General features: G+C 34.4%; 1 protein-coding gene across 1 annotated transcript; it reads left to right on the top strand.

Moving 5' to 3' along the window:
• The first annotated feature begins 20,109 nt into the window (after window positions 1-20,109).
• LOC132719608 (H/ACA ribonucleoprotein complex subunit 2-like protein) lies at window positions 20,110-36,028 on the top strand. Its single transcript, XM_060703402.1, has 3 exons — window positions 20,110-20,261; window positions 26,149-26,254; window positions 35,719-36,028. The coding sequence occupies exons 1-3, from the start codon at window positions 20,161-20,163 to the stop codon at window positions 35,839-35,841; spliced, it is 330 nt and encodes a 109-aa protein (XP_060559385.1). The 5' UTR covers window positions 20,110-20,160; the 3' UTR covers window positions 35,842-36,028.
• Window positions 36,029-58,910: the final 22,882 nt, after the last annotated feature.

The following is a 58,910-nucleotide window of genomic DNA, read 5'->3' as shown; positions in this document are numbered from 1 at the left end:
ATATGCAAAGGTTATTATGGTCTTATTATTGACTAAATTTCTATATACAAGTTCAGCAATCTTCCATTCACTTGCATATAAAAATACGAAAGTGACTTGTAAAGTATTAAATAAAGAGTTTAAATTGAAAATGTACTATATCTGCAGTTTGTAGACGTGTATTATAAGAAACTAATATTTTTTTTTCTAAATTAATCATTATGATGATTTAAAGATTTATACCCCATTTTTTGCATAACATAACACATCAGCGATCTTCCTTTCGCTTACATTGAAAAATACGAAAGTGACTTGTAAAATATCAAATATAGAGTTTGAATTAAAAAAATGTACTTAAATTGCAGTTTGTAAACATATAATATCAGAAATTAATAATTTGATATTCAACACTATATTGCAATTAAACATTATACTGGTATTTGATATCTTAGAAGTCACTTTCGTATTTTCTATGTGAGCGAAAGGAAGATTGCTGAACTTGTATAATTATAGAAATTATGTCAAATAAATGGTGATTAAAGATCTTAATATATGATTATTTTTTTAAATATACGACTACAAACTGCAATTTTAGTATAAATTTCAATTCCATATTTAATAATGTACAAGTCACATTCGTATTTTTCAAAGTGAGCGAAAGGAAGATCTCAGAACTTGTGTATAGAAATTATGCAAATAAATGGCATTTAAATCATCATAGTGATTATTTTTGAAAAGAAATATTATTAGTTGCTAATAATATACGTCTACAAACAGAAAATTCACTGTAAAATTCTATTAAAACGGTACAATTCAAATGTTAAAAGTCACTTTCGCTCACTTTCGTCAAAAATCTCACTTTCGTATTTTAGGCATACCGTCCTCGAGTGACCAGTTTCGACGCCCTTAAGGATTGTTTTGTTTGCGTCTATTAAAACCATGTGATTGTATTGTATAAAATGTTTTAACTTTTTAAAAAATCTCTAACCTTTATGAAATGGGTAAATTTAACCTGTTTTCCAGCTATTCCTTTTCATGAACAATCCTACTTTCACTTCATCCGGGAGCGGACATTTTTATTGAGAGTGCCCTAAAACGACGCCATTGATTGGCTAATTTAATTACACACTACAGGAGACTGTACACCATAATATTTTTACTTACGTTGTTCACCAATATCAAGAGCATAGACCTGCAAAGTATCAACACGTGAAAAATAGTTCTATCTATTCTTTATTTCTTTCATAAATAAAGTATTATTATATGTTGTAAATGCTACTGTTGTATTTTTACAGTGGTTTGGATGGTTGCCTTAGTCTGTTTGACCTCTGCTGAAAAATATATGTTGGAAAATAGCACCTTTACTTTCTTTGTCGAACCTGCAAAAACAAAATAATACATTTAGTGGAGCAACTTATTAAAATATGGCAATTCATTCCATCCAAATAAGATAAATATATCCAATTAAATTAATTTTCAATTAACATTCAATCATCGATTAATAACTGTAAAAAAATCTACAACACGTACAGGTTGCATTAGGGTGAAAAAATGCGCCAAAAACAACACTATTGGGTAATTTTTACTGCCACGTTACCTGAGAACAAGGAAATGAGGTCAGCAGACAGGGAGGTATTTTCCAGCCGATTTTTTCAAGGAAAACATGACAAAGTAAAGTGAGGATCAAAATTGCATTAGTGAAATCATACAAAAAACTCTTAAATAAGGTATAACATGCTAAATCTTACCTTTGAGGGTCTTACTTACTACATATTGTTACCTAACCATCTAGAGGAATCCCCTTTTGCTACAGCGTAGTACAGTAGTGAAGTAAGTGGCTGCTTATATCAATTATGAGGCAAAATATAAATGGCGTCGAAATAGGGCAGCTTAAAAACGGGTCACTCGACGATATAATAGCGGTATGCCTAAAATACGAAAGTGAGATTTTTGACGAAAGTGAGCGAAAGTGACTTTTAAAATTTGAATTGTACTGTTTTAATAGTATTCTGTTTGTATACGTATATTATTAGCAACTAATAATATTTCTTTTTAAAAAGAATCACTATGATGATTCAAATGCCATTTATTTGGGCCTGTCTAAAACGCGGACGCCTTAAGCGGACAATATAAACATATAGGGAAAACGCTGACAATATAGACAAAGAGGAAAAAAGCGGACGATATAGATATATAGTGTAGACTAATTGGTGATGATTTTGGGCATTGATGAAGTTTATAAAAAGGATTTGTGATGGATCAAATGAATGTCTTAAGAAATACAATGACAGAGATCTGCCGAGGACGCGATTTTGCGCCATTGGCGCTAAAAAAAATGAGAATGGCGCAGGAAAATCTGCAGCAAAGGGCCATGGGCGCATCTAAAATCTGTGCCAGACTTATAAGAAAACAAAACTGTCAACTGGGTTATTTAGTCATCTAGTCAAAACTGGTACCAACAGCAACATGTTACCCATGCTCCTGTTATTACGCATATTCTTGAGTTTATCCATTCCCCTATAGCTTTTGTCCATGTTATCTACTTGCGGCATTTCTTCTCATAACCCCTTTCCCACACAGATACTCATTTCTACTACCGTAAATTTAATCCAATAAAACAAACAAACAAATTATACAACTACTTAATATTTAAAATGATTATCGGTAACTGAAAAAAAAGTGTTGCTATTTTAAGAAATGCTGTAAGTTACAGTATAATCTGACAGGTGTTCAACTTGATCAACCCTAAGGTCACTTAACCCATTACTTCATATACACGCCTTTTAACGCCTTTTTCACCCCCCCCCCCTTTTTGTTGTCTCAAATGATGAAAAAATGCCTTATTTAGGCCCCAAACACTTGTTTTTGTTTGAGAAATGTTGTTAAAAAAAGTGACCTCTTTTTCGGCGCGGCCCCCCAACCAAAAGATACATCAGGGGGTTGCCAGAAGGGGGATAACTTCTATACACAAGTTCTGAGATCTTCCTTTCGCTTACTTTGAAAAATACGAAAGTAACTTGTAAATTATTAAATATGGAATTGAAATTTATACTAAAATTGCAGTTTGTAGACGTATATTATCAGAAATCTATAATATTTATTTTCAAAAATAATCATTATGATCTTGAATCACCATTTATTTGACATAATTTCTATATACAAGCTCAGCAATCTTCCTTTCGCTCACATAGAAAATACGAAAGTGACTTCTAAAATATCAAATATAGTGTTTAATTGAAATATAGTGTTGAATATCAAATTATTAATTTCTGATATTATTTATATGTTTACAAACTGCAATTTAAGTGCATTTTTCAAATCAAACTCTATATTTGATATTTTACAAGTCACTTTCGTATTTTTCAATGTAAGCGAAAGGAAGATCGCTGATGTGTATTTATAGAAATTATGCAAAAAAATGGGGTATAAAACTTAAAATCATCATAATGATGAATTTAGAAAATAAATAATATTAATTTCTTATAATACACGTCTACAAACTGCAGATATAGTACATTGTCAATTTAAACTCTATATTTAATACTTTACAAGTCACTTTCGTATTTTTATATGCAAGTGAAAGGAAAATTGCTGAAATTGTATATAGAAATTAGGCCAATAAATGGCGATTAAATCATGATTATGGTTATTTATTATAATATATATAATTAGTCGCTAATAATATACGTATACAAACAGCAATTTTACTGTAAAATTCTATTAAAACAGTACAATTCAAATTCTAAAAGTCTTTTCGGTCACTTTCGCTCACTTTCGTCAAAAATCTCACTTTCGTATTTTAGGCAAACCCATATAATAGTAGAGGCAGGGCCTTTTCACTAGTTTTGGGGAAGGCGCCCTAGCCCTTTTTTTGGGGAAAAAATGCGCGATTTTCACACTTGGGGGAAAATATTTTTCATATTTTCACACAGTTTGGGGGAATATCATAATCTATTTGCATATCTTTCTCCAACAACATGTAAGGTTTACTATAGCACTAAGCTTTCTGTCCAACATGAGTGAAAGACATTTTTACAGATCAATTTATTGCCCCTTTATATAAACTCATATTTCCCAATTATAGAATTTTACGTAGGTCATGTGAGGGTTCTTGGTTTGATTCAGAGGGTACATTATTATCAGTTCCCACTGTATTACTGGCACTGTTGTACTAGGCTATCTATTTCCGACAGTTGGGCATGTTGTGCTACTCGGACACATGGGCTTGCTATTGGATTCTGTTGCACTTACAAGGTCATGAATTCATCCGATTTTTCATAAACATATCGCACCAGGCCATGATATTTCCACATAATTGTCTGTAACTATAACTTGTGGAATTTTAAAGTTAAAATATTTTTATGAATGTAAGCATTATTATAGAAACATATTATATGACACAATAGATTTACAAAGTTCAATACTTTCAGTTTGGTTTGTCCAAGTTACGTATCCTTTATTAGTGAATTGTTTATCATACGAGTACTATCTGCTCTGCGTCAACATTTTCATGTACTCGGGCCTTTTAGTATTTCTAATGCTAGCATAAGCTAGTGAGCCCTGTCATTGTGGTGATCAAACAGACTAATGTTACAATTGAACTTGCAGCTAAAGCTATGAAACCTTTATTGTTTCTAGATATTGGCTATTTAATGATTATATGGAAATGGTCCGTAGTTTTGTAGATGGTTTTCTACATCACTTATGGATCTCTTCAGCACATATGGAGCTCAAATGCAATTTTGGGCAGCGATTCCCTTGTTTGTAGCCAAATCTCAAAAAATGTTGAAATCAGGATTTGTCTGAATGTAAAGCATCGGTCTGTAGTGAGATTTTGTAAAATTTCTGTTTTTTTTGAGTTCGTTTAGAGACGTTTTCTTCTTTCACATTGGATGTTTTGGACACACCCAGAACCCACGATGGAAAGAATATCTCGATGAAGACTGCATAGAAATCCAAAACAAAAATGGGTAATATGGAGGAGAGTCAGGAGGGTAGAATCACATTTCGATTTTCTTAAAAAAAGGATTTAATTTTATATAAATGTTTAAAAAGATGAACACTCACCCTGCAATTGGCCTATTTTTACAGTCACATCTGTTGTTATGCTTTACATCTGGTGCAGCGGAAATTCACTTCCAATTTTTACCGATGCTCATTTTTGAGATACATATGGGGTTCCACCCCCATGTTGTTGCACCTAGTGCAATTTTTATTTGACAATTTTCGTAAATGTGTGATATTTTCGCAAATGGCATGCCTTTCCCTGTCACTGCCAAAGCCACAAAAAGGTCACAAAAATAATATAAGGAGGTCACTAAAAGTACATAGAATAAATTGTAGGTCAATTGTAGATAAAAAACTTGAATTCAGTAATCTTGTTAACTCCACCAAATCTGATATAGTTATAGGTACTGAGCCTTGGCTTAAAGTTAAACCCAAGCACTATGCAGGTGAGGTGTTTGATCCTGATCTGGGCTATTCTATCTTCCGCCAAGACGGCAAAGTGCAGACTGGCGGAGGGGTTTTCTTTGCCATAAGGAATGACATTGCTGTTCAAGAAATGCCTGAACTTGAATCACAATATATTGTGAAGATTTATGGTTAAGTTAGATCTAGTTGGAAATAAGTCCCTAGTCATTGGAGGGTACTACAAGCCCCAAGAACTAGACCCAGAAAGCTTTCTGGAATTCTCGAAATCTCTTGGAAAGGTCAAAAAAAGATTCACAAATATCTGGGTGGGTGGGGACTTGAACCTTCCAAAGATGGACTGGGACACTTCTAGTCCATCCCAGTCTTGCAAACATCCTTCCTACTACAGACAGGTCATCAAAACTTTCAACGATGCCGACCTCACCTAAATGGTAAACCTCCCTACTCGATGAAAATATTATCCTTGATTTATTCATTACTACAAACCCCACTCTAGTAAACCAGGTCCATATCCTCCCAGGCATTAGTGACCACAATATTGTTGAAGTGAAAGTCAAGACATCAACAAGGATAAGTTACCAAAAGCCTTGTATGATGCCCCTTTATAAAAACATTAAACAGTCACTAATTGACTATCACCAGGTTATGAAGACAAATGGAAAATACTCTGCACTAAATATAGAGGAGTTATGGGAAAATTTCTCAGATACTCTTAACTCTTACTAAAATATGGATTCCATAAAAAAAAACTTAAATTAGGGATCACCTGACCTTCCCTGGGTCAACCAATATGTCAAGAGACTGACAGGCCTTTAAAAAGGTTTTAATAAATCAGGATCATCTTCTGATCGTAAAAAGTTTCTTGACATGAAACATCTAGTGCGGAAAAAGGTTAAAGAGGCTTATAACCAGTATCTTGAAGATATCAACACTGATGCCCAAAATGTCATTAATTTATAGACAGGGTCCACTGCGAACAGTCTCTTTGATAGCAGGATTGTACCATACTTGGGGTTTAAATGTATTTTTTTTTTATATTAAACATAATTATATTTAACATACCATGCATCATTTATAATAAAACAAGACAGTATTAAAATTGCATGTATCATTGGTTAAGATTATAAACTGCACCATTACATTAGTATTTAAAAATTACATCTTGATTAAAAATGTAATTCATATTGATAAATTTGTATGTAAAAAAAAAACTTTGTTTAAATTGAATTTTAATAATAAGATACAATATCCACAATAAAACACATACAGTACAATAAAAATGAATGAAGGTTTAGGATTCTGTATTAATGTACATTTATCAAACATTGTTGGGGAAAAAATGGTGTTTAATTTGTTTGAAACCTTTAGTTAAACTTTGTATGTACACATTCTGGTTTTCCAAACCGTAATATTCACCTTATGTCCATAACTTTTGTTTTTGCCTTGCTTTCCTCATCTTTTGATTTCACTTTCTTATTTCCTTAAAGCCCCATTATGGCCCAGATATGCTTTAATCTTAATTTCTTAAAAACTTTTAATTTATTGGTAACCCCATTCGAGTTACTCCTTTTGCAAAAGTCGCTTTGCACAGCTTTTATACTGTAACAGGAGACGCTAAATCATGGTCGTTATACAGACTAGACAGGGAGTGGCTACATACAGACCATTTATATAGTAAAAACTGTTCGGTGCACCTAATTATGGTCACTAAAGACAGAACGTCGCTATATATCGGGGGTCACTAAGACAGTCTTTACTGTAGATCTGATTTTTTTAGATTTCAACAAGGTCAGCCATGAGAAAATACTGCTGAAAATATATGACTATGGAATCAGAGGTCAAACTTTAAAATGGGTCAAAAGTTTTCTTGATAACAGGCAGCAGTCTGTTGTGCTGAATGGCAGCTGCTCAAACCCCATCCCAGTATCCTCAGGTGTTCCCCAATGCTCAGTTCTAGGACCCCTCCTGTTTCTTGCCTATATAAATGACCTCCCACATACCGTAACAAAAATTCCCAGGTCCACTTGTTTTCAAAGGCTACTGCAATATACATTGCTCTGACATCTGCAAACCAATCAGTCACCCTCCAAAATGACATAAATCGGTTAGAAAAGTGGGATTTGGAGTGGGATATGGAATTTAACCCCTCCAAGTGTCAAGTTATCCACATTGCAAAAAGGAAACATCCTATTCCAACACAATACTACCTTCACGGAGTCCAATTAGAATCGGTTACCTCAGCAAAATACCTAGGTGTGGATATATCAGAAAACCTCACGTGGGATGCCTATATGGACAGGACATCCAAGAAAGGAAACCAAACTCTAGGATTCCTTCGCAGAAACATACAGGTTAAATCCCAATCCATTAAGTACATTGCTTGCCAGACGTTAGTCAGACTCCAGCTTGAAGTATGGTCTCCCCACACCAAAACTCAAATACAGTACTGGACACGCGAAACCCGCAAAAGTCGCGTTATGCCGCGAGTGTAGTCTATGCCGCGACGGGACACTACGCGGTAAAACATCGCCGCATGCAAGTTCGCCGAATTTCATGGCGGTTCACGAAAAATCGCCGCGATGTATCGCCGTAATTTACGGCGAATCTTCAGCAATAATTGTATTAGAAAGTACTACTTGGTCATTCCCGTGGTCTTTAATTTTGAAAACTTTAAAAAAATCTTGTAAATGTCATGTATATTTATAAATATTTAGCATTTGAACATGTACAGCGTATACATTTTGTATACTAAAACAAAGCAATCAGGTGCTGGTGAAAATTAGTTAACAATAAAACGAGATTGAAATTACAAAAGGTAATTGGTACTACATGTACATCAAAGAACGCACGATAACAAATTGTCCAATTGTTATTTTGATAATAATACAAATGTAATTAAAATCCATTGTTTACTTTCGCACATATTCTATTTTTAGAACAATGCAAAGCGACATTTAGCACCGATTCACAGGTGTAACTAATTATTACGTCTAATACGCTAATTATGATTGTTGAAAATTGTAAAACATGCAATAAAACATTTCTGGTAGCAGCGGGGATTCTGTCATAAAATTGACTGAAAAAATAAATTTTTGGAAGCTGTGGTCCTTTCATATGCATTATTGTTTTGATAGCAGACACAAGTATTGCACAATATCTTCAAGATCATAAAAATGTAAATAAAATATCACAATCAAAATGCACTTACGATTAATAATATGTCAATAATTGACACAATCAATATCCAACATTTTTTTTTACTTGAGCAACAATTAAACATGTGTAATCATTCCTTGACAAAAAGAAATGACAGTTTTTTTCTGATATATAAAAATGAGGTGGAAGTCAATCGAGTGTCGGCATTTTTTTGATGATTCGGCAACAACTACAGGTGTGTAAACATCAAAGATTCACAGATTCTTCAGAAGAGCCGACCAGTCATTTGTCAGAGGTCATTTCGTGTGTAAATTTTGTATTTATTATTTAACAATGGAAACATTATATTCCTTTTATTTATGGATGCTTCTTTTTGCGCGAGTGTTTTTGTGTCTTTTAGCGCTATGGAATTTCAACAATCGGCGATAATTTTCGGTAACTAACAATTAAATATTTTAACATTTTTAAAACAGGGGTGCAAATATCCGCCATTCAGAAATTATAGGAGACAAATCTTGCGTGTGTTATTTTTTACAGACGTGTAATAAATTGAGTAATGATCACCCGAGAGAACGAAATGTCCCGGTGATCCACTATAACTCTTCCAGGTCGTACGGGAATATTTATGCAGGATTAGTTTATCACATCGGTAATTTGACCATGCTTGAATTTATGTCTTATGTACTAACGTTTTCAATATGGGGATACATTTAGAAATGAACAAGTTAATGTCGTATCAAATATGTATCTTTTTATGTAACTAAATATCTTTTTACACATATATTATATTTATATCTCTACTTTAAACTCAATATGTATCCCCCCTAAAAAATATTTTTACACGTGTACATGTACACTATTTACCTGCCGATGGAGCCGCATACTTGTACTGCGTCGCATTTATACATTGAGATCATGATTCCGCCATTCACGAAAGTTTTTAACGGTGTTATTTGATTTCGCCAAGGTTATTTATATTTGCTGTTGGCATCAAAGATAAATAGAAAAAGGGCATTTTAGCAAATTACAAGATTTTCTTGATACAACTTCATGTAGATCTACTAATTAATTTTCGTACTTGTACATGTATATCTGGTTTCAAGTTCACAGAGTACAATTATAAATAGATCTACATTTATTATACAAATGAACATGTATTATTCCCCGCGAATCACGGCAAATGTTGAATTCGCGGCAATTGTCTCAAGTTGCCGCGAATTCGCTCGCGTTATAAAGCATGAGAGTTCGCCGCGAATTGTGCGGGTTTCGCGTGTCCAGTACTGTATATCAAATCGAAAATGTCCAAAGGAGAGCAGCCTGATGGATTAAGCTAGACTATGGTCAGACCTCTAGCGTCACGGACATGCTTCACTCCCTTAACCTTCGAAAACTGGAACTCAGACGTATAGATGCTAGGTTATCCCTTCTCTATAAGATTCACCATGGTCTGGTTGCTATCCCTATAGAAGAATATTTGACACCCCTGTCCCGAATATCACGCCATGGCCATCCCTTATGTTATAGGTTATCCACAGCAACCTCAGACTATTATAAATTCTCATTCTTTCCTAGGATGGTATACCACTGGAACCACCTACCCCCTGCAGTTGTTACTCCCTACAGCAGAGCAGTTCAGTGCAGCCATAGCTTGCACCAAGCATGTCTCACCCTAGTTTTCCAGCCCCTGTTTTAACATTTTTAGCTCGACTATTTGAAGAATATGAGAGCTATTGTAGTCGCTCTGGCGTCCGGGTACCCCAAACCAAAATGCATGCCTGCGACAAGCTTGCCGCAAGCTTGTCACAAGCTTGCCGCAAGCTTACAGCTTAAATACAAGGTTGCTGCATGCTTGCAACAAGCTTGCGCAAGCTTGCGATGACTTTTGAAATATATTGCAAGCTTGTTTAAAATTCATGCAAGCTTGCAAACATTTGATGTAAGCTTGCAATGCCGCAAGCTTGCAATTAGTAGACACTTAGAAAATTTTTGTACAAATCTACACTTAGAAATTTCTTGTGAAAGTAATTGAAATACTTAGAAAATTTTTGTCAAAAGTGTACACATTAAAATAAAAATTCCAAAAATGATAGTATCAGTGATAATTAACTAGTTTAAACTAAATTACCACGCTAAAGTTTATTATTAGTTATTAGTTATTTTATATATTCAGCTCAGTATTGTAAATTTACGAAGAAAATATAAAATCATCATCTATTTTAATGCAAGTTACTGTAAATGATTTGAAATTTGACACTTTATACATTTCATGTAGTTGGAAAAGGGTATCTCAGAAAAAATGTCTGTGCAAAAGAAGTAAATGAATTGATTGTTAAATACATATTATTATTTCAATAAATCTACATGAAGTTATGTACAATGAAATAATATCCATTTAATTACAGGCTTTAAGTTTAACTATAAATTAATTAAAGTCTGTGATTCAATCATTCAGACACTATAATAATCAAGATGGGATTGCATTGCTTGCCATTTTTAAATTCTAAAAATTCATGTTTTTGGATAACTATAAATAAATAAACAAAACAAAAACAGTGCATGAAATAATCTCATATATATTCTATATTAAATTAATCAATATATATTGCTTTTATTTAGGAAAATAAATACTCCACCACTGAGATTTTACGCTACACACATCAGAGCCTTGATAAAATTCATTGACCATCTGTGCATGACTAATTTACTCCCTGGTCATTCCGACAGATCAGGCTGTTCCATGTGATTATTTTGGGGAGAGATAACATTGTAAATTTCATATACAGAATATGTCTAGAAGGACATTGCAATCTTTTTGTACAAAAATTTGTAATGATTTTTAAAATCTATATATCTATTAGCTATTTGATATTTTATTTTACGCTCAAAGAATGAAAGTTAAAATGATGAGTAGATTAACCCTGCTTTACATAATGATAGACCTGTCCAGTTTTACAGTAACTGTTGTAAAATTTGAATTCTAAGATATCTGGGTCAGCAAAGAGAGCAGAGGATGTACTTGATATTTTAGCAGTTTTGGAAGATATTGTTTTGTTTAACATTTAAAGTGTTTAAGTATTTGTATGATAACAATCAGAATCACCTGGGACAAGGAGATATACAACAGAATCAGGTATTTTATAAACCTTAAGTTACATTAATGCAGAAAACAGGTTATATATCAAATTATTAACATTTGTAACAAGAGATCAAGGTTGTTTTTTATATTTTCACTTCATGCATTTGTTTTTCTGATAATTCTTTTTAATCTATACATGTATAATCTGTAAAATATAAATTATTCAATGATTTCTTTTTAATGATTGTTTATATTGTTTAAATGGCATGTTAGTAGATCTTTTTCATTTCCTGGCAAATTAAACAAATTAAATCAATTTGATTAAATAGGACTAAATGGTACAATCAGTAGTTAAGTTGTACAGCTGAACAGGATCAATCATAATCATTTGTTATTTTACATGTATGTGCATGTGTTTTCAATGGAACAATCTAAAATTACATTATACATAAATAATTTGCAGACTGGGACATAAGTGCTGACTGTGAGAAATAGCGGCAGTGTTTAATAATGATGTGCAGTATTAATCCTGAAAAGGTATATTATTAAATCTCAATACTTTTTCTATTCAACACCTTTTCTTGAAAAAATACATACTGGGTAATAAATATTGTCACAAATTTACTTAATTTCTCATACAGAGAAATTCTTAAACATTTGTGCACATTGAAATAAGATATACTGCATTGCTTTAGTATTTTTTGAAAATGCATAAGCATAGTTAATACTTAATAGTTAATACTGTTGAAACATTAGATTCGATGTTATTAAAAGATATGTAATATAACTGCATTTATGCAATAAACATAGTTCATTACTGCATCTGTATTTAATTAATCATGAATTTTATCTTTAAAGGTCAGCACAACCATAAGAAGTTCTAGGAAACAACAGGCAGAGGACTAAAAATGGACACCGATAAAAGAAATAGTAATTTTTAAAATAATCAGAAACATTTAAAACAAATTTAAGATTGAATAGTTTGTCACTGACTGACTAAGAGCAAAATAATTGCTTAAAACAAAGTGTTGGATTCTAAGAAAACAAGAACCTACCAAAACCTGCAGCTAGAAAAAAATTGTTTGTGTTATAGTGAATGCAGGGTGTTCTATTCTGTATTTGGACTAAAGGATATGTATTAAATTTTGTGAAAGAAATATGTGATCATGTTAAACTCATAAAAATTCTACCCCAAACATTCCTGTGCTGAATTCCATCCCAGAATTTTTACATTTTAAGAACATTCAGGGATGCTGGAATTAGGCTGGATTTTTTCAATGTCATTCCATCAAGGCTGGACTATTTACCATGGTAATTGGAAGAAAACATTAGTATATGAAAAATTTAACATCAGCTTCTTTTTACAATTTATGATTAAATAAGTTTATCATGGTAATTAATGCCTTTTTTTTGCATGTTATATAGGATTCAGAGACTGTTATACGTAGCAGCTCCCTTTCAAAATAGGGTTTACAGTTTTTGCAAGCCTGCGATTAGCTTGCGCAAGCTTATACATTAAGCTTGCGCAAGCTTATACATTAAGCTTGAGTTTATACATGCACAAGCTTGCGACTTAGCCTGTGCAGGCTTGCAGATAAACCTGCGCAAGCTTGCAAATAAGCTTGCGCAAGCTTACGATTTAGCTTGCGCAAGCTTGCGATTAAGCTTGCGCAAGCTTGCGATTAAGCTTGCGCAAGCTTGCGATTAAGCTTGCGCAAGCTTAAATATTAACTAGTTTACAGTCAGATTTTTTTTAAATAACTGATCGCAAGCTTGCCGCAAGCTTGCCGCAAGGTTCCAATTACTAGCCAGTAGCAAGCTTGCAACTTAAGCTTGCAGCAAGCTTGTGACAAGCTTGCAATGTTAGCTTGCGATTTTGGTTTGGGCGTCTGCGTTGGTTAAAGTTTTTTGTAAAGTCAAATATCTCAATTATTGCTTGAGATATTCAATTGAAACTTACAATTCTTATTTATAGTAAAAATGTACATCAGATTGACAAGTTTGATAACTCTGCTTACAATATTACAGAATTAACTTAGATTAATTTGCTTATTTATAGTAACAATATACATCAGATTGACAAGTTGGATAACTCTGCCTACAATATTTTCATGAAGCTGTGTGGTGCTGTCTCGTGTTTTTGGTGGGTGAATAGTATATGTTTGGCGTATATCTATAGGTGATCAACATTAGAAAATAATAATATATAAGAACAAAATGGATAAATTATAAAAAAATAATAAAAAGTCACAATATTTACCACCATAACTCTTACTTTTGAGTGCGCCAGTCCAAAGGTGTGGAAATATCACATGTGTATATTAAAGGCCGGGAATTGTGAAACTCAGATATCCGTACGATATGCTCATTAAGTCATATTAGGTACAATGACGGCGGGGTTTTATTATCATGACCTGAGGTCAGCATGCTTGTAAATATAAACATGTGGTCTGCAATAGTATAGGAGAGTTCAGCATTCAGGAGAGATAAAGAAGTTGTGTATTTATTGGGGGATAATGATTTTAAAAAATTTGATGAAAAGGTAATAGCAGTGCTGTCAGGATGTATATTGCAATTACATATTTTTTACAATGAAGAGTATAATTTATGAAATCAGTGATAGTCAGTAGTATACAAACAGTAAATACTAATTAGTTTAGAAATGCCTTGTATATAGAAAAAATGTGAACTTACATTTATCTGTTTGTCCCCACTTGACTCTTTTATTTTTTTGGGAAACAAAACTTTTTTTAATGAAATTCTGGTGAACTAAAGTATGACTGGGACTACAGGGAAAAAATATCAAAGACAAAACATAAGTTCAGAAGTGAGCAACTTAAAACTTGTAGAGAAGATGAGAAGATGGATTGAGCAAGATATGACAACACCTTTCGCGACCCCCAACAACGCATCCAAAAATAGATCCATCAGCGCACACGCCCTTTCCCCCACGCTCGCTCACTTCCTCACACTCGTCATGTGTAGGCCAATGTATAACAAGTATCCGCGAGAAAGAAAACAAAGGAGAACAACTTTAAAAGGTGAGAGAGGAATCTATAAAAAAATAAGCCCCTCCCACACCTCAACGCCGCCGCCCCCACAATACGCCCAGCTGTGACGCCACAGCGCGCACACCTCTATACACCACAAACGCTTTAGACAATGACCAAACTTCGTACGTAATGCGGCGAGTGGTCGCAAGAATTCATACATATAATGTCGGAAGAGCAAATACTGCTGCCTCTACAAGGGAACAGGCAATCTTAGAAAATATGTGTGTGCACTAGCTGTGATATCTTATACCGAAAATGTGTTTATTTAAACATTGTGGAGGGGTATGTGGTTCCCGAACATAACAATGGGCACCAAGAAAAAATAGAAACAGTGAACCAATGGCACTCTGCGCGTCGCACTCACAACAACCTCTGACATAAGTATATCTAAATTATGACATGAGACAATCGAGATATGGATGGCGGAAGCAGAGTTAAGCTTATGGGAGGGTGAGTGGGTGATGTGGTGAGCGAAGGGTGAGACTTCACCCTCCTCAGTATTTGTTATCCGGCACCCTCGGCCCACAGTATAACATCTAATCAATATAATATAAATAATTAAGTTATCTCTGCCCCCTTGCGCAATAGAATATTTTTCTAAAGAGATAGAGGGTAGTCTCCTTGCGCTCTTAATTTATTTTATTTTCCCCTGTCTCTATTCTTGCGGGTATCAAAAACTAACATAATGAAGAAATGATATAAAAAAAAAAAAAAAACAAAAAAAAAAAAAACCCCCCCCCCCTTATACCTTAGGAGGGAGAGGTCTGTTAGTTGGTCTGAGAGGAGAACGCTCGCTCCCCATCCAGGAACTCGTACAAACTATGTCAAATCAAATACACAAGCAAGGAAATTTATCATGAATTTATAATAACTGTTATTATACAAAAAAAAGGAAGATTTTTAAAAATAGTATTATAAAGTATCACAGAGATCATGTAACTTTCAAGGAATGATTGCTTACATGATAAAGAAGGAATGTTGCAATTCTATAGCAAAATAATATGAGGTTATGTCTCTTTTAAATTTTGAGAGGATGTGGTGCGAATTTTCTATCTCTTCTACTGAGATGTTATGCTAGCAGAACAGACATACAGAGATATCAACAGCAGTGGCATTTTTCTGCTTGTCTGCCTTTTATACTTGTTCCCAGGCCTTTAAAGGAGGATACTCCAGCGTCATGCATCAACAATCATCTTCTTCTCTGAAACTGATGGGCAGATTTACCTCAAATTTGATCTGTAGCATCTTTGTGACAGTCACACTTAAATTTGCTCATGCCATTTCAATTACTAAATTTAATGATGGATGATCACCAAAATTTGTCTGTACCATTCTTAGGTAGTCTTGTATCAAATTTGCTCATTTTAATAAATTTGATTAGCCCCTTTTAGGGGTCTCTATAGCTAAAAATAGAAAAACCTTTGAACATCATCTCCGACTGAAATAATAGATGGATGATCACCAAATTTTGTCTGTAGCATTTTTAGGTAGTGTTTTATCAGGTTTGCTCATATTAATTTGATTGGCCCCTATTAGGGGCTGCTAAAGCTAAAAATAGAAAAACCTTCGAACATCATCTCCTACTGAAATAATTGATGGATGATCACCAAACTTTGTCTGTAGCATTCTTAGGTAGTCTTTTATCAAGTTTGCTCATATTAACTTGATTGGCCCCTTTTAGGGGCCACTAATTAAAGCTAAAAAAAGGAAAAACTTTTGAACATCATCTCCTACTGAAATAATTGATGGATGATCACCAAACTTTGTCTGTAGCATTCTTAGGTAGTCTTTTGATCAAGTTTGCTCCAAAAAAAGGAGCTGCTTAAGCTAAAAATAGAAATACCTTAAAACGTCTGCTTCTACAGAACTAATTGATGGATGATCACCAAACTTTGTCTGTAGCATTCTTAGGTAGTCTTTTTTTCTTTTACTGAAAAGCAGTTGTTTCTGGTGAGCGACTCAGGGTCATTATGGCCTTCTTGTTCTCAAAAATTGTTGAAGGTATTCACTTAAAGCTTGAAATATTTGTTAACTATTAAGGACAGGTAAGTCTGATAAGCATGTTTGCATAGTTATAGTTCTTTTCTATATTGCTTAAATTATTTTATTTTCCAGCACTAAAAAGAATTGAAACATGCTGTCCACAGACATTTCTGGTTGAAATTTGTTAATGACAAGAATGTTGGTCATGGGCATTAATTTTGTGTTTACCACCCAAACCAAAATGCATGCCTGCGACAAGCTTGCCGCAAGCTTGTCACAAGCTTGCCGCAAGCTTACAGCTTAAATACAAGGTTGCTGCATGCTTGCAACAAGCTTGCGCAAGCTTGCGATGACTTTTGAAATATATTGCAAGCTTGTTTAAAATTCATGCAAGCTTGCAAACATTTGATGTAAGCTTGCAATGCCGCAGCTTGCAATTAGTAGACACTTAGAAAATTTTGTACAAATCTACACTTAAAATTTCTTGTGAAAGTAATTGAAATACTTAGAAAATTTTTGTCAAAAGTGTACACATTAAAATAAAAATTCCAAAATGATAGTATCAGTGATAATTAACTAGTTTAAACTAAATTACCACGCTAAAAGTTTATTATTAGTTATTAGTTATTTTATATATATTCAGCTCAGTATTGTAAATTTACGAAGAAAATATAAAATCATCATCTATTTTAATGCAAAGTTACTGTAAATGATTTGAAATTGACACTTTATACATTTCATGTAGTTGGAAAAAGGGTATCTCAGAAAAAATGTCTGTGCAAAAGAAAGTAAATGAATTGATTGTTAAATATACATATTATTATTTCAATAAATCTACATGAAGTTATGTACAATGAAATAATATCCATTTAATTACAGGCTTTAAGTTTAACTATAAATTAATTAAAGTCTGTGATTCAATCATTCAGACACTATAATAATCAAGATGGGATTGCATTGCTTGCCATTTTTAAATTCTAAAAATTCATGTTTTTGGATAACTATAAATAAATAAACAAAACAAAAACAGTGCATGAAATAATCTCATATATATTCTATATTAAATTAATCAATATATATTGCTTTTATTTAGGAAAATAAATACTCCACCACTGAGATTTTACGCTACACACATCAGAGCCTTGATAAAATTCATTGACCATCTGTGCATGACTAATTTACTCCCTGGTCATTCCGACAGATCAGGCTGTTCCATGTGATTATTTTGGGGAGAGATAACATTGTAAATTTCATATACAGAATATGTCTAGAAGGACATTGCAATCTTTTTGTACAAAAATTTGTAATGATTTTTAAAATCTATATATCTATTAGCTATTATATATTTTCTTTTACCCTCAAAGAATGAAAGTTAATATGATGAGTAGATTAACCCTGCTTTACATAATGATAGACCTGTCCAGTTTTACAGTTGTAAAATTTGAATTCTAAGATATCTGGGTCAGCAAAGAGAGCAAATTACAGAGGATGTACTTGAAATTTAGCAGTTTTTGAGATATTGTTTTGTTTAAGATTTTAAAGTGTTTAAGTATGATAACAATCAGAATCACCTGGGACAAGAAGATATACAACAGAATCAGGTATTTATAAACCTTAAGTTACATTAATGCAGAAACAGGTTATATATCAAATTATTAACATTTTGTAACAAGAGATCAAGGTTGTTTTTATATATTTTCAACTTCATGCATTTGTTTTTCTGATAATTCTTTTTTTAATCTATACATGTATAATCTGTAAAATATAAATTATTCAATGATTTCTTTTTAATGATTGTTTATATTGTTTAAATGGCATGTTAGTAGATCTTTTTCATTTTCCTGCAAATTAAACAAATTAAATCAATTTGATTAAATAGGACTAAATGGTACAATCAGTAGTTAAGTTGTACAGCTGAACAGGATCAATCATAATCATTTGTTATTTTACATGTATGTGCATTGTGTTTTCAATGGAACAATCTAAAATTACATTATACATAAATAATTTGCAGACTGGGACATAAGTGCTGACTGTGAGAAATAGCGGCAGTGTTTAATAATGATGTGCAGTATTAATCCTGAAAAGGTATATTATTAAATCTCAATACTTTTCTATTCAACACCTTTTCTTGAAAAAATACATACTGGGTAATAAATATTGTCACAAATTTACTTAATTCTCATACAGAGAAATTCTTAAACATTTGTGCACATTGAAATAAGATATACTGCATTGCTTTAGTATTTTTTGAAAATGCATAAGCATAGTTAATACTTAATAGTTAATACTGTTGAAACATTAGATTCGATGTTATTAAAAGATATGTAATATAACTGCATTTATGCAATAAAACATAGTTCATTACTGCATCTGTATTTTAATTAATCATGAATTTTATCTTTAAAGGTCAGCACAACCATAAGAAGTTCTAGGAAACACAGGCAGAGGACTAAAAATGGACACCGATAAAAAGAAATAGTAATTTAAATAATCAGAAACATTTAAAACAAATTTAAGATTGAATAGTTTGTCACTGACTGACTAAGAGCAAAATAATTGCTTAAAACAAAGTGTTGGATTCTAAGAAAACAAGAACCTACCAAAACCTGCAGCTAGAAAAAAATTGTTTGTGTTATAGTGAATGCAGGGTGTTCTATTCTGTATTTGGACTAAAGGATATGTATTAAATTTTGTGAAAGAAATATGTGATCATGTTAAACTCATAAAAATTCTACCCCAAACATTCCTGTGCTGAATTCCATCCCAGAATTTTACATTTTAAGAACATTCAGGGATGCTGGAATTAGGCTGGATTTTTTCAATGTCATTCCATCAAGGCTGGACTATTTACCATGGTAATTGGAAGAAAACATTAGTATATGAAAAATTTAACATCAGCTTCTTTTTACAATTTATGATTAAATAAGTTTATCATGGTAATTAATGCCTTTTTTTTGCATGTTATATAGGATTCAGAGACTGTTATACGTAGCAGCTCCCTTTCAAAATAGGGTTTACAGTTTTTGCAAGCCTGCGATTAAGCTTGCGCAAGCTTATACATTAAGCTTGCGCAAGCTTATACATTAAGCTTGTAGTTATACATGCACAAGCTTGCGACTTAGCCTGTGCAGGCTTGCAGATAAACCTGCGCAAGCTTGCAAATAAGCTTGCGCAAGCTTACGATTTAGCTTGCGCAAGCTTGCGATTAAGCTTGCGCAAGCTTGCGATTAAGCTTGCGCAAGCTTGCGATTAAGCTTGCGCAAGCTTAAATATTAACTAGTTTACAGTCAGATTTTTTTTAAATAACTGATCGCAAGCTTGCCGCAAGCTTGCCGCAAGGTTCCAATTACTAGCCAGTAGCAAGCTTGCAACTTAAGCTTGCAGCAAGCTTGTGACAAGCTTGCAATGTTAGCTTGCGATTTTGGTTTGGGCAAACACGTTCTTGTTTTATTGTATATTAAGCCAGTTATAGCTTACATGATTAAAAGGCTAATTTATCATTTTTCAGCCAAAGGAGTTAAACACGTTGTAGAGGGTATTAGAGATGTACAAAAAAGAGTGCGTAAAGGAGAGAAAGGGTAAATATTGTAGGCTTATTCTATTTATTGAAGATGTATTTTTACCATGGTTCACAGAAGCTTTGAAATATCCTTGAAATGGTTTCTCACCATGAAAAGTACTTGAAATTAGTTATCCTTTGAAAAGGGCCAAAATAATGAAAAAAAATTATGCCACTGGGCATATAGTTATCTGTCTGTCAAGAGGTAACATTACCGTCTGCAAACATTACCCTTCATCATAATGTTTTAAGTTCTTCATACCTGCCCACAACATTCCTTGGGACAAAACCTTCAAGTAGACCAGACTTACCTTGACCTTCTTTTATAAATGACCTTGACCTTGAAGGTCAAATGCATATATTTTGTTTTTTTAGCTCGACTTTTTATTTTTGTGCCCCCACTTTAGTGGCTGGCATTTAGATTTACCCTTGTCCGTCCTTCTGTCCATCCGTTCTCTTTTGTGTCGCACGTAACTCAAAAAGTATTTGACCTAGAGTCATGAAACTTTACAGGAATGTTGATGAGCATGTGTAGTTGTGCACCTGGGTATTTTTCGTCTGGATTTATCCAGTATTTTTAGAGTTATTGCCCTTGACTTAGTAAAATTTTGCAATTTTCAACTTGTGTCACATGTAACTCAAAAAGTATTTGACATAGAGACATGAAACTTTACAGGAATATTGATCAGCATGTGTAGTTGTGCACCTGGGTATTTTCGTCTGGATTTATTTAGTATTTTTAGAGTTATTGCCCTTGACTTAGAAAATTTTGCAATTTTCAACTTGTGTCGCATGTTACTCAAAAAACATTTGACAAAGAGTCATTAAACCTTACGGGAAGGTTGCTCAGCATATTTCGTTTTGCACCTAGGGTTGCGCTTGTGGATTTATCCAGTATTTTGTAGAGTTATTTCCCTTGACTTAGTATAAACCGTTTCATTATGTTATTTGTTCCTTGATTGCTTGAGTTAGAATCAACCAACTTTACAGGAATAATGATTAACATCACTAAATTACAGGAATAATGATTCACATTACTGTGAAGCTATGCACCTGGGACTTTGCATATGGATTTTTTTCAGTTTTGTTAAGAGTTATTGCCCTTGACTTACAGTAGTATAAATTTGCAATTTTCAACTTGTTCATGCATAGCTCAAAAAGTATTTCACTTGTAGGCCTGAAAGTTTACAAGAATGTTGCAGGGTTGTCATTAAGAGGCGGCAGGAGGCCAAAATGCCTGTCTCAAATGCATTATGGGCCGCCTCAAAATTAAGAAAACACTCTTTGTTATGCATGATAAAGACAGAAATGACCGCCTCAAGTTCAAAACAAACCTTCTGCAAAAAATGTTAATGACAACCCTGATGTTGGTCAGCATGTGTACTTATGCACCTTGGGGTTTGCTTGTGGATATATTCAGTATTTGTAAAGTTCTTGCCCTTTACTTAGTAAAAGACTTTTAGTTTTCAAGAAATATTTGACCTAGAGCCATAAGATTGACAGAACAGTGGTGCGGTGGGGGCACCCGTGACCTATGGACACATGTCTAGTTATTTTTTAGTCCCCTACCTGTTTAACCGGAGGGGACTTTAGGTTTACCCTCCGTCTGTCCGCACTCACAGGACAGTAATTATGTGGCTAGAGGGACAATAGGTAACTGTTCTTTCTCTTTGATGTCATTCATTCCGTAATGCTTTTATGTGGCTATTTTCTTTTGTGTGGCTAAAAAGAACAATAGAGAGAACAATAGAGTAGCCACATAATTACTGTCCTGTGAGAACGTCCGTCTGTCTGTCTGTCAGTCCGTCAGTCTGTTTGTCCACAAAACTGGATCCCGCGATAACGTAAAAAATGAATTAAAAATATTGTTATGAAACTTGATATATGGATAGATGGCAGTATGGAGATTATGCACGTCTTTTTCTTTTCTTCCTATGTTGAAAATTATGGTTGCTATGGAAACAAATAGACTGAAAATATGGCATTTTTTACACACAACCTGGATCCAGTAATAACGCAAAAAATACTGGAAATATTTTTTATGAAACTTGATATATGGGTAGATGGCAGTATGTCCTTCAGTCTGTCTGTCTGTCTGTACATAAAAACTGTTTCCTGTGATCACTTTTAAAGAACTTTTTCAACAAATTTACTTAAAATAGAGACATAAGTGAATGGCCAATGGCCCTTCAGAATGTTGCTGGGGTTCTAACCGGTAGGGGACTCAGGGCTCTTGTTAGCATTTTGAGACTGGGGCCAGGGTCCATGCAGGGGGGAATTTCACATGATTTTAAAATATTTTTCATTCAATGGGGAATTTCAATAGAAGAAAATTAATTTATTAAAAAAAAAGTGAAATCAAGATTCTGAGTTAAAAATTTATCAACAATAAGCTGCTATCATGAAATTATATCAAATATTTTAGTTATTTCCAATGAAATTGACTACATCTTTGATATTTTGTATAAAAATTCAACTTAAAATGTGATCCCTGATCTATGGCAGTTAAATATTATTTTCAAGGGGGATTTATTTTGGATAAAGGGGGAAAAACACACTATTTTAATGGGGGAATGGGGCCAATATTCGGCCCCAAATTTTACCAAACGAGAGCCCTGGGACTTATGGATTGCTTGCAATACTATGATAATTGCTTGTTAAATTCTTGGTATATTGTCTTCATACTTGGCCACAATAACCCTTGGGACAAGACCTATCAGTAGACCAGACTAACCTTGACCTTCATCCATAAATAACCTTGACCTTCAAGGTCAAATGTTCAAATTTGCTTGTTCTTGTTATTATTGGCTGTAACTTTGTTATTTTTGAATGGATTGTCTTCAAGGATAGTCCTTTGAATTAACCAGACAGACCTGACCTTGACTCATAAATGACCTTGACTTTGAAGGTCAAATTATTGAAATTTTTATGACACTGCAGCATCTGCAAAGCGGTGGTATATAGTGATTCACCTGTGTGTGTGTATGTATGTGTGTGTGTGTGTGTGTGTGTGTGTGTGTGTGTGTGTGTGTGTGCCTGTGCGTGTGCATGCTTGTATGTTATATAGATTATATAATGAACTTAAAAAATTTTCTTGTAAAAAACCACTTGTCCAATTTCAACCAAAAGTGGCAGGATTGATCCTTGGGTGAAGGGCTTCCGAAGTTGTTCAGAAAATTTCATTCCATGCAGAAATTTGATTGTCATGGCAACCAAGAGGAATAATAAGAATGAATTTAAAAAATCTTCTTGTAAAGATCCACAAGGCCTAGAGTAGACTACACTAACCTTGACCTTCATCCATAAATGACCTTGAAAACAAAGTAATATTTTGACTTCCATACAAATTACTAAGTAATTATATGTGTACTTAATTGCCTGAAAATCACAGAAGAAGAAGACCAATGAGTAATTTGTTTGAAACTACAAAAGAATAACTAAGAAATATTTTGTGAAATAAAAATGAAAGTCACGCACACACGATATTAAGTGACCTGGATTTTGATGATGTGACCTACTTTGTCAGTGTCTTACTGTGTTGTCCTTTGTACGGCTGTGTGAAATTGACCTTCACCATCAAATTCACTACACTCAACTGCATTGATATATTCCTACTCTGATCTTTTATTTGAATAACAATATAATAGATTTAACCACTAATCTGAGAATAAGAATTAGATAGGTCAGGGATCTATGCATTATGACAATCTTCAATTGTATAGAAACAAAAAAGATCTGTTCCTACACTATTATTTAGTGTTGTATTAATGCGGTGGCATAGCATTTTTCACAAATGCAATCTTGTTACACTTTGTAACTTTGTGACAAAGCTGTGACACTACTTTCCTGTGTCCAAAACTTATTGGGGAGCATCACCCAGTTCAACCGGTTATTGTTTGTAAGACAAGTATGCTTTCACACAGCAAAAATCGAGTGAGGCAGATTCTTACACCCTTTAAAATATGAGATTTCATCCAGTTGATTTTCCAAAAAATACTTTTATGGTCAATGTTTAATGACTTTTTTATATGCCCGAAAGAATTTCGGGCATATTATGTTATACCCCCTGGCGTCCGTCCGTCTGTCTGTCTATCCGTCCGTCTGTCTGTCCGTCCGTCCGTTAGCAATTTGGTTTCCGGAGCATAACTTAAGTTCCATTTGGCCCACAACATTCAAACTTCATATGATGATTGCCCATATTGGGTAGAAGACCCCTATTGATTTTGGGGTCACAAGGTCAAAGGTCAAGGTCACTATCACCTTAAAACTGAAAACAGTTTCCGGAGCATAACTTAAGTTTCATTTGGCCCACAACATTCAAACTTCATAGGATGATTGTCCATATTGGGTAGAAGACCCCTATTGATTTTGGGGTCACAAGGTTTAAGGTCAAGGTCACTATCCCATTAAAACTGAAAACAGTTTCCGGAGCATAACTTAAGTTCCATTTGGCCCACAACATTCAAACTTCATAGGATGATTGCCCATATTGGGTAGAAGACCCCTATTGATTTTGGGGTCACAAGGTTTAAGGTCACTATCCCATTAAAACTGAAAACAGTTTCCGGAGCATAACTTAAGTTCCATTTGGCCCACAACATTCAAACTTCATATGATGATTGCCCATATTGGGTAGAAGACCCCTATTGATTTTGGGGTCACAAGGTCAAAGGTCAAGGTCACTATCACCTTAAAACTGAAAACAGTTTCCGGAGCATAACTTAAGTTTCATTTGGCCCACAACATTCAAACTTCATAGGATGATTGTCCATATTGGGTAGAAGACCCCTATTGATTTTGGGGTCACAAGGTTTAAGGTCAAGGTCACTATCCCATTAAAACTGAAAACAGTTTCCGGAGCATAACTTAAGTTCCATTTGGCCCACAACATTCAAACTTCATAGGATGATTGTCCATATTGGGTAGAAGACCCCTATTGATTTTGGGGTCACAAGGTCAAAGGTCAAGGTCACTATTACCTTAAAACTGAAAACAGTTTCTGGAGCATAACTTAAGTTCCATTTGGCCCACAATATTCAAACTTCATAGGATGATTGTCCATATTGGGTAGAAGACCCCTATTGATTTTGGGGTCACAAGGTCAAAGGTCAAGGTCACTATTACCTTAAAACTGAAAACAGTTTCCGGAGCATAACTTAAGTTCCATTTGGCCCACAATATTCAAACTTCATAGGATGATTGTCCATATTGGGTAGAAGACCCCTATTGATTTTGGGGTCACAAGGTCAAAGGTCAAGGTCACTATTACCTTAAAACTGAAAACAGTTTCTGGAGCATAACTTAAGTTCCATTTGGCCCACAATATTCAAACTTCATAGGATGATTGTCCATATTGGGTAGGAGACCCCTATTGATTTTGTGGTCACACGGTCAAAGGTCAAGGTCACTATTACTTTAAAACTGAAAACAGTTTCTGGAGCATAACTTATGGTCTTTTTGGCCCACAATATTCAAACTTCATAGGATGATTGTCCATATTGGGTAGAATACCCCTATTGATTTTGGGGTCACAAGGCCAAAGGTCAAGGTCACTATTACTTTAAAACTGAAAAAAAGTTTCTGGAGCATAACTTAATTTCTACTTGGCCCACAATATTCAAACTTTATAGGAGGATTGCTATTGGAAGTAGGTAATACTTTATTTAATTTATGCAATGTCTTACAAATGCTTCACCCTTAATATAAAAAAAACACTTACGGGCATATAATGCTCCGCCTAGCGGTGCTCTTGTTCTACTATGTGAAATAGAGCTTAAAATAATGTGAAGTGAGCTACATTTATGTAGTTTTCATAATGTAAGTGCCTTCATATAGTCAGGTTTGACTTTCTTTGGCATCAACTGCATGTATATGGTTTATATTTAGTTATTATATTGACATTACAGGTTAGTAATAATGTCTGGTGATGTTAGCCCTATAGATGTTTACAGTCATATCCCAGTTACACTGGAGGAAGCTGGAATTCCATACTGTTATGTCCCATCAAAAGAGGTAATTGATAAGAACAAAATTTGAAGAATATTTAATAGACATACTCTAGTGAAGAGTTGAAACAAGTTTTTAAATAGGAACTTAAAAGATATCGTCCAGTGTTATTTTTTAGCTCAACTTTTTTTAGCTCACCTGACCACGAAGTGGTCAAGGTGAGGTATAGTGATGGGGCTATGTCCGGCGTCGTGCGTCCTCAACAATTGGGTTGTTAACAGTCTAGCAGTCATAGTTTTGATTGGATCATCATCAAACTTTGTCAGAATGTTTGTCTCGATGAAATACAGATCGAGTTCAAAGATGGGTTATCTCCCTTCACCCGCTTCCGGTGGAGGCCATATTGTAAATAAAGAAAAAATATTTACAAACATTAAAGTTTTATGATATAAAAAGACATTATATAAGCACAGACACGTTACATTATATTGGCACACTACATCGTTATATGATCGTCACTATCTACGGCATACACACTCGTTTCACAGTCTACAATCTACGTTGATTGTCAGCCAAGCGGTACCCCTCCCACCTACATACTAGACGTCACATACCATACCAGCTCCATACCAGCCCGTTCATCCTCTAGCTATATGTTCTCATTTATAAAGTAATCATCAGTATTAATAACTACTGTTTAAGTAGCATATATAGTTGAATATTTTGTATTTAACTTATTTATTATATTTGATCATTGATTAATAGGTCAACCATTATTTATTATTTAAGATATTTTGATCTTTTGGTCTTTTGGTTGACATACAAAATTATATACAAGATCATATTGACTATTAGTGTGTTTGGTTTGTTTACCTGACTAGTGAGCCACTCTGTTTTTTGTTTTTTTTTATATATATATACATGTAACATTCAGCTGTATTTCATAGGAAAATAAGAGATTATATCATATTCACAGTACAGTCGAGACTGTCATATGCGACATTCCAAGGGATCTTCAGAAAAAGGTCACATATGACAGGGAGTCTCTAAATACAGTCTCAAAGAAAATTAAATTTGAATACCATCTATCTGTCTATATATCATTGTGACTTAACATACATAACTGTGTGAAGGAACAATATCTAACCAATTGCAAATAAACATAGGTAATCGTAAATTTTTTATGTAAATAAAATAAGAATCCATGTAAAACAACTATATATTAGCATGTGTATATCACATAAAATTTAATTTTATTTTTTGTATTAAGATTTAAATTAAATTTTTTTGTATTAAGATTTAAATTGAATCTTTTTTGTATTTAATTAACTGGAATTTGATGCATCCATGTACTTGTAAAAGTTAAACATATCCATTTCCAAATTTTCTGGTTTGGTATCCATATTTTTTCCGTATTAATTATGCAGCCATAGAAAAGTAAATTAAAAAAATGCTGCCTAAAATATCTTCCGTTGGCACTCTATAATTAAAAAAAAATCTGACACAAGCTTAATCCAGTTTACTCAGGTCATTATATGTACATTACACACCATGCTTCCCATTAACAGACGCTTAGTGACGTCACTCGATACCTGTATACATGTTAACTGTGTAATTGAGACAGAGGTGTGTAGACTTTGTTTGCTACTGGATTATAATTGGACCTAATTATTTTGGCCCTCTGGGTGTTAAAATAGGTATTATTTATCTGATTAACGGACAATTAAAAGGTGTGAAAGTCGTTTAAATCAGACAAAACATTGCATTGGGACCAGACAATTAGGGTCGCTTGTCACATATGACAGGGAGTCGTTTAATTCAGACCATTTTTATAGGAAAATACGTTGGGAGTACTGAAACAAGGTCGGATAAGACAGGGAGTCGTTTAAATCAGGGGGTCGCTAAGGCAGTCTCGACTGTATATGCTTATAACCATAGTTTTAATTTATAAATAGATTTTTAAATTCAGAAAATATACTTATTGATAATTGGCGGTTAAACCGCAGCTATTGGCAAAAATGCCAGTCAAGGTGGCCCGTTACGGGCCATCTAGACATCACATGGATCTTTCGAGGGTCCTTGGTAGCGCTTTGGACCCTCGCAAGAACCATGAGATATCTTGCAACACGTCAGAGAACATAGGGGTCCTAAAAGGGTTAACTAAGAAAATAACAGCGTTACCAGTTAGGACCCTGGCCAAGGAGCTTAACAGTAAGGTTAAAAATATTAAGAAAGCAACACCCTTGGCATCTGGTAATCTCTTACTAGAGTTTGTGTCGCAAGAAGCACTTGTGACAAGTATTAAATTAGAAAAATTCAAATTAAATACTGTAAAACACTTATTATTCGCGAGAAATTTATTTTCGCTAATATTCGCGAGTTTTCTAAGACGCGAATTCATATTTCTCGTGAATATTTCACTTTGTCTATACACTTATCCGAAAATGAACACTATCCGAAAATGCGTACACATGCATGGATATATGTCTGCGGGAAAGTATCGAAACCAGTTGTAGTTACATCATGTAGCTATTCAAGTGTTGCAGCATATACATATTGTACAGATTACTAGTATGAAATATTTACCTGTAACAATTTGGTATTATTGAAGAATTGGAAAAAAAACTTTTTCGCTGCATATTACCTGTGTCAAGGTAGGTAACTGTGCCTTGCACTAGAATTAAGTATAAACAAATAAATGCGTCTCACAAAACTTTAATGGTATTTCTACAGATTGTTCTAATTAATGTGAAAATCTGTCCAACTTAATGGATTAATTAAATTTCCAACACAAGTTATCAAGGTCAATGTCTATTGAACAATACCGGCCTGCCACACTTGATCATCTCATCTCATTGTTACAAATACTTTGGCACCTGCTAGTTGTTTGTAACATTTCTATTTATTGTATTGTTTCACTTAACAAGAAGATTAGCAAGCTATCAGAAAATAGATACAGATATAAATGCATTTGTCGCACAATAAACAACGCAGAGTTAGTATAAATATCAGAATGACATCAGGTTTCCGGTTTCACATTTTTCGGGAAGACGCGAATTCATGTTGACGCGAAATAATAATTTTGCACATTTTGCCTCAAATTCGCGAAATAAGGTTCTCGCGAAAAATAAGTGTTTTACAGTAGTATCCTATGTGTAGTGACAAATATGCCGGGGGAGACAACATATGATGTTGTCATCCACGGCATATCCATGGAGGAGGACCTGTCAACACTCCAGCATAGGCTGGATTTTGACAGGTCCAAGGGGGCATCCCTTGTTGCTGTAGATAGGCTTCCCAACAAGAAGAGGGAGCCATCTACAGCACTCAAAGAGAGGAAGACCTAACAATTAAATATAAAACGGAGACATATGTTAAGCCTCCCACCAGGTGCTATCTCTGCCAGGGCTTTGGTCATATGGCCAAGTCCTGCAGGGGAAGCATTAGGTGCGGTAGGTGTGCCGGGGATCACAATACAAGGACCTGTGGGTCTCAGGTTATTAAATGCATAAACTGTGGCGAAGGACATAGCGCGGCATACACGGGTTGTGTCGCCTATTTCCGCGCCACAGCAATTACAACTATTGCCCGGGCCAGGAAAGTAGGCTGGACAAAGGCCCAGCTCATACTGAAGGAGGAGGAGGCCATGATCAAGGAAGAGGTTGATCGTGGCCTCCCCCCTCAGGGACTCACCTTCTGTCACACCCCCATGCTCGCCTGTTAACGCCGAGCAGGGATGTTTGCTCAATAAGAGTGTGGCAGCGGTGAGGACTCCCAATAGGGATTCGAACCTACAACCGAATATTGTAAAAATTGATAAGAGTGGGAGTGGGGGTGCTATTGAACCCCCCTCCTCTTCCACTCCCAACAACAAGGAGATCAGGGGGTCACCGCCGGTGGCAGAAGGGTCACCCATCACCACGGACGGTTCAAAGGATTGAACTGTGAGTGATTGTGGGGACTTTGATGTCACCGACGAGGACTCCATGCAGGGCTCGACACTAACGATGGTCCGTTAGCCCGAGGCTACCAATTTTCCCCAAGGACTACCCGAGTTTCCAAGCTGGGTATCCCGTCGGGCTACTCAAAATTTCAGTGACCTGATGTCTCTAAATTCACTAAAAATAATTAATAAAATAACATTTTTTTAGGCTATGATTCAAAACGAAAGATAAATTCATCTTACTAGTAAATAATTAGCCGTTAGGTCACTAGTGTCAGTCACAGCAGACGCATAATAGATTCTATTTAATCTCTATAAAGTTGCGAAAAGTGAAACCGGAAGTCCAACTTAATTGCCGATTTTTCCAGCCTACTTCAATAGAATTCTTTGTCTATTAAACATTTCAATGAAAATATTTGCTTATATTGGAACCTTTTCAAGGGTTTTAACTTAAAAGAATATGATTTGTTGATTGATGTAAATCACACTGACAATGATAACCAAAATAAACGTGTTGTCTGGATCTAATTTCGGATGTAATTTATTCGGACATGAAATTATTGATTGGGAAAAAATCTCTTTATAAAAAAAGAGAAGAAAAATGTTTAAATCTCTTTAAAAAAGAGAAAAGAAATATTCTAAAGTATTTGTAATTGTCTTTGCCATAACTTCACAATGTTGTCAGCATTTCTTAATCATGTACAAGCAAATGTAAGCAATAATGCCAATACATGTATATGAAGAAAACAATTGTTAACAAATACTAATACCCTAGGCATAAAAAACTAAGGCAATATAGTTTGATTAAATGGCTTTACATTTCTAATTTTGTGTTTAAATCAGGAGCAACAGATATTAATCTAATGTCCCTATTTAAATCTTCTGACAGTTAAATAACTGAATTACTAGCACTAGTAAAAGTTTGTTATTCTGATATTTTGTTGTTTTATGTCTGACAAAATAAGTTTGTAGAATAAATCAATTAGAGTAAAGACAAACATATTTTGTTCTTGTCCAAGCTTTTTACTTCTGTTTTGAATTTAAAAACACATCTAAAAGGTCATACATTATCTATACCTGAAAGTAGATTTGTAAGCTCTATTGAAATATTTTTTTTATACAAAAGCCAGGTATTACATAAATTTAAAACTGACATACTTATTTAGCTCATATTGCCAATATATTCTCCCCTTCCCTATAAGCTGTCAATAATATAAGCTGAGCTGATTGCCTAGCAATTTTATTTGCAACACACCTTAGTAATTCCTGGCTAGAACCCTTTCAAAACCTATTGACTTGTGTGTCACACTGCCATATTTTATAACAAAAATATGTAAAAAAATTGTTGATGATGACTTTGAAGAGCTCAGAGGCTAGCCGGAACCTACATCTCATGCAGAGTAAAGCTTACAAACTTTTAATAGATCTTATATGATTTATCTATTGGTGATTTTTTCCAATAAATTTGAAGAGATCTCATGTTATTGTTTTCTTATCTTCAGATACATACACTCAAAATGCATTTAAATAGAATAAGAAACATTTTTTTATGTTTAAAAATGAGGACTACCTAGATTTGCCAAGGACTACCTGATCCTCAAAGTAGGTAGTCCTTCTGACTACCCCTAAAAAAAGTTAGTGTCAAGCCCTGCTCCATGGTCTCCATGCATACTTCTTATTTCAATAGTCCCTCGAGGGACCCGACCCCCGAGGGATACAACAATCTGTCTCTTTCCGGGCTAATGTCAATCCCTGACACACCGGTTAAGAGCATCACTATGGTTCCGTCATTGGCCAATAAATCTGCCCAAACGTCACCGGCCAATCAAAAACATGTTCATTTCAGATCTATATATGTTAAAAAGGACAATAATAGATCTCAGGGTTCGCACAGGCCATGAAAAGTCCTTGAATTTGGTGGTTAGTCCTTGAAAACTCCTTGAATTTTGTCCAGGGAAAAAGTCCTTGAAAAATCCTTGAATTTTACAGGAAACTTGTGAATTTTGTTCAATAATCCACGAATTCCTCATTAAGTACCACAAAACGATTTAAATGAGTAAAACAGCGGCCAAAAAACAAAAGAAAACTCAAATATACATCAATTTAAAAAAAAAAACGACTTTGTAACGAGATAGTAAGACGATACGGAACGGGTATCGGCTTTTATACACGATTGAAATATTCATGACGTGTAAATTTCACGGACCTGTTTGGGTTATTCATAAAAAAATGAAGAAGTGTAATTTCTCGCCAAAATGTGTAGAAAATACCCTTTCATTAAAGAATTCAAGGATGATTAAAGAAAAGCGATGTGTAGTGCTTGTGATAAGGTTATAGACGTTTCAGGAATGGGTGAAAGCGCTATAAAATCGCACATTAAAGTGAGAAACACAAACAATTCACAACACTCAACAGGGAATGAATGTAATCAGGATATACAATGTAACTAGCTTCTTCAGTTTAGGTGCAAGTACTATCTTGAATAAAGATGACAATAACAATAATCTGACAATACCACTCCCACCCTCTGAAGCAACTACTGCAAAATCTTGCACACTTAGAAAAAACTTCATAAATTTGATAGTACTTCAACAGGTATTTGCATGTAAAACACTAATTTCATACATTGTCGCCCTTTTACACATATTTGTCTTTAGTGTTTCACATATTTTAGTCCTTGAAATACTTGAAAAAGTCCTTGAAAAGTCCTAGAAAACTCCTTGAATTTTGTCCTGGATGGTCTGTATGAACCCTGGATCTGCAGAAACCAAATCGGTCTGCTTAGAAGAACTTATAAGTTTGATTAAAAGCATAATCAACAATAAAAGCAGACCAGCCCATAACCGGCAGGACACCTTTATAAAAAGTGTCCTGTTAAACAAATTTGGTTTCAAGCCCGAGCCCGAAAAAATAGCCAATGACGGGACTGTGGACTTAAAAACAAAAACCCACAGGGCCTTGACATCCCGGGGGGCTAACATGTTAGGAGGGGGGTATAAGGTTCCTGGCACCCCAGGTAAACTCAAGAAGGGGAGATCTTCTATATTTCAATGATAATAACCCTCATATTGATATCTTATGTATCCAGGAAACTAAAATGAACTCAAATAAAGAAAGATCACTTCCTGGATACACCCCTGAATTTAAACACTTTAATAAGAGTGCCGTTGGCAGTCAAAATATAGCAGGAGGGTTAGCTATTTTTATAAAAAATTCAATTAACTATGAGGTCATTGCTGTGGACAACCCCATTAATTCAGTAGGGGAAGTGGCTTTTGAAGTACAAGCAATTAAGATACACTTAACAGGTGCCCCCTTAGTCCTGGTTAATATATATTCAAGGGGTGCAGACCAGTTATCACTGAGTAAAATAAATGATATCATTACTCAAGATAACAATCTACTTAATTGTGTGATAACTGGAGACTTCAACGCTCATCACCAAGTATGGGGGTCATCAAGCACAAATTATAGGGGGAAGGAAGTTTGGACATGGGTCGAAAACACTGGTTTAGTGCTTTTAAATGATGGCTCACCAACTAGGTTAAATAAGGCTCAAGGTACACTCTCATGTATAGACCTTACCTTAGCCTCCCCAAAAATTTCGGCTTCTTTGGCTTGGGGTGTAGTAAATGATACTATGGGATCTGACCACTTCCCTTTAATTATATCACTAAATGCCAAAATCAATGAGGACCAAAATTTACCCAAACAGAAAAAATTAAATTATGAAAAGGCAGATTGGTCTACTTTTCATACATTATGTCAGGATATTACCTATGAGGAAGTCTACAGTAATGACATCAATATATTTCTTGAAAATTTGACAGAAAAAATAATGGACAAGGCTGGACTGGCTATACCGACCTTCACCCCCAGGGCAGGTGGGCATAAGTCTGTCCCGTGGTGGAATGAAAATTGTCAAAAAGCGGTACAGGAAAGAAAAAAAAGCTATAAATAAATTTAAAAAAAAGTCCTGGAAATTTAACAACCTATGAAGTAGCAGAAGCCAATTGTAAACATACTATATTACAAGCTAAAAAAGAAAACTGGTCAGACGGAGGGTAAACTGGTCAGAGTTCTGCGAGTCAGTGTCCACTCAGAAATGTAGTGCAAAATTATTTTGGCAAAAAATTAAAAGAATTAAAGGCTCTGCTACAAATCCTGTACAAATTGCGTGTTGCTTTTTATAGAATTGCTTGTTACTATTTATAGAATTGCGTGTTTCTATTTATAGAATTGAGTGTTTCTATTTATAGAATTTAGTCTTTCTATTTATTGAATTGCGTGTTTCTATTTGTAGAATTGCGTGTTTCTGCGTGTTTCTATTCATATATATATATACAAAATAACTAAATAAATGTGACAAGACAGACCAACTTAATTTATAAAAAGGAAACGTTAAAATATGTTCAAACCTTTCTATGTTTGCGTTAATAAAAAGTAAAAAGTCGAGCGTTGCCCCCAACCGGCGGTGGCTCTTGTTGAGTTATTGCCCTTTGTTATTTTTCAAAATTAATTTTTGTCCAGAGCATAACTCAAAAAGCTTTTGAGATATCAACATGAAACTTCATAGGTGCATAGATCTCACTCAGGAGGTGTGCAGTGCGCAAGAATGATAACTCTACCTTTCATAATTTTTGAGTTATTGCCCTTTGTTATTTTTCATACCTAATTTTTCACCTGAGTGGAGCATAACTCAAAAAGTGTTTGAGATATCAACATGAAATGTCATAGGTGGATAGATCTTATTGAGGAGGAATGTTGTGCGCAAGAATGATAACTCTTCCCTATACAATTTTTGAGTTATTGCCCTTTGTTTTTTTTCATGCTATTTTGTCCAGAGCTTATCTGAAAAAGTATTTGAGGTATCAACTTGAAACTTCAAAGGTGGATGGATCTCATTGAGGAGGAGTGCAGTGCTTAAGAATGATAACTCTACCCTGCATTATTTTTGAGTTATTGCCCTTTGTTATTTTTCAAAATTAATTTTTGTCCAGAGCATAACTCAAAAAGCCTTTGAGATATCAAAATGAAACTTCATAGGTGCATAGATCTCACTCAGGAGGTGTGCACTGCACAAGAATGATAACTCTACTTTTTATAATTGTTGTGTTATTGCCCTTTGTTCTTTTTCATACTTAATTTTTCAATTCAATTTTTTTCTCAAAAAGTATTTGAGGTATCAACTTGAAACTTCATAGGTGGATAGATTTTACTGAGGAGGGATGCAGCACACAAGAATGATAACCTACCCTGCATTATTTTTCAGTAATTACCCTTTGTTATTTTCAGCCATCAGTATTCACATAGGTTTCAAATCTGTAATCACTATAGCCATCAGTTTTCATTACCAAAAGACCTCTTAAAATGGAATTATTCCGCTCTACTACATAAACATTCTTCCAATGAGCAAACACATTCGGCGGGGGATGGCCATGTTGACATGGCTCTTGTTTATTTACAAACTTGATTCCTACTTATTCAAAAGAACACATGACAAAACCGACATTGCATTATTCTGATATGACTGACCTTTAATTTTATGAAATAGAATAGCAGTAATATTTCTTTTTCTCTATTTCAGGATATTGGGGCAGCTTTAGGAAAGTTTTGTTGCATTATTGTTCTTGTGAAGAAACATGAGGATTATGAAGATCTTTACAATGAGGTTTTCTCAACAGTCAAGGAAATGCCATTACCTTTGTAGACATTTCTTAATGACCTATCTAGAGAGTGTTATAAAAGATTGAAGAATACACAGGGATACAATTGTGCTCCACACAAACAATGACTATTTTTACAAAGGCCCAAAAAAATGGCATATTTGTGAAGTTGTTTAGAAAATTATGTCAATTAATTCATCTGTTTTGACAATGAAGCATACTTTCAAGGTGTCTGTGTCTTATTTAATTGATCTTATTTAATAAAGATCTTCAAGTATATGATAAGAGCACCAAAACAAATATAATATAAGTGTATATATTAGAAGTATATAACAGTGTTCCCACTAGAATTTAAATTTGAGGGTACATGTACCCCCTAGGTCATATTTTTGGGGGTGCACAGAATATTTAGGGTGTACAAACTATAAAGACAAGCAAGTCAGTTAAACACATATCAGTATTTTTATTGAGACATCTTTTCCACAGCTTTCTGAATAACTTCATTAGATTCAAAATCTTGCTGATTGGCAGAAAAGTGGATCATCATTCTATTTTGTACATTTTTAACAATCCTCCTACTACAGTACCTTGAAATGTGTCTGTTTTGTGATGAGAATCCCCTTTCACAAGGGACAGAAGTTAGAGGGATTGTCAGCAAACTAGCCATATTGGCAAACCCTGGGAATGTTTCAGATTGTTTAGTTATAATATCTTTGCATATTTCCTGCAATGATAACTGCCTATTGACATTCAAGAGGTACTTAAACTGAACAAAAGAATGTTTTAATTCTTCTCTGTTGAGAAGATTCCCATAGAAATCAAGGACCCTGTCAAGTTCTACAGGCTGATAATGCCCTTATGGTCACTAGGAAGCATTGCTGGGTTGAGAATAGTATTTAGATCTCTGAGAATTTTCATATCATCAGGAGGAAATCAACTCTCAAATTCGGCCAAAAGATGACCCACAAATGTTCTCCTCAAATTGGCCAATGTTAATCTATCCCTCAAAGAACAAGACAAAGTAATGCCTTGGTAAGTATCAGTATCATCTATGCTGTCAATCAGCTCCTGAACTGAGGGAGATTCAGTAGAACCACTAAGTGCAGAAATAGTAGCTTTTGTAGCAGAGATCATACTATCAACCTGATGTATGTCAATATTATCTTTCTGAAAAAACTTTGACAGCCTGCAAATCCAACTTAGAATATCTTTAAGAAGGCATATGGTTGAAATGAAATGGAAAGTTTTGATTTTCCTATGAATACCCTTACTTTTGTGACCTCCCTCAGATTGGGGGCTGGTTGCACACTAATGTTCTAACCCTAACACCAAAGCTGACCAACTTGAATGTACAGCTTCAATGGAATTCTGTAGTGATAACCACCTAACCTGAGTAGGCTTCTTAAACCTTTTGACTTGGTCACCCATTATTTTTTTTAATTCTCTAATTTTGTTGTACCTGGGTGCTGAAAACTCATAAAAATTGTAAATATTAACAAGAGTTTCTTGTACATTCTGCAGATAAGGGACTCTTTTAGCTGCCCAGTATGATACAAGGGCTAGTCTATGTGCAGCACACCAAATGTGAATTATTCTGGGGTTGTCAGCCTTTAATTTTACACCAACCCCAGCTTTCCTCCCTGCCATTACTGAAGCACCATCACTTCCAAACCCTGATACTTTGTCAACATTTACACCTACAGAACCAAGCCAGTTTATAATTTCCTTATATACAGTTTCTGCTTTGCCATCAACAATGTCAACATTTGCACAAAACTCCAACTTCAGTTCACCATTATGAATGATTTTTGCAAACATTACAAGTTTTTTTGTGGTTGTTATGTCTAAAGATTCGTCCACCATTATGCCAATATATGGGCTGTTTTTAATCCGGATAAGAGCCATTTCCTGTAGGACATCAGCCAGGTACTGTTGCATATGCATGACTGCTTGGTGGTTCCTTAAAATTCCTGAAGGTTTTATGTTACCAAGATCAGGATCAGTGGTTTCTTTTACAGATGAATTAGAGAAGATGTGCGCATTGGATATCTGCAGTGAAAATTAAAAATGCATTTTAAAATAGTAATGATATGGTGTACAGTTGCCTAATAGTGGATTTTTTTTATATTTTATAGAATAGAGATAATAAGATTTCAATGCTTAGTGATTTTTTTTCATGTATTTTTAGCATGCAAGGATTTTTTTTCTCAAAAATTATTTAAAAACAAATGATCACTGATTAAAGTTTTAACAATAGTTCTTTTTAGCTCACCTGTCACAAAGTGACAGGGTGAGCTTTTGTGATCGCTTTTCGTCCGGCGTCCGTCCGTCGTCCGTCCGTAAACTTTTACTTTAAATGACATCTCCTCATAAACCACTAAGCCAATTTCATCCAAACTTCACAGGAATGTTCCTTTGGTGGTCACCTTTAAAAATTGTTCAAAGAATTTAATTCCATGCAAAACTCTGGTTGCCATGGCAACCGAAAGAAAAAACTTTAAATATCTTCTTTTAAAAAACCATAAGAGCTAGAGCTTAGATATTTGGCATGAAACATCTTCTAGTGAGTGTCTACCAAGTTTGTTCAAATAAAAGCCCTGGGGTCAAAATTGGCCTTGGCCCCGGGGGGTCATTGATTTTCCCTATATGCATATAGTAAAAACTTAAAAAATCTTCTTTTAAAGAACCCAAAGAGCTAGAGCTAAGATATTTAGCATGAAACATGTTCTAATGGGTGTCTACCAAGTTTGTTCAAATAAAAGCACTGGGGTGAAAATTGGCCCCGCCCCGGGGGTCATTGATTTTCCCTATATGCATATAGTAAAAACTTAAAAATCTTCTTTTAAAGAACTCAAAGAGCTAGAGCTTAGATATTTGGCATGAAACATCTCCTAGTGTGTTTACCAAGTTTGTTCAAATAAAAGCCCTGGGGTGAAAATTGGCCCCGCCCCGTGGGGTCATTGATTTTCCCTATATGCATATAGTAAAAACTTAAAAAATCTTCTTTTAAAGAACCCAAAGAGCTAGAGCTAAGATATTTAGCATGAAACATGTTCTAATGGGTGTCTACCAAGTTTGTTCAAATAAAAGCCCTGGGGTGAAAATTGGCCCCGCCCCGGGGGGTCATTGATTTTCCCTATATGCATATAGTAAAAACTTAAAAAACTTCTTTTAAAGAACTCAAAGAGCTATGGCTAAGATATTGAGCATCAAACATGTTCTAATAGGTGTCTACCAAGTTTGTTCAAATACAAGCCCAGGGGTCAAAATTGGCCCCGCCCCGGGGGTCATTGATTTTCTTTATATGTGTTTAGCAAAAACTTTAAATCTTCTTTGAAAAAACCCAAATAGCTAGAGTTTAGATATTAAGCATGAAACATCTTCTAGTAAGTGTCTACAAAGATTGTTCAAATAAAAGCCCTGGGGTCAAAACTGGCCCGGCCCCAGGGGTGTCATTGTTTTTAACTATATGTGTATTGTAAAAACTTTAAAAAAATCTTCTTTTTAAAAGCCCAATGAGCTAGAGCTTAAGTGTTTAGCATGAAACATCTTCTTATGGGTGTCTACCAAGTTTGTGCAAATAAAAGCCCTTGGGTTAAATTGGCTCTGCAACGTTGGGGGGGGGGGGTGGGGGGGCCTATATACAGGTGAGCGACCTCAGGGCCATCATGGCCCTCTTGTTTAGCTTTTGTAGGAATTTGAAATCTATCAGCATGTTATTTTGAGCAAAAAAAAAATCTACCTGCAAATCAATCAAACTCAGAAACTTTCTGTTGGCAATATTTTCTTTAGCCATATACAATGTGGTCCTGAGCTGTGCCTCTAAGATTGGTTCATATTTTTTCTGAACTATTTTTACAGCAGCAGTCATGTAAGATTGTTGCTTTTTGGCGTTGCATGACACATTGTGATCGTCACATTTCTGGTGTCTAACTAATGCTGACCGCTGGAAATTATTAGTCCCAATTGTAAACGCCGATTTCAGACACTTTTTAACCAGGTTTTCCGAAGGAAAAAACTGGTTATTAGATTGAGGTATGTCGACGGGCGGGCGGGCGTAAACAATTTCTTCTGTGCGTAACTCCTCCTACATTTTTCAACGGATTTTGACCAAACTTTCACAGAAATTTGTCATCAAGTGACCTGGCGCATATTGTCGGGGTTTTGTGATTGGATAATATTTGACGTAATTATGGCCCTTTGTTTTTTTTCCTTATATAGAATATATAGTGAATAATTTCTTCTGTGCCAAACTGTTCCTACATTTCTCAATGGATTTTGACCAAACTTTCACAGAGGCTTTGTCATCAAGTGCCCTGGTGCATAATGTTGGGGTTTTGTGATTGGATAATATTTGACCTAATTATGGCCCTTTGTTTTTTTTCCCAATATAGGATATATAGTGAACAATTTTCTGTGCGCAACTCCTCCTACATTTCTCAACGGAATTTGACCAAACTTTCACAGAGGCTTTGTCATCAAGTGCCTTAGGGCATATTGTCAGGGTTTTGTGATTGTATAATATTTGACCTAATTATGGCCCTTTGTTTTTTTTCCTTATACAGATTATATAGTGAACAATTTTTACCATGCGCAACTTCTCCTACATTTCTCAACAGATTTTGACCAAACTTTCACAGAGGCTTTGTCATCAAGTGCCCTGGCGCACATTATCGGGGTTTTGTGATTGGATAATATTTGACCTAATTATGGCCCTTTGTTATTTTTCCTTATACAGAATATATAGTGAAAAAAATTTTCTGTGCTGAACTCCTACATTTCTCAACGGATTTTGTTCAAACTTTCACAGTAGCTTTGTCATCCAGTGCCCTGGCGCATATTGTCGAGGTTTTGTGATTGAGTAATTTTTTATTTAATTATGGCCCTTTGTTTTTTTTCCTTATACAGAGTATAATTATAGTGAACACTTCCTCTGTGGCAATTCCTCCTACATTAATTATTCATGTTTTACATTGCACATAGTTACATTGTTTGTTCCTTGTATTTGTATTTCAAATACAACATATTTATCTACAATGGTGATAATTGAAAACCTGGTTTCATGGCATTGCCATGTTTCTTGTTAGTGTTTTTTTCATATGTCTCGCATGTTAAACAAAACATTTTCCCATTGTCTTTGTCAAATCTAAGCCATGAAAATTCGGACAACCAGGAGTTCTGAAATCGTTTGCAATGTTTCTTTTTGGGGGGTTCAACACTATTTTCACTAGGGCCTCAGGTTCTTGATTTGCGCTAGAGGATTGAGTAAGGGTCGGCGATTTTTCGCTGGAATCGCTTTTATGGAACCATTCATTTAAATTGCGTTGCATTTTCAATAATTTTCCGGCGATTTTTTAATATTTCAGACGGCTTATTAGTAACAAGTCTACATCCGGGTGATACAAATAAGCCGTCTGAAATATTAAAAAATCGCCGGAAAATTATTGAAAATGCAACGCAATTTAAATGAATGGTTCCATAAAAGCGATTCCAGCGAAAAATCGCCGACCCTTACTCAATCCTCTAGCGCAAATCAAGAACCAGGCCCTAGTGAAAATAGTGTTGAACCCCCCAAAAAGAAACATTGCAGAGCGTCGCGAAGCGGTGTTAATAATTATAAACCAGTTCATGAGCTAAAAATAGAACAGCTGGGAAACCCGAGTTATGACCTCAGTTATGACTGATGGGATTAAATTACGGTCTTGTAAACAATTTCAGAGATTTATGAGTAGATTATTGATTTGTGCTTCGAATTTGCGGATAATTTTTTGGCAGTTTTACTTCAATTTTTATATGTGCATGCACGCACCTAGCTGTAATTTCATGCGTGATTTTTGTAAATTAAGCGTGATTCACGTACATTTGTGCGTGAATGGGAACACTGTATAAGATATAAAAGATAATTTAAACAATTATTTTATGGATGGAAGATTTATCAAGTAGCCTAACCTATACATACATGTATTTTTATGCAGTTATGTTTTTGTAGGTATCTTTTGAGTCGTGAGTCTTACAATGCATATACATATAGTTCTGCTCTCTTGTAGCTGCCTTTAAGGGTTGAGACATCATAATTGTATAATTATATAAATGAGTATATTTATACAGTGGAACCTGTCTAATCCGAACTCGCCCGGACCAGAAGAAAAGTTCGGATTAGAAAGGTTTCCGAATTAGAAGGTTTTTTGTGTCGCCCCTACAGACTACAGAGTAGTGGCGACATAAAGGGATCACTTCTTCGTCGTCTGTCTGTCCGTCTGTCCGTCACAAAACTTGTCCGGACTACTCCTCATAAACTACTGGTGCAATTTCATCCAAACTTTACAGGAATGATCAGTACCAAGTCTAGTTGTGCATATTGTCAGCATTTTCCGGTTCAATGATTTTTGTCAGAGTTATGGCCCTTTAATAATTTTTATTTTTAAAGTTTGTCCGGACTACTTCTCTTATTCCACTAATGCAATTTCAATGAAACTTTACAGGATTGATCTGTAGCTCAAGTCCTTGCGCATATTGCACGGGTTTTCTGGTAGAATGATTTTTGGCCGAGTTATGGCCCTTTGATAAAAAAGGTGTTTTTTTTCTGTGTGTTGCCAGATACACAAAAGCTTGTCCGGACTACTCCTCATAAACTACTGGTGCAATTTCATCCAAACTTTACAGGAATGATCAGTACCAAGTATAGTTGTGCATATTTTCAGAATTTTCCGGTTCAATGATTTTTGTCAGAGTTATGGCCCTTTAATAATTTTTATTTTTAAAGTTTGTCCGGACTACTTCTCTTATACCACCAGACCTGGGGATGATTACATTGATCAGTAATTGATTTAATTACAATTACTTTCAGATTTTATTGTAATTGATTACAATTGATTACTCAGACTTGCCTCTGTAATCAATTTAATTACAATTACTTTAAGAAAGTAATTGATTGATAATTGATTACATTCCATGTATAACTATAAACAAAAGTTTCTTAATGCTATTTAATATATACATTATATACACAAAGGATTTCCAGCTCATCAACAGTCATCAATTTAACACACTTTTAGTTACTGTCACATCACTTTATCATATTTTAGCATTGCACTTTAGCATCATAAGTTCATGAAACCGTCTATCAGTCAGACTGCATCTATCAGGATGGAAAATTTTACCCGCAACACTAAACAAACGCTCTACAGGGGCCAATGATGCAGGAATGGTCCTCGGTCTTCTTGGTGTAGGTTTCATAATGAACTCTCTGCAATAGAAATTTTTAAAAGTGTCAATTGTACAGTATGCTGTATTGAGGTGTTAAAACAGGTGTGAAAACAATAAATTTTAATATGGGAATTCAAAGAGACAATATACATGTACTTTACAAAGAAATTATCAGTTTTTTTACAAACACTTCAATGGTACAACAGTATCCATTATAATATAGACACATTGTCTATCAACAGTATCCATTTTAATATGGACACATTGTCTATCACCTTACAAAATAACTGTTGCATATAGATAAAATATGGTAATATGCATCTGACATAAACTCTAGAATATACAAAGTGAAGAAGTTATCTACATTGTTTGAAACTTTTTAAAACATGGTTTAACCAAAATATATGAAACAAAATTTAACATACCTTTATGTGGGTAATGAAATTTGAATGTGACTTAGTGTTTCCATTTATCTTCTTAGGGCACAATTTGCACTGTGCTGTCACATTTCCAGATGTTTATTTAGGAAATTCAAAGACATCATAAATCCAATGATTTGACATTTTGGTTAGAATACCAGCCAAACAATGATGTCTATCTTTCAGTTAGAATTTGGTTAACTGTATGGATTAAAACTTATTTCTTCATTGTGAGTGATGTCTTAAAATGTCTCACTAGATATTTTACTACCTTAGTTAAACTGTAACATGTGAAATAAATCATTTGAATTTCAATAGTTTCATGTAAAATCTGAAAGTAATCAACATCAATCAAATTGTAATCATAATTACAAACTGAATTTAAGCTGTAATTGATTAATTACAATTAATGTAATCAATTTTGAGCAAGGTAATCAATTACATGATGATTACAGTGTAATCATGTAATCAATTAAAAAATCGATGATTACGATTAGTGATTACCCCAGGTCTGTATACCACTAATGCAATTTCAATGAAACTTTACAGGATTGATCTGTAGCTCAAGTCCTTGCGCATATTGTACGGGTTTTTCCGGTTGAATGATTTTTGGCCGTGTTATGGCCCTTTGATAAAAAGGTGTTTTTAGTCCCCTACCGGTTTACCCGGAGGGGACTTTAGGTTTACTGTCCGTCAGTCCGTCCACAAAACTGGATCCCGCGATAACGCAAAAAGTACTAAAAATATTTTTATGAAACTTGATATATGGATAGATGGCAGTATGGAGATTATGCACGTCTTTTTCTTTTGTTCCTATGTTGAAAATTCTGGTTGCTATGGCAACAAATAGTCTGAAAATATGGCAAATTTAACACATAAACTAGATCCAGTGATATCTCAAAAAGTACTGAAAATATTTTTATGAAACTTGAAATATGGGTAGATGGCAGTCTGGAGATTATGCACATCTTTTTCTTTTCTTCCTATGTTGAAAATTCTGGTTACTATGGCAACAAATAGCCTGAATTTCAAGATTTCTTATTTAAATTTTTCAGCTTTTTGTGCCCCCACGTTAGTGGCGGGCATTTAGATTTACCCTTGTCCGTCCGTCCTTCCGTCCGTCCGTCCGTTCACTTTTGTGTCGCACGTAACTCAAAAAGTATTTAACCTAGAGTCATGAAACTTTACAGAAATGTTGATCAGCATGTGTAGTTGTGCACCTGGGTATTTTCGTCTGGATATTTTTAGTATTTTCAGAGTTATTGCCGTTGACTTTGTAAAATTTTTGCAATTTTCAATTTGTGTCGTGGGTAGCTCAAAAAGTATTTGACCTAGAGTCATGAAACTTTACAGGAATGTTGATCAGCATGTGTAGTTGTGCACCTGGGTATTTTCGTCTGGATATTTTTAGTATTTTCAGAGTTATTGCCCTTGACTTTGTAAAATTTTGCAATTTTCAACTTGTGTTGCATGTAACTCAAAAAACATTTGAAATAGAGTCATTAAACCTTACGGGAAGGTTGCTCTTATCGTTCATTTTAATACATGTGAATACAAAAATAAAGAAATAAAGTTAAATAAATAAGCAAAAATATGTCCTCAAGCGTAAGTTAACCTACGATGTCAAACAGAAGGCCGAGACATGATTGAATATTCGTACCAGCATTTGTCAATTGTTGTTTACTCATATCCGAATCAGCGACTATCCGAATTCACTGACAGTTTCCATTAATTTTCATTACTTAATCACGTATCATTGAATCCATTACACAGGATTAAAAGATATTTCTTTTGAATTATATCAAAATATTTATAGAAGCTGACGAAAAACAATCAATTAAGCAATTATAGAAGATATCAAGGCAATATAAGTGTAATTTTCACACCTTCACAGATCATACATTTCACCCATTAATCAAGCGAAATAACACTTTTCAGTTTGGTGTATGTTTACACCTGCAAGATGTGCGATTATTTGTTATTTTGAATGAAGGTGTGACATTTGGCAAAATCTGTTCGGATCCGAGAGGTAAATTTTATAGTAAAATAAGAACAAAAATTTTAAAAAATCGTCCGGAATTCGGAGTAGACAGGTTCCGGATCCGAAAGGTTTTTTACTATTGAAAATAGAACGAATAAAATCGGGACCGGCCACTTCGTTCGGATTAGAAAGGATTCCGGATTAGAAGGGTTCGGATTAGCAAGGCTCCACTGTATATACAAAATTTGTAGACAAAACTAATGTGACAAGAGAGACCGATTAAATTTATAAAAAGGAAACGTTAAGATTTGTTCAAACCTTTCTTTGTTTGCTTTTGGAAAAAGTAAAAAGTCGAGCGTTGCCCCCGCCCGGCGGTGGCTCTTATAACGGGTCCTATTATAGTTTCCCCCCCTGGCAGGCGGGCAGCGTCCAATTTTGTCCGGAGCATCCTCCTACCCTCATTTAGAATTTTAATAAAACTTCATAGAAATGGTGACCACTATGAAAATCTGTGTCGCATATATGAACCAGGTCTCTAGGTCAAAGGTCACTGTCACATTTAGAGGTCATTTAAAAACGCTTCTACAGAGCAAAACTTCTACACACATAAAGGGATTTCAGTATAACTTTGCACAAATGTTCATCATTGTAAGGGGAGGGTTGCGTGCAAAATTTATGTCCCTGCAGTCAAGGTCACACATTGCGGTCAAAGTTAAGATATGGAGGATTCTAATGAAACTTCATAGAAATGTTCACCACTATGAGAAGCAGTGTCATGTGCATGACCAGGGCTCTAGGTCAAAGGTCAAGGTCAGATTTAGAGGTCATTGAAAAACGCTTGTCCCGAGCAAAACTTCTACATGCATAGAGGGATTTCAATATTACTTGGCACAAATGTTTGCCATTGTGATGATTGTGCAAAATTAAGGTCCCTGCGGCCAAATCCAAGGTCGCACGTAGGGGTCAAAGTTAAGATGAAAATGTGTAGTCGGACCATGTAGTCAGAAGATGATGGGGTATATTGTTTTGCTAATGTCGGTTGGTAGGTATGTCGGCAGACCACATGGTTTCCGCTGATTATTTTACCCACGCACAACAAAGTTGTAAGGGGGGTATACTGGAATCAGCTTGTCTGTTCTGCCGTCCAGCTGTCCGTCGGATTTTTCTTGTCCGCCTAATAACTTAAGATTCCTCTGACCCATAGCCTTCATATTTGGCATGGAGGTTAGTCATGATAAGTAGATGACCCCTTTTGATTTTGAGGTCAAAGGTCAAGGTCACAGGAGCCTTGACTTCAAAAAGCTTGTCCGCCCAATAACTTAAGATTCCTTTGACCCACAGTCTTCATATTTGGCATGGAGGTTAGTCATGATTAGTAGATAACCCTTATTGATTTTGAGGTCACCAGATCAAAGGTCAAGGTCACAGGGGCCTTGACTTCAAAAAGCTTGTCCTCCCAATAACTTAAGATTCCTTTGACCCACAGTCTTCATATTTTGCATGGAGGTTAGTCATGATTAGTAGATGACCCCTATTGATTTTGAGGTCAAAGGTCAAGGTCACAGGGGCCTTGACTTCAAAAAGCTTGTCCTCCCAATAACTTAAGATTCCTTTGACCCACAGTCTTTGATTTTGAGGTCACTGGGTCAAAGGTCAAGGCCACAGGGACCTTGACAATAAAAAAAGCTTTTCCCCTCAATTGCTTAAGAATGCCTGTCCGCAGTGTATTGATTTTGACATTTTCACATTTAAAGCGTGTAGAATACATAGCTTAGCAGTGCACTGGCTTAATAACCTCAGATTTGGCAGGGAGGTTGTCCTTGAGCTCTAAATGGCCTCTGTTGATTCTGACAAAGTGGTATGCGGGGGTATTCATGCCTTGACAGTGGCAGTTTTAGTTAGCTCACCTGTCACAAAGTGACATGGTGAGCTATTTTGATCGCTTTTCATCAGGTGTCCTTCCGTCCGTAAACTTTAAACGACATCTCCTCATAAACCGCTAAACCAATTTCATCAAAGTTCACAGGAATGTTCCTTTAGTAGTCTACTTTAAAAATTGTTCAAAGAATTTAATTCCATGCAGAACTCTGGTTGCCATGGCAACCGAAAGAAAAAACTTAAAAGATCCTCTTTTAAAAAAACCCAAATAGCTAGAGCGGAAATCTTTGGCATGAAACATTGTCTAGGCAGTGTCTGCCAAGTTTGTTCAAATGAAAGCCCTGGTGTCAGTACTGGCCCTACCCCAGGGGGGGTGGGGGTTCATTGATTTTCCTTATTTGTATATGGTAAAAACTTAAAAAATCGTCTTTAAAAAAAAAACAAATAGCTAGAGCTTAGATATTAATCATGAAACATCTTCTATTGGGTGTCTACCAAGTTTGTTCAAATAAAAGCCCTGGGGTTAAAATTGGTCCCGCACCAGGGGTCATTGTTTTTCCTTTTATGTATATAGTAAAAACTTAGTCTTTTGAAAAATCCAAAGAGCTAGAACTAAGATATTTAGCATGAAACATCTTCTTCCAAGTTTGTTCAAATAAGGGCCCTTGGGTTAATATTAGCCCCACCCCGGGAATCATTGATTTTCGTTGTATGTGTATAGTAAAACCTTAAAAAATCTTATTTGGGGGTCACTAGGTCAAAGGACAAGGTCACAGAGGCCTTATGTCAGAATGGTTTCCTCTGATAATCTTGAAAACTATTCATCACAAAGTCTTCATATTTCACACACTGATTGATCATAACTAGTAGATGACCTCTTTTGATATTTGGGTCAAGGTCAAAGGTCAAGGTCAGAGGGGCCATTAATGTCAGAATGGTTTCCGCTGATTATCTTGAAAACTAATAATCACAATGACTTCATATTTCACACAGTGATTGGTCATAACTAGTAGATGACCCTTATTGATTTTGGGGTCACTATGTCAAAGGTCAAGGTCAGAGGGGCCTTAAATGTCAGAATAGTTTTCGCTGTTTATCTTGAAAAATTTTCATCACAAAGTCTTCATATTTCACATATTGATTGGTCATACTTTGTAGATGACCCCTATTGATTTTGGGGTCACTAGGTCAAGGTCAAAGGATTCTTAAATGTCAGAATGGTTTCCGCTGATTATCTTAAAAGCAATTCATCACAAAATCTTCATTTTTCACAGATTAATTGGTCATAATTGGTAGATGACCCCATATTGATTTTGGGTTATACCAGGTCAAATGTCAAGATCACAGGAGCCTTAAATGTCAGAATGGTTTCCGCTGTTTATCTTGAAAAATATTCACCAAGTCTTCATATTTCACATACTGATTGGTCATAACTAGTCGATGACCCCTATTGATATTGGGGGCACTAGGTCAAGGTCACAGGGGCCTTGAATGGTTGTATGCTTTCTGCTTATTATCTTAAAAGCTATATATCACAAAGTCTTCATATTTCTCTTAATGATTGGTCATAAAATAGTAGATGACCCCTATTTATTTTATTTTTTTTTTGGGGGGGGGGCACTAGGTCAGGGCCGTAGGGCCCTTAAATGTTAGAATCGTTTCCCCTTATTATTTTGAAAGCTTTTTATCACAAAGTCTTCATATTTCACATATTGATTGGTCATAACTAGTAGATGACCCCTATTGAGAGGCATAATATAATCGCACCGTCTGTCCCACTGCATTCGTGTCCGGACTGTAACTTTGTCATACATTGAGGGATTTTGAAATAACTTGGCACAAATGTCTACGGCGAGGTATATATATAAGATAAGATATAGTTTATTATCTGACATGTGCATAAATGACATATATACAAAATATACAGATGAAACAAAAGGCACCCGGCCCTTTGGGCCTATATGTCACCGGGAAATCAATGATGTCATTATTTACATAATTCAATAAAGTTACTTCTTTTATACATAGGATGATCTGAAGTACATATACAAAATACTAGTAGTATATTTTCTTACGTTATCAAATATCAACAGAATCTATTAAACAACTAATTAGTTACTATGTAAAGGTACAAATATATATTGCTAATATGAGAGTTTGTGGAAAAGGTTCATCGTTTTTACCTAATGAAGTAAGGAATAATGAAGTATCTAAATAGGGTGGTCATATGGATGAAATGTGAAATAGCAGTAACATCGGACGGTCTTGATTACATATAAACACGAACTAATGCTTCAATTAAATAGCAACATACATATATTTACATATACAAGGAACAGTGAAATATTAAATTTACGTTAATTATACCGAAAAGCGAAAAAGAAAGTTCCTAAACATTGTGGTCATAGATATGAAATGCAACAAGTAGTGTTTAAACTTAAAAAAAAATGCATATATACTCGCATTATTCCAGTGTTACGCAGCACATATATTATAGCAATATATGCATTTAAAATATAAACGCAATACCAGTTACTGTGCAGAAGATACGACGTACAGAATAGATTGAATTACTGAACTTATGTTAAACAAATCATAAACACATACACAAAAGAGCTAAAGTTCTTTAATTTAACAGAGTGATGGCAGAAATGAAACGTATCATAGTAGAATTTGACCGACATATTACAATTATTGTGCTTATTATTATACATATATAATTTAGGCGACATATTACAGATATTGTAATTATCATAACACATATATATACATTATTCAAGTACATTTAAATTTATTTTTAATTCATATGCATTTAAATTTCAAATACAACACTCGTTACTGAGAAGGTTGGGATTTGGAAAACAGTTTACTTTTGAAAGTTTTTATCACTTAGAATGTGTTACTGAACTGGTGATAAAGTGATCACACTATTTAATATTCGAATAACAACAATATTACGTTACTGAGCTTGCGTTAAATATATCGTGTATATGAAATATATATGTAAGAACTTCAATCTCTTGATTTCAAAAAATCAACTGTATATGAAATATATATGTAAGAACTTCAATCTCTTGATTTCAAAAAATCAACTGGTCTAGATGGTATAGGACCTAAATTTCTTAAAATGAGTTCTAAAATTATTTCCAAACCCTTAGAAAAGATATTTAATCTCAGTATATCAAATGGCATATTTCCTTCAATATTTAAAAAAGCAAAAGTTACACCTATACATAAGAAGGGCAACAAGAATGAAGTAAGCAATTACAGACCAATTTCAATACTACCAGTCCTGTCAAAAATTCTAGAAAGACATGTTAGTGATCACCTAAAATCATTTCTTGAAGCTAACTCTCTTTTTCAACCAAATCAATCTGGCTTTCGCACAAATTATTCATGTGAAACTGCTCTAACTTCAATTGTTGACAACTGGATTAAAGCAATAAATGAAGAGAAACTTATAGGGACAATATTTCTTGACCTTACAAAAGCATTTGACTTAATCAATCATGAATTGTTATTAAAAAAACTAAAATTGTATAAAATAGATAAAAATTCAATTTCTTGGTTCAGATCATATTTAAGTAATCGTTCACAACAAGTATGTGTGTCAGGAAAATACTCTAATGCTCAAGATGTTACATCTGGTGTACCTCAAGGCTCAGTTTTAGGCCCTCTTCTTTTCATTATTTACATAAATGACATGCCTTTGCACTTATCACATTCCATTTCAAATATGTTTGCTGATGACACTTCCATTACAGTATTTGGACAAGCTATCAATTCAATCTGTATAAATCTTCAGTCTGACCTTGACTCTATTCAACAATGGTGTACCAGAAATTCAATGATTCCAAATGCCAAAAAAACCAAAGCAATGATTATTTCCCCTTCACATAATATCCAAAATATCATTAATAATTCTAGTGATTTCAACATCACTCTGCAAGATGAAAGCATTCAATTCTCAGAAACAGAAAAACTTTTAGGAGTCCATGTTGATCATACACTTAATTGGAAAAACACATGTCAAGATGACGCTGAATAAATGCAATTCCTTACTATATCTACTTCTGAGAATTAAACCATTTCTAAATCTTCAAGTTAGGAAAAAAGTTCTTTAATGCATACATTCTTCCTCATTTAGACTATTGTTGCACTATTTTGGGTAATTGCAGTAAGGAACTCTTAAACGACATGTATAAATTTCAAAAACGTGCAGCAAGAATAATACTTGATAAAGATTTTGATGCGCCTACTGATGAGTTATTTTCTGAATTGAACTGATGAAATTCTCTGATAGAGTGAATTATAAAAAGGCCCATTTTAGTATACAAGTCCCTAAACAATCTTCTCCCTGATTATATGCAAAATCTTTTTACAAATACAGAAAATAAATCATTAAGATCATATGAACAAAAACTTCTTTTAGTCCCCAAACCAAGAATTGAATTCTGCAGAAAATCCCTATCATATTCAGGCTCAAAATTTTGGAACTCCCTCCCTTTAAACATAAGAAATTCTTCCAACTTACAAACATTCAAAACAAATTATCTTAAATGGTGGTTCTCTGGTGGGCACCAAATAATCTAGCTATGTTTTAATATCACATATATACATGTATGTCTCATAAAATGTACAATTTCATACTTTCAAATGTTTGTATTCATTTTCTTATTGCATTTTTCAATTACTCAACTTTTCTTTGTTGTATAACTTGTATACATTAAGTTTTCTTTCTTTGTTTATATAAATCTTTGTTTGTAACTGTATATATGTATATTTTTGATAGAGGCTCATAGGGAAGACTGGGCTTGCCTAACTATGTTGCCTCTTTAAATAAAGTCTTTATTATTATTATTATTATTATTATTATTATGTATATAAAAAGAGGTAAAGTTTCAATAATAGTACGGACACAGACATATCGTGAAACAAAGAAAACATCGAATTACAATATTACATAATTATATTATACACATATTCATTGCAAAATGGGTTCATTTTAATTACGTATACAAGATTATATGTATTTAATGGTTTAAGTCAAAAGTAGTTATCAAGGTTAATTGATTACTATGAGAACAAGACACTTCTTCTTTTAAGGTAAGCGGATATAAGATATTTTGCAAGTTTTCTAGGGTAGTTTGAAACAATATGAGATAGTCTCTGATTCATGTCCATGAGAGGATCGTTAACGAAATCAAAAAGAGTTCTAAACGGATTTTCACGCAAGTCTTTATACTGTTCACACTGAAAAAGGAAGTGTTTCTCGTCTTCAACACGATTCGAGGTACAAAGTCAGCATAATCTCTGATCAGGCTGTTCTCCAATGTAACGTCCTGTTTCAATTCTTATTGGTAGATTACCAGTTCTAAAGTATCGATCTTTCGTTCTTGTTCAAATTCAACAATACATAGTCTTCGTATTTAAAGCTTTCTTTAAATATTCGGTAAGTTCTTAGTTTTGGCACTTTTTGGACAACTTTTGACCAAATATTGGAATAATTGGCATGTGATAAGTTAATAACTGTTCTATTGTCGTAATTTGAGTCTAATCCAAGTGTGGTCATAACATGTTTTATGTCGGAAGACCAGTTATTGTTGCATTTAGCGTAGTCAGTATTGAACACTTTCTTTGTAATTCTCGAATCGTCCATCAATATTAATCTATTCCACATTCGCAGAATATTTCCCCATCGTCTGTGAACACTAGGTATCCACCAAGTGTCACCAACCATCGCGAGAATAGGCGTGAAGCGATGGACACCAAGGAAGTACCGCATGACTCTGTTTTGGACATTGTCTGTTGCTTGATATTTCTTTAAGCCCCACACTGATGAGCAATAGTCCAATATAGGCACAACACAGGAGAGATACAATTTTTCGAATGACTTAAAGCCAAAGTCTTTCAGGTTGTGATTCTTGTTAATGATGCCACCGAGAGCTCGACCAGCTGCTTTACCAAGAGATTCACTGTTTAAAGTAGTCATTCTTCTCATGGAATATAACGCCTAAGTAGTTGTATTTTTCAACTGTTTCCAGAGTACTGTTGCCGATTTTGAATTCAAAGTCACTTCGTTGTGCCCGACCCTTGCGAAAATGTATGCATTTAGATTTATCTGCATTGATAAGTACCCTCCACCGTTGGCACCAGTTACTAACAGTGTCTTACATGGATTGTAATTTCTCCACACTATCCACCATTAAGACAATTTCGTCTGCGTACATTAACAAGGAAAGTTTAATGTCACCAACCGTTACACCAAGGTCAAGGTCGTTGATTTCACGTGCAAGATCGTTAGCGAATACGGAGAACAATGCCGGGGACAAATTACAGCCTTGTTTTACGCCTGACAAACAGCTGAACCAGTCTGTAAGCTTGTAATTTATACTTTTGCACGACACTGAGCTTGCGTAGATATTCTTAATCGAGTTATACAGTTTGCCGTCTATGGTATTTATCAACAGTTTGTATAGTAGCATGTCTCTATCTACGTAATCAAAACATTTTTTAAGATCAATATAGGCTGTGAACACTGATTTATTGTTCCGTATAACACTGTTTAGCGTAAACACGTGGTCTTCACATGACCGTTGCTTCCTGAATCCGTTTTGCTCGTCTGCGAGAATGTTGTTTTTTCCAAATAACCTGTAAGACTTTTACAGTTTGCTGATCCCGCGGTAGTGCATTGATCAGAATTTGGGTCTTTCAGTATTGGGCAAATAACTGCCTTTCGCCACACAGAGGGTATTATATTGCAGTCAAAAATAAGTTGAAATAGATGGTGAATTGTCTCTATAACAGCAGGATTTTTCAGTACGTCATAAGGGATCTCGTCGATTCCACATACAGGTGGTAGAATTCGTTTCTCCACCGCTCAAAAACTACATGTTCCTCCTTAATCGTGTTTCCGCTACCATCCACGATCTCAACCGGAATACTTTTGTCTTTACGCGGACCAAGTTGCTGATTTTTTTGCCAAAACTCGTTAGGGTTTGATGTCGACATTTCCTCAATGTCGGGTGCCTTTGACCTCCTATAAAACCGTTCAAATATATTTCTGGCATTTGTATAGTTAACACGCAGGTGCGTCCTTGTTTGGTTGTCCGATCGTCATTTAAGGAATTCTTTTTCTGCGATACGCATAGAGTTCCACAGTGTTTGTAGTTCCTCGTTCCAGTACGGTTTTCTGTGTTTAAAGCGTTTGTTAGTCCGGTTAGTAATTCCGTATTTGGGTATTTTATCCTCTATTTCATTTTTTAGCTCGACTTTTTTTTTTGAAAAAAAAGTAGAGGTATTGTTATAGTCGGGTCGGCGTTGCCGTTGCCGTCCGCAAACTTGTACCTGGATCATAACTTTTTTATTTCTTGGTGTATTGTCTTCATACTTGGCTACAACAACCCTTGGGACAAGACCTTTCAGTAGACCACACTAACCTTGACCTTCATCCATAAATGACATTGACCTTCAAGGTTAAAAGTCCAATTTTTGCTTGTTCATGCTGTTATTTGCTGTAACTTTGTTATTTTTGAATGGATTGTCTTCAAACTTGAACATAATAATCTTCAAGGATATCCCTTAAAAATAACCAGCCAGACCTTGACCTTCACTCATAAATGACCTTGACTTTGAAGGTCAAATTATTGAAATTTTCATTTTTTTGGGCTATTATTGGCTGTAACTTTGTTATTTTTGAATGGATTGTCTTCAAACTTGAACATAATTATCTTAAGGGATATCCCTTAAAAATAACTAGACAGACCTTGACCTTCACTCATAAATGACCTTGACTTTGAAGGTCAAATTATTGAAATTTTCATTTTTTTTGGCTATTATTGGCTGTAACTTTGTTATATTTGAACGGATTGTCTTGAAACTTGAACATAATAATCTTCAAAGATAACTGTTAAAAATATACCGAAAGACCTTGACCTTCACTCATTAATGACATTGTCTTTGAAGGTCAAATTATTGAAATTTTCATTGTTTTGGCGGTAACTAACTGTAACTTTGCTATTATTGAAGGGATCAACTTCATATTATAACAGAAGGACCAGACCTTGTTGTTTATCAAACCCAAATTTGCTTGGGCTCTTTAATGACCTTGACCTTGAAGGTTAAATTACTGAATTTTCTCAGATTTGTGCATTAAATGACCATAATTATATATTTATTGGTGTGTGTGTATATATATATATATATATATAGGTTTGTGAAAAATATTTGCATCTACAAAATACCTTTCAAAAACACTGGATCCCAAGAAGGATACAAGAACGTGGAAAAAATAACAATAAATTTGGAGAAAATAAACGTTCATACAGTGCTAAAGTATAAATACCCAAGTACTTTCGGCGTATTATGCCTTCATCAGGGGTGTATTACATGTATAATGTGCACACACAAAATCTCAATACGTGTGTACTGTATAACGGCATAGAGTTCAATTTTTGATACTATACAGTACACACGTACTGAGATTTTGTACTCGATTGTGTGCACATTATACATGTAATACACCCCTGATGAAGGCATAATACGCGGAAAGTACTTGGGTAATTATACTTTAGCACTGTATGAACGTTTATTTTCTCCAAATTTATTGTCACAATATATATATATATATATATATACACACATATCTATCATTATCATCATCATCATCATCATCAACAACAACAACAACAACAACATATATTGCGTAATGTTTCTACAACAACAACAACAACATATATTGCGTAATGTTTCTATTTATAGAAATTGCGTAAAGTTTCTATTTTTAGAAATTGCGTAATGTTTCTATTTTTAGTGTTTCTTTTTATAGAAATTGCGTAATGTTTCTATTTTTAGAAATTGCGTAATGTTTTTATTTTTAGAAATTGCGTAATGTTTCTATTTTTAGAAATTGCGTAATGTTTCTATTTTTAGAGATTGCGTAATGTTTCTATTTTTAGTGTTTCTATTTATAGAAATTGCGAAATGTTTCTATTTTTAAAAATTGCGTAATGTTTCTATTTTTAGAAATTGCGTAATGTTTCTATTGTTAGAAATTGCGTAATGTTTCTATTTTTAGTGTTTCTATTTATAGAAATTGCGTAATGTTTCTATTTTTAGCTCACCTGTCACAAAGTGACAGGGTGAGCTTTTGTGATCGCTTTTCGTCCGGCGTCCGTCCGTCCGTCCGTCCGTAAACTTTTACTTTAAATGACATCACCTCATAAACCACTAAGCCAATTTTATCCAAACTTCACAGGAATGTTCCTTTGGTGGTCACCTTTAAAAATTGTTCAAAGAATTTAATTCCATGCAGAACTCTGGTTGCCATGGCAACCGAAAGAAAAAACTTTAAATATCTTCTTTTAAAAAACCGTAAGAGCTAGAACTTAGATATTTGGCATGAAACATCTTCTGGTGAGTGTCTACCAATTTTGTTCAAATAAAATCCCTGGGGTCAAAATTGGCCCCGCCCCAGGGGGTCATTGATTTTCCCTATATGCATATAGTAAACACTTAAAATTCTTCTTTTAAAGAACCCAAAGAGCTAGAGCTAAGATATTCAGCATGAAACATCTTCTAATGAGTGTGTACCAAGTTTGTTCAAATAAAAGCTCTGGGGTCAAAATTGGCCCCGCCCCAGGGGGTCATTGATTTTCCCTATATGCATATAGTAAAAACTTACAAAATCTTCTTTGAAAGAACTCAAAGAGCTAGAGCTAAGATATTCAGCATGAAGCAACTTCTAATGAGTGTCTACCAAGTTTATTCAAATAAAAGCCCTTGGGTCAAAATTGGCCCCGCCCCGGGGTCATTGATTTTCCTTATATGTGTATAGCAAAAAATTAAATAATCTTTTTTGAAAAAACCGACATAGCTAGAGTTTAGATATTAAGCATGAAACATCCTTTAGTGAGTGTCTACAAAGTTTGTTCAAATAATAGCCCTTGGGTCAAAATTGGCCCCGCCCCGGGGGGTCTTGATTTTCCTTATATGCATATAGTAAAAACTTAAAAATCTTCTTTGAAAAAAACCTAAATAGCTAGAGTTTAGATATTAAGCATGAAACGTCTTCTAGTAAACGTCTACAAAGTTTGTTTAAATAAAAGCCCTGGAGTCAAAACTGGCCCTGCCCTAGGGGTGTCATTGTTTTTAACTATATGTGTGTAGTAAAAACTTAAAAATCTTCTTTTAAAAAACCCAATGAGCTAGAGCTTAGTCTACCAAGTTTGTTCAAATAAAAGCCCTTGGTTGAAAATTGGCCACGCCAGGCGGGGGGGGGGGCACAGGGGGCGGGTGAGATCATTGTTTTTCATAAGTATAGTAAAAAACTTAACATTATGAAACATCTTCTAATGAGTGTCTTCCAAGTTTGTTCAAATAAAAGCCCTGGGGTTTAAACTTGCCCCGCTCCGGGGGCCTATATACAGGTGAGCAACCTCAGGGCCATAATGGCCCTCTTGTTAGAAATTGCGTAATGTTTCTATTTTTAGAAATTGCGTAATGTTTCTATTTTTAGTGTTTCTATTTATAGAAATTGCGTAATGTTTCTAATTTTAGAAATTGCTTAATGTTTCTATTTTTAGAAATTGCGTAATGTTTCTATTTTTTAGAAATTGCGTAATGTTTCGATTTTTAGTGTTCTTTTTATAGAAATTGCGTAATGTTTCTATTTTTAGAAATTGCGTAATGTTTCTATTTTTAGAAATTGCGTAATGTTTCTATTTTTAGAAATTGCGTAATGTTTCTATTTTTAGTGTTTCTATTTATAGAAATTGCGTAATGTTTCTATTTTTAGAAATTGCGTAATGTTTCTATTTTTAGAAATTGCGTAATGTTTCTATTTTTAGTGTTTCTATTTATAGAAATTGCGTAATGTTTCTATTTTTAGAAATTGCGTAATGTTTCTATTTTTAGAAATTGCGTAATGTTTCTATTTTTAGAAATTGCGTAATGTTTCTATTTTTAGTGTTTCTATTTATAGAAATTGCGTAATGTTTCTATTTATAGAAATTGCGTAATGTTTCTATTTTAAGAAATTGCGTAATGTTTCTATTTTTAGAAATTGCGTAATGTTTCTATTTTTAGTGTTTCTATTTATAGAAATTGCGTAATGTTTCTATTTTTAGAAATTGCGTAATGTTTCTATTTTTAGAAATTGCGTAATGTTTCTATTTTTAGTGTTTCTATTTATAGAAATTGCGTAATGTTTCTATTTTTAGAAATTGCGTAATGTTTCTATTTTTAGTGTTTCTATTGATAGAAATTGCGTAATGTTTCTATTTTTAGAAATTGCGTAATGTTTCTATTTTTAGTGTTTCTATTTATAGACATTGCGTAATGTTTCTATTTTTAGAAATTGCCTGATGTTTCTATTTTTAGTGTTTCTATTTATAGAAATTGTGTAATGTTTCTATTTATAGAAATTGCGTAATGTTTCTATTTATAGAAATTGCGTAATATTTCTATTTTTTTTTAAATTGCGTAATGTTTCTATTTTTAATGTTTCTATTTATAGAAATTGCGTAATGTTTCTATTGATCGAAATTGCGTAATGTTTTTATTGATGGAAATTGCGTAATGTTTCTATTTATAGAAATTGCGTAATGTTTTCTATTTTTAGAAATTGCGT

This window comes from Ruditapes philippinarum, unplaced genomic scaffold, assembly GCF_026571515.1.
Source record: "Ruditapes philippinarum isolate M1 unplaced genomic scaffold, ASM2657151v2 ctg8016_1_1_1_1, whole genome shotgun sequence".
NCBI lineage: Eukaryota > Metazoa > Mollusca > Bivalvia > Venerida > Veneridae > Ruditapes > Ruditapes philippinarum.
This window is presented reverse-complemented; position numbering and strand designations above follow the sequence as displayed.

Excerpts from the sequence above, each read along its gene's own strand:
- LOC132719608 (XM_060703402.1), top strand. The coding sequence starts at position 20,161 with ATGATTAAAAGGCTAATTTATCATTTTTCAGCCAAAGGAGTTAAACAC. Across the intron at positions 20,262-26,148 it reads GTGCGTAAAGGAGAGAAAGG|GTTAGTAATAATGTCTGGTG; the intron begins GTAAATATTGTA and ends TTGACATTACAG. Across the intron at positions 26,255-35,718 it reads GTTATGTCCCATCAAAAGAG|GATATTGGGGCAGCTTTAGG; the intron begins GTAATTGATAAG and ends TCTCTATTTCAG.